Source organism: Desmodus rotundus, chromosome 8, assembly GCF_022682495.2.
Source record: "Desmodus rotundus isolate HL8 chromosome 8, HLdesRot8A.1, whole genome shotgun sequence".
Classification (NCBI taxonomy): Eukaryota; Metazoa; Chordata; class Mammalia; order Chiroptera; family Phyllostomidae; genus Desmodus; species Desmodus rotundus.
In genome coordinates this window covers 70170492-70242580 of record NC_071394.1, presented here as the reverse complement: position 1 = coordinate 70242580, position 72089 = coordinate 70170492, and the positions used below count along the sequence as shown (strand labels likewise).

At 40.9% G+C, this 72089-nt stretch overlaps 1 protein-coding gene and 1 non-coding gene across 2 annotated transcripts; both read right to left on the bottom strand.

The window, feature by feature from the left end:
• Window positions 1-2255: 2255 nt before the first annotated feature.
• Window positions 2256-2389, bottom strand: LOC112301341 (small nucleolar RNA SNORA36 family). The gene has a single exon (XR_002974481.1). It is a non-coding gene; the product is annotated as a small nucleolar RNA SNORA36 family (small nucleolar RNA).
• Window positions 2390-35877: 33488 nt separating this feature from the next.
• On the bottom strand, window positions 35878-36168 carry LOC112301307 (trafficking protein particle complex subunit 2-like). The gene has a single exon (XM_024556776.1). The coding sequence runs from the start codon at window positions 36166-36168 to the stop codon at window positions 35878-35880; it is 291 nt and encodes a 96-aa protein (XP_024412544.1).
• Between the last annotated feature and the right edge of the window lie 35921 nt (window positions 36169-72089).

Genomic DNA, 72089 nt, shown 5'->3' with positions numbered 1-72089 from the left:
AAGTGCCATTGGACATGTAAAACAGCAAGTGCCCACCTCACACAAAACAAACTAACCACAAAGCTCAGCCTTTCACATGTGGTGTGGATGATGGAAGAGTTGCTACCTTACAGCCTAGTTTTTCAATGGGATAAAAGTTGCCCAGTAAATTGGGCGGAGAGGATTTTTTCCCACACAGCCATCACAAGGCATTTTGATGTGCTTATAATTTACAGCAACCTGGAGGAATAGAGGAATCTGAAAGTGATTTTGATTTAAAATACTGTAGAACCCAGTTATTATACAGTTTATTAATGCTGATCCTCAAATAATCACCACATATAGTTTGAGAACCACCCTTCCACACCCCAAGTCCTCATGCTTTAGTAAAATCTTGGAATATGGGCTTGTTGTAGTGGTGTCTATAGAGTAAATGGAGGCAGTCTGGCTTCCTCACCCAGATGTCTGGGCAACTAAGGGAAGCAGTTTCTCATAACCTTGAGAATGGGCCTGATAAACAGTTCCCATAGCCTTGAGTAGGCTCGCATGAGCAGAATGAAGCTGTATTGTATAATCTGTTGGCTCCCTGGTTTTGTCTGTATTTAGTATATTAGCAGGTTAGGGACTTCCTGCTGGAAGAGAGGGACAGGTGACATGCAGTGACACAAGAAGGGACACACAGCTTGCAGCATGCATGGATTACCCACCCTTGAATAAAGGCATGTCAGACATCCTAATGGCTTTGTGCATTTTCTTCCATCTGTCTGAATCCCATGAACCTGTCTGGGTCGTGACACATGTCCCATCTTATTTATGGAGTTTGGGGTCTAAATTTTTACAGGGATTAAAATTAGGTACAGTTAAAATTGCTTTTGGAAAATCCCTTCAAATGCCCACAAGCCCAACCAGAGGCTCAACTGTGGGAGGCTGGGGCTGACACTCACACCCATCAGGCGAGGGGCAGGAGGAATAGCTATGTGGTTGAAATTGTCACTTCCCTTTCTTACTCTTTTTGCTAAGGATGGGGAACTTCATTCCAGCCAAAGTGTAATTTGTGTAACTTAACCCTGATCGGCACCCCCAGGACTGGTAGTCCTCCTACAAACACAAAAAGTACTAGTGTGTGCTTTTGTAGGGGAGTTTCTGACCATCTGGATCCCACTGCCTAACAATAAAGAGCCTCCATTATCTCCCCAACCAAAAGCACTGCCAGTGTTCCCATCACTTTTCTCTCATTCTCTCCTAAACAGCCTAACTAGGGCATGAGAAGACCTGTAAGACTCCTCCCTCTCTTCCTCTTGCTTATCACCATTTCCAAATGCAATGCTCAAAGCTTCCTATGGGGACATCCCTGATATTTCAAACACATCCTAAGGATTCCAGGGCTAAAGAATCCTACCTTATAAAATGCTCTGTCATACTGACCCCAAAACTCTGCACAGGTATGCTTCCATTTTTTTAAAAAAAATACATCAATTGGTTGCCTCTCACACGCCCCTAACTGGGGAACTGGCCTGCAACCCAGGCATGTGCCCTGACTGGAAATCAAACCAGCTACCTTTTGGTTCGCAGGCCAGCACTCAATCCACTGAGCCACACCAGCCAGGGCCTAGTTTTTGTTTCCTGCTCACAAACTCCCCATTGCTTACTCAATAAGTGATACACCCAGTTTAGCCACTCAAAGACCTTACCAATCTCTTCTTCCAAGTTTATTGCATATTAATTGTGTTTACTGCCTTGAATCTTATTTATTTAGTTACTTATTTATTTAGCACTTATAATGAGCCCAGCACTCTGTGAGGTCCCTAATGTGTGCTGTGTGTTTCTCTACTCAGGCTGCATAACAAACTAATCCCAGTGACAATCCTATGGGGAGAATGCCATTACTCCCACTTTATAGGTGAAAAAAGCTGATGGTCTCAGAGGTTCAGAACTAGTAATCTGTAGAGCTTGGATTTGAATTTGAAGCTATTATATTACAAAAGCCTTTTCTTTCTTCCTTTCTTCCCTCCCTCCCTCTTTCTTTTTTCTTTCTTTCTTTTCTTTCTTTCTTTCTTTCTCTTTCTTTCTTTCTTTCTTTCTTTCTTTCTTTCTTTCTTTCTTTCTTTCTTTCTTTCTTTCTTCCTTCCTTCCTTCCTTCCTTCCTTCCTTCCTTCCTTCCTTCCTTCCTTCCTTCCTTCCTTCCTTCTTTCTTTCTTTCTTTCTTTCTTCTTTCTTTCTTTCCTTCCTTCTTTCTTCTTTCTCCTCCTTCCTCCTTCTCCTCCTCCTTCTCCTTTTTTTGTGGGCTGGAAGGAAAATGAATACAGCAATGCTTTCTATCCAATCATCTTCCCTAGCCTGTGTTTCAATGTCCCAAAGTTGAATTAACAGGACAAAGAATCTGCCCTAAACTGAACTCAACACTTTGGAAAAGTCCTGTTTTTCTTGCTGTTATACCTTATCAAGAGAAACAGGGCCTTCCCAGGATAGTACAGTAAAATGGCTGAAGTCTTTTGTCTTTTTTTTTCTCTGTCCACGTACCCAGGAGTCTTAGTGTCCACGCTTCTGTCTAATCTAGTCTTGTTGGAACTGGGTGGTGTTTCACAATCCACGCCCCCCCGCCGCCCAATAACCATCTGCTAGTTCTATCTTTTTGTGATTTCCCCCCCTTCTTCTGATATTAACTGAGCTTTTCTGTGGTTTAAGAGTTAACTCAGCATCTTATCTCCCCTTTGCCTCAAGGATTGGTGTGATATTGTGACTTATAATAGGAAATTTATATTGGTCTTCTTCCTGTTTCTGGCACAGAGCTCCCCAAACCTTTAAAATTTCCTGTGATAAGAGTAATAAAGGTTCCTTTTGTTATGTTGAGGTGACTTTTTAGCCTCACCTAAGGAACAAACCATGTAATCACGAGTGTAGAACTTTCAGTCTCACTTGCCCCCACCAGGGGAGGGGACAAGTGTTAGAGATGGAACTCAATCACCAATGGCCAATGACTTCATCAATTTTGTCTCTGGAATGAAGCCTCCATAAAAACCCAAAATGACAGAGTTCAGAGAGCTTCCAGGTTGGTGAACACATAGAGATTTGGGGAGAGAGGTGCTCCTGGAGAGGGCACAGAAGCTCTGCGCTGCTTTCCCATGCCTTGTCTATGCATCTCTTCCATCTGGCTCTTTCTGAGTTATATCCTTTTATAATAAACTGGTAATATAGTAAGTAACATGTTTCTCTGAGTTCTGTGAGTTGCTCTAGCAAATTAATTGAACCTCTGATCTATAGCCAGTTGCTCAGCATAGGTGACAACATGGACTTGCAACTGTCTGTTGTCTGAAGTGTGTATGTGTGTGAGTGGGGGGATTCTTATAAGACTGAACCCTTAACCTGTGAGATTTTATAATAGGGTGCAGAGTGGGGGTCCCCTGAAAGTAGGAAAAAACCCCTTTGTTTGTGGGAAGTGGATGATAGGCATTTAAGATACATTGCATAACAATGGCAAGTTAATAGCTGTGCCTTTCTTGAATGGAGAGGGCTGTCACCTAGGGTAAAAAGTGTATGTGAGTTTAAGAGCATATAGTTACTTGTGACATAGCCAGGGGGGTGGATGCACACCCTGGATGTCCATGAGTCATGGAGAATTCTTACTGTGACCAAAGATGGCAGCCTAAAGAAAGTAAAAGATATGGGGGGACTGACAAAAGTGTCAGATCATAGGATATGAGGTCACATAGGAAGTTCTGGGCTGACCATTCAAAATAATGGTGGACTGAGAGAGAAGGTAGAAGCAGCCATGCAGGCTGAGAGACAGGAAGCAGCCACGTGGTCTGAAAGGGTGTAGGAGAGAGTCCACTATGAAGAGAAGAGGTCAGGGCAAAGCTGATGGAGCTGTGCGGGGATTTGCCTAGCCACCCAGATTCATGATGCTTGCAGCCTGTGACTGGGAATGCTGATCTAAAGACTTCTCTGCTTCTTTGAGGGATGTACGGAGAAGCCACTCCCTTGAGGCTGTGCCTCCCTAAACCCCACCATAACCCAGTATAACACGGCACATGTTTTCCTGAACCAGTACATAGAGGCTGAGAACAGCACACCCCAGATTCTGAAGGAGATAGCTGTTGTGAGAGGATGGCAACTCTGAAACCCACAAGTATACCTTCCAGAGGAGATGGAGACATGTTTGCACAGCCTGCTTAAGAACAGATAAGGATATGAGGAACTTCTGGGGTTGGTTTTGGTATATAGTTTTTGGGGAGCAAGGGAAGTGCTGGGTCTTATGGAAGAGGAGGGCTCTAAGCAGGAGTGCTCTCAGCCCCTCTGAGGTATGAACCCTGTAAATAAAAATCTGTTTCCCTAAACACTAATTGTTGGTCTATGTGTCAATGTGCCACATGGCTAAGCCCTAGTTTGCTCGGTTATAGTCTGATGCTATCTCCAGGTAGGTAGGTAGTGTCAGAATTGAATTGAAATGTAGAACACCCAGCCGGTGTTAGAGAATCACTTGGCGGTGTTGGAAAAACACCCAAACATTGGACTTGCTCCCAGAATCATAGAAGAAATGTATGTCCTAGAATGGGCCAATATGGGTTCTTTCTGGAACTTTTCTGTGATGACTAAGAGGAAGAAAGCACCTTTCCCACTGGGATGGGTAGTGAATGTCAGGGGACATAGCTGATAATAAGATATTAGTGGCTCTCATAGAGGCAGACTCTCATGGAAGCCTGCATATAATAAGGAGGGGAAAAGCCCTGGTGACACTATATGACCCCTGCTCCAGCCATCCCTAAAGCCTACATTCCTGGACTTTGTATTTGCTTAAGTCAGTTTGAATTGGGTTTCATTGCTTGCAGTCAAAAAGTTTTAGCCAGTGTTTCTCAACCATTTTTTTCATTATCACCTCCCTAGAAGACTTTCTAAACATTTTTTTTTCCTTTGTTGCCTGATTCCCTCACCATGAAATCTAGTATAAAAGATATACTCTATATCTGTTTATGTACTATATGTATATCTGTGCTTTATACAGAAAAACAGTAAGATTTTTTCCCTTCTTCCAAGAACAAATTTTTGTTTGCTTGCAGGTGAGATCATCTCTGTTGAGACTGTATGGTATTGACTAATCAAGATGGCACTTAATGATTGTCACCTCCTGGTATTCATTCTTTCCCACATTTAGTCAGGGCTGGCCTGTGCAAGCAACAGAATATGGCAGAGTGATGGTATGTGATTTTTAAAGCTAGGTCCTTCCTTTCAAGGCAGCTGCTACCTTTCTTTTGCTTGGATAGCTCAGTCTTGGAAAAGAACTGAGGCCTCCAGCCAACAGCCTGCAGCTACTTGTTAATCATGTGAATGAGCCACCTTGGAAGTGTTCCTCCAGGCCCACTTGAGCCTTCAGATGACTAGCCCTGGGTAATATCTTACTGTGGCTTCATGAGGGATCCCGAGGCATAATTTCCCAGTCAAGCTGCTCCATAGAAAATCACAAATAATAAGTGATTATTATGGTTTTAAGCCACTAAACTATGGAGTGATTTGTATTACAGTATTATATAATTAATATATTTATGTAAGCTCTCTTCCTCTACAAATATGATACATATGGATTTTACCAGTAAGGGCAGTTGGTAGGAAAGGGTAGTTTATAGACATGAATGACAACCAAAGGTTTAGAAAATTTAAGTTTCTACCAACATATTACAAGGTGCATTGCAATTAACATTAAACAGTTTGTAAAAAACAAAACAAAACAAAACAAAACCAGAAAACAAAACAAAAAACTGGTGAGAGAAATAGACCACCACCATGTGAATTCAACAAACCTTGCCAATTACTTACTCTGTGTAAGGCATTGTGTGAAACACGTAATGCATTAGTTTTCTAGGGTTGACATAACAAAGTACCACAAGCTCATCACTTAAAATAGCAAATTTATTCTCACAGTTTTGGAGGCTGGAAGTCTGAAACTGAGGTTTTGGCAGGACCATTCTCCCTCTGGGGTCTCTAGGAAAGAATCTGTTTCACTTCTCTCTTAGCCTCTGGTGTTGGTGGCGGTCCTTGGTGTTCCTTGGATTATAGATGCCAATCTCGGCCTCTGTTGTCCACGGTGTTCTCCCTGTGTGTCTTCACATTGTCCTCCTTCTGTGTGTATCTGTCTTTGTCTCTACTCTTCTTCTTATAAGGACATCACATATATTGGATTAGAGTGACCCTAATAACCTCATCTTAATTATATCTGTAAAGACCCTATTTCCAAGTAAGTCACAGGCACTGAGGGTTAGGATTTCAACAGCTTTTAGTGGGACACAATTCAGCTCATAACACTTAGAGATAGTTAAGATGAATCAGATTCATTCTCGATAATGATGACTAGAGAACCATGAGTATCTAACAATAATCCATATTGCAAAGGCAGGCATAATTTGGGAATGCCTCATGGATAAAGTGGCAATGTCACTTGCTTTCAAAGGATGAGTGAAATTTTGACACTTGAAGAAGATGAGGCATTCCAGGCAGATGAACCAGACTGAGTGAAGGCAAGAAGGCTAGAAAGCAGAGGATCCGTTGAGGGCTGAGGAGTTGGTTTACAGGTGAACAGGAGCAAAGGTTCTAGCTAGGTTGGAAAGGTATTGATTGCAAGTCTAGGGAATTGGCACTAGATCCTTGGAACAGTTACTACCAACACCCAGTCCATATCTTCTCCAATCCCTTTACTGTTTCTATGACTGAGATCAGGTGACAGATGAGGGTATGGGACATACAGGCACCTCTGGATAAGGCAGTGCTTGTTGCCCAAGAGCAACCCTCTGGAGGAGGTTCAGATGAAAGTCTTCAGCAGCAAGAGTGCAGGCAGAAGTTGGGAAATGGGAGGAAAAGACTCCATGGGATCTGGGCATGCATCCCAGCCTCTGTCTCACTGGGGAGAATCCAGGTGCTAAGTTTCACCTGGCTAAGGTGAAACTAAGTCAATGGAAATAAGGAGCCAAGTTGGGCTGAAGATGTAGGTCTGGGATTTATCAAAATGCAAGGATATAAACACTTGGGAGTGGTTAGATCACCTAGACAGAGCATGGAGAGTTCAAGGAAAGGGGTTCCAGAGCACAGAGGATGGGAAAAACCTGAGTTAGGAGATCTGTGTGCCTGAATCTGTCTAATTAAGTAGGTCCAGTCACTAGATAGTTGCTACCCAAAGTAAATACCAGGGCTTTACAGAGTTTTTATAAAATTCATCCCCAAGTCTCCAACATTCTTTAGAGACTGAAAAAGTCACACTGGTTACATGGTTGAGGTCAATTTTAATAGGGGACCTTTGAGAGGCATGAGGTCTTGACTCAAAAAACATGACCAGTGTTAGTTCAGAGCTCAGACTCTGGGGTTTGACTCCTGAATTTGGATTTCAGCTCTAATACTTATTTAATTGAGAGACTCTGACCAAATTATTTACTTTTTTGAGTCTCAATTTCCTCATCTGTCAAATGGGAAGAGTAACAGTACCTATCTAAAAGAGGTGGTAAGAAGACATAATGAGATGCTTCATGTAAAGTGCTTAGAACAATGCTGTGTCCTTAATAAGTACTTATACATGGATGTCACATCTAGTCAGGTACTGTGACCACAGAGGTGGAAATGAAGTGATGTTTCTGGTCAGATGAGACTTTGGGTGTCTTAAGTCACCTCTACAGTACTGAAGAACAGGAGCTCTGGAGCCAAACTGTGTTCCAATCATGGCTATGCCACCTACTAACTCTAAGAGCTTGTGCCTCAGTTTCCTTTTCTATAAAATGGAGATATAAATGGTACCTATAAATCCTGTGGGGTTGTTATATGGATAAATAAAGCAATGTATGTGGTACTCTTGCATGGTGCCTGACATTAAGTGAGTGTTCAAGAAATGCTTATTACAATGATTATTACCCCTTCTGCTCCTCCTCTTAACAAAGTCCAGCTTCACAATACACACAACTCCATCTAGTAAGTTAGTATTCCCAAATGCAATGGTCACTGGAGATGTTATGTTAGACAAATTGGAGTATGAGTAGAGAAAAACAACAATTCTATTTGTTGTCTGACTTTAGTTTAAATCTTTGTCTGCAGGGGACCATCTTTATCAGACAGTCTTATGAGAAACTCCACAGGGTTCTCAGTAGGAGTCAAGCCTTGATTTATATTTGAGAGCAACCTGCATAAACTCAAGAGTCCATGAAATCCAGTCTGTGGACAATCAATTGCTTGTCAAAAGAAACACAGAGACATAGCCAAAAGTAATCTCTTAAACAGGATGGAAAGGGCTCCCACTCACAACCCACTGCAGTCTCTCTGACCCTCTTCCCATAGCTGTCAGCTGCTCTGCAACCTCTGGCCTGCTTCAGTTCTTCATTTTCAAACTCCTAATACACATTTCACTGACACCCAGGTTCCAGGTTCTTTGAAGTCCTATTTCCTTTCTATCCAGTTTTCCAAACCTCCTCCTAAAGCACAAAACATTGGAATGGGGTTGGCAGAAATGAGTCTCAGCAGAAGACCTGGGGAGGAGGAACTTGGGGTGAAGACCAATGTCCCCTTAGCTCTAAGGCTGTAATTGGGCCAGGAGAGGGGGGAGGCAGCTGGGCACAACCTGTCTCTAGGCAGTAGTAGGGCAGGTTGTCCTTGGGTGGCCCATCCAGGCCAATGATTTTCTGCCTCAGCTTTTGCTACGTGGCTCCCTCTGCCTGTTCTCACCCATCCTTGCCAGGCTAGTTACTTCTAATTCTGCAAGTCTCAGCACAATTGTGTCCTCTTCAGGGAAGCCTATGGAAACCATCTTATCAAAGTGATCATCCCTCTCCAACTTCTTCTATGTTCAGCCAGTGAGGTTTGTTTTCATTATAATATTTATCATAATTTATGATCATTTCATCTATTAATTTGCTTTATTAATTAATTTTTTTTAGCCTCTGTAGAACCCAAGCTCCATGAAAACAGAGACTACAGCTCTGGCCAGGTATACCAGTTGGTTAGAGCATCATCCTGACACCCCAAGTTTGTCGTTCAATCCCCAGTCAGGGCACATACAAGAATTAATCAATGAATGCATCAAGTGGAACAACAAATTGATGTCTCTCTCTTTCTCTTAAATCAATAAAATAAAACTTTAAAAAAGGAAACAGACTACAGACAGAAGCACCCCCAGAGCCAGGCACTTAGTAGGATTCTCAATAAATAGTTATGAATAAGTGAAGGGTTACTTTTAAATCTTCATTCAATTCACTAGTAGCTTTAGAAAAAAAACTTAAATCACTCTGTCTGCCTTTATTCCCCTTTAAAGGGGATGGGGAACCGGGCTCTGACTTCTTCATGAGGCCAACTTCATAAAATAACCACAAAAAACTTCAAAATGCAAAGCATTACTATTTAACAATATCAACTGAGCCTTAACAGCTGAAATTTTGTAAAGATTTCAACGGCACAAAAGGCACGCGTTGCTCTATGGTGCTTTGTTGGTGTGTTCTCTCATTTTGCTTTGTCACCTTTTGCACCCACACCTGCCCTCTGGTAATTTGGGAGAAGAGCACCCAGAGGCTGCATAAGTAAATAAATAATCTGTTGCTTCTCATCTCCTGTCAGCTGGCCGAGTGTCTGTCTGCAAGGGGCAGCCTTCTCACAGGGAGATGCATATCACTCCTCACTGCAGGAGTGGCTGCCACCATCACCTGCTCAGCTCCAGCTGCATTGTTATCCTGCTGACAGCCACCAGACAGCCCCTGGAGATGGAGAACATCCCTTGCCTTTCCCCCAAAGGAAACAACCTACTCTACAGCCTCATGACACCGTAGTTTGGCTATTATTTAGCTGACAGAGTACCTGCTTTTCTCATTTGCACCTAGAGCCACACACCAGTCACATCTGGTTGCCAGCTCTTTCTGCAGATGCTCATTGGGAAGTGTGCTCCTGTCACCTTGGTGGAGAAAAATGAAGAGGATGGGGACTGCCCTAACAACCCTGCATTCTGTTCTAGCATTTGACACTGATCTTGCTTCTCACATTTCTCTTCTCTCCCCCACTCATCTGCTTCCAACCCCACAAATTGTGATTATCCAATGCTTAGGAAGATACAGCTAGCTCTTGATTTATTTAACATTAACAAAATATAATCTAAATATATCTTCGATGTGCCAAGTTGAACATATCTTAATTTTGGCCCATCGAAGGAGGTAACATAATCTATATTGTTTGTAGCATCCAAAAGAAAAGGACTGTGGTTGATTACCACACCTTTCCAGAATGTTCTAAAGGAATGCTGCCCAATAGAACTTTCTGCAGTGATAGAAATAACCTATATCTGAGCTGTTCAAGATGGCAGCGACTTGAAATGTGGCCAGCGTAAGCTGAACTTTAAATTTAGTATAAAACTAAATAGATGTATGTAGTTAGTGGCCACGTATTGAACCATGTGGTTCTACAACAGTGATTTTATTTTCTTTTTAAAAAAAATTTTATTCTTATTCAATTACAGTTGTCTGCCTTTTCTCCCGATCCTTCCACCCAACCCAAGCTGAATCCACCTCCCTCCTCTGCCTCCACCCTCCCCCATGATTTTGTCCATGTGTCCTTTTTAGTAGTCCCTGTAAACCGCTCTCCCCACTGTCCCCTCCCCACTCCCCTCTGGCTATTGTTAGATTGTTCTTTACTTCAATGTCTCTCCTTATATTATGTTTGCTTTTTTCTTTTGTTGACTATGTTCCAGTTAAGGTTGAGATCATATGTTATTTGTCCCTCACCACCTGGCTTATTTCGCTTAGCACAATGCTCTCCATTTCCATTCATGCTGTTGCAAAGGGTATAAGCTCCTTCTTTCTCTCTGCTGCATAGAATTCCACTGTGTAAATGTACCAAAGATTTTGGATCCACTCATTTGCTGATGGGCACTTAGGTTGCTTCCAGTACTTGGCTATTGTAAATTGTGCTGCTATGAACATTGGGGTGCATAGGTTCTTTTGGATTGGTGTTTCAGGGTTCTTAGGGTATAATCCCAGCAAGAGAACTGCTGGGTCAAAAAGCAGTTCCATTTTTAGTTTTCTGAGGAAATCCATACTATTTTCCACAGTGGCCTCACCAGTCTGCATTCCCACCAACAGTGCACTAGGGTTCCCTTTTCTCCGCATCCTCTCCAACATTTGTTTGTGTATTTGTTTATGTTGGCCACTCTGAGTGGTGTGAGATGGTACCTCATTGTGTTTTAATTTGCATCTCTCTGATGGCTAGTGATGCTGAGGATCTTTTCATATGTCTCTGGGCCCTCTGTATGTCTTCCTTGGAGAAGTGTCTGTTCAAGTCCTTCGCCCATTTTTTAATTGGGTTGTTTGTCTTCCTGGAGTGGAGTCTTGTGAGTTCTTTATATATTTTGGAGATCAGACCCTTGTCTGAGGTATCATTGGCAAATATGTTTTCCCATACTCTTGGTTCTCTTTTCATTTTAATGCTGTTTTCTTTAGCCATGCAGAAGCTTTTAATTTTGATGATGTCCCATTTGTTTATTCTTTCCTTTATGTCCCTTGCTTTAGGGGATGTGTCTTGTAGGATGTTGCTGCGTGGAATGTCTGATAGTTTCCTGCCAATGTTTTCCTCTAGTCAATATCTTTCTTGAAGTCCTCCAAGATTTTCTTTATGTATTTGGGTGCTCCTGTTGGGTGCATATATGGTTACAATGTTTATGTCTTCTTGGTGGATTCTTCCTTTGAGTATTATGAAGTGATCTTCTGGATCTCTCTTTATGGCCCTCCTTTTGAAGTCTGTTTTGTCTGAGGTGAGTATTTTTACCCTGGCTTTTTTTTCCTGTCCGTTTGCTTGGAAAATTTGTTTCCAGCCCTTCACTTTCTGTCTGTGTAGGTCTTCTGTCCTGAGATGGGTCTCTTGTAGGCAGCATATGCATGGGTCATATTTTCTTATCCATTCAGCTATTCTGTGTCTTTTGATTGGAGCATTTAATCCATTTACGTTTAAGGTTATTGTTGATAGGTAGTTATTCATTGCCATTTTTTCGTGTCTGTGTTCCTCTCTCTCTCTCTTCCTTCCTTTCCTTAAAGCAGTCTCTTTAGCATTGTCTTGCAGAGCTGGTTTGGTGGAGGTATATTCTTTTAGACCTATTTTGTCTGGGAAACTGTTTATTTGGCCTTCTATCTTGATTGAGAGCCTTGCTGGGTAAGATAGTCTTTGTTGCAGGCCTCTGGTTCTCATTCCTTGGAATATTTTTTGCCATTTCTTCTAGCTTGGAGTGTTTCCATTGAGAAGTCAGTTGCTAACCTTTTGGGGGCTCCCTTGTGTGTTGCTTCCTGTTTCTCCATTGCTGCCTTTAAGATCCTCTCTTTGTCTTGGAATTTTGCCATTTTAATTATGATATGTCTTGAAAGGCCTATGATATGGGCCTTTTGGGTTCCTCTTGATTGGGACCTTCTGTATTTCCTGGATTTGTGTGACTTTTTCTCTCATCAAATTATGGAAATTTTCCATTATTACTTTTCAAACAAGTTTCTATCCCTTGCTCTTCCTCTTCTCCTTCTGGTATCCCTATTATATGGATATTATTACATTTCATGCTGTCCTGAATTTCCCTTAATCTCTTTTCATTCTTTCTGAGCCTCTTCCTTTTCTTGCACATTCTGGGTGTTTTTTTCTACCTTGTCCTCCTGTTCACTGATCTGGTCCTCTGCTTAATTGAGCCCGCTTTTGATTCCTTCTACTGTGTTCTTCAGTTCACAAATTGTATTCTGCATTTCCTCTTGTCCCTTGTTGATAGATTCTATTTCCTTTTTCATGTGCTGTCGTTTGCAGTGAGTTCATTGTAGTTTCTGGTAATTCTCTGTGAGCTCAGTGAGCTTCCTGAAAACCATTGCTTTGAACTCAGTATCTGATAGTTGACTTGCCTCTATTTCATTTGGCCTTGTTTCTGAGACTTCCTCCTTTCCTTTCATTTGGGGATTGTTTCTTTGTCTTTCCATTGTTTGTGAGACTCTTCCTGTTACCTTCTGCTTCTTAAGTTGCTGTGTTCTCACCCCCTAGATTTATGGTGTAAACTTCTGTGGTAGAATACCTGTGAGATTCAGTGGTACAGTCTCATTGATCTCCTGATCTTACGGATCTATCTGTGTTTGACAGTGGGGTGTTAAAATCCCCTACTATGATTTTGTTTTTGTCAATATCTTTCTTGAAGTCCTCCAAGATTTTCTTTATTTGGGCACTGCTGTGTTGGGTGCATATATATTTCATTCCTATCTTGGGCTGTGGTTTATGTTGGCTTTGTGTATGTCTTTGGTTTTTGGTTGTTTTTGGGTCTTTCTTTGGTGGGTGTTTCCCACCAGCTGGTTATCTGAGGGTCATTCTGTCCCCCAGCTCTTGTTTTTTGTTGTGCAGGTGTGGGAAGGTTGTGTTGGAGCTGGTTCTTCTGTGTGTACAAGGTTTTGAGGCTTTTCTCTTGCTCTTGTTCAGTTGTTTGTTCTTAGTGATTTCCTCACTATTTGGTTGTATTTCCAAATAAGTCCTCGGTTGAGTTAGTGTGACTTCCACTCCCTCCATCATTTTCTTCTATTCTTAGCTGTTGGTGGTTCCTTTGTTGGTGGGTTTCCTCTTCCAGGAGGTATCCTGGTGTTCACAGCTTTTACCTACTTGTCCTCTGGGCTGTGGGTGCGCACGTGGGGCCTTCTGTGATGCTCATTCTCCTCGATGCCTGTGGTCTCAGGTCCCTCCGAGTTGCACTCTCCCTGGTGCTTCAGATTTGGGCTCGATGCCCCCCACACCCCCGCAGGAGCGCCGGTGACTGGGTGGAGAGGAGACTGGAGCTGCTGCTGCAGGAGGATTTCCCAAAGTGCCCCCGAGTGTTGTTTTTTCTTTTGGAGAAAATCCTCGTGCTCAATCCTGCTGCTCCATACAAGGACGGACCTGTCCTCTCACACGGCTCACCACTCCAGCTAGACTGGGGACTGTCTGGGTTAGGGCCCCACATGTTCCAATTCTCAACTCTCCCCAGCTGGCACCCACAGTCTCCTTGTGTTTACCACTTTGTTCTTATTCCCCTCCTTGCGACTTCAAGCAACCAGATCTCTCTCGGTACTGCTCAAGCCTTGTTTGCAGGGGAGGGAGCCATTAACTCGGCTCTCTCGCAGGAGTCCTGCTGCAGGCCTGGTGGGCGCGGGCCTGAGGCTGCAGTCGCCCTGGTCTCCGTGCTGGTCCCAGGGACCTTTTTGTCCTGAAGCAATCCCCTTACCATCTGTTTTTTCAATGTCCTCTGTACTTTTTATCTCCTATCTTCATAAATGCTAGGGTACTGTCAGCTGTTGGCTTTGTTCCTCAGTAGATAAGCTAGGTGTTTCACTCATGTGCAGGGGGAAGTGGACTCCACTTCCTGTGGAACCTGTCTTGCTGCCATCTTGAGATCCTCTCATATAGTATCTTGTTAATATCACAGCTACATATTTCCGTAAAGTCTTGAAAAGGTGCATTCTTGAGAGGCAGTATAGAATGTAAACCCTGGAGCTAAACTGCCTGAATTTATATGTCAGCTCTTTACTTAGTACCTGAATGAGCTTGGGCAAGATAATAAACCCCTCTGCACCTCAGCTTCCTTATCTGGAAAATGGAGCTAACAATTGAACTGACCTTGAAGGTGACATCAAAAGAGTTAACATATGTAGCACAACTACAATAGTTCCTGGTACATAGTAAGCACTATGTATTAAGCATCATTGTCATCATCATCATCATCATCATCATCATCATCATTTTTGGAGAACCTGCCATCCCATTATCTCTGAGAGATAGAGGGTCATCAGTCTTTAGATCTCCCATTAGCTATAGGTGAGCTCTTGCCAGAATGACAGATTCATGCTACCTTTTATCACATTCTCTCCCCTCCATCTCCTCTATTGAAATTCTACCCAACTTTCAAAACCTGCGTCCAATAGTACTTTCTTTTCTACATCAGATACTCAACTCACTTTCTACTTTATTGTCTCATACACTAGGACACTTGTCACAATTTATCTTAGCAGCTATGTGTAGATATGCCTCACCTTCCTGGAGACAGTGACCTCACCTTATTCTTCATATCCATCATAGCACCATGTCTTTGATATAATAGGTGTTAAGTCAATATTTGCTAAAGATATGTTAAATGAATAAATGAGTTAGATCCCATGATGTAACCAGGGGGATTTGGCCAGAACAAGTTTGAGGTTTGAGAGCTAGAGCTGTTGGATTACATTTAGATGCAGCCAAGAAAATTTCAGGAACTACCACTTATGATAATAACAATAAAAATCAATAACAATGCTAGCATTTACTGACTGCCTCCTGCATGCCAAATGCTAAACTATTACACAGAATATTTTCTTGAATGTTCACAACTGTCTTGTGACATTTGTTTTACTTTTATCCTCTCACTATCCTACGTAAACTTGCTGAAGTTTAGTTGACTGGAGTAATGTGCCCAAAGACCTACAACTGGTCAGTGGCTGAGTAGGGATTTGAAGCAGGTTATCTTGGTTCCCACAGAGGTAGACCCTAAAACAAATATTTGAGTGCAAATACTTCATTTGAAAGGTGGTCCAAGGAAGTCCTGGTAGGAAATGGGGAATTGAAATTGAAAGGAAGGAAGCTAGTGGAGTCATTAGTAAGCCTGCTATCTTTGTAGGCAGTGGGGCTCAGGAAGTGGGGTGTTTGTCCACCAACTTCTATTCATCCGTGGTTGAGGCTACTCTTGGGGGCATTTAACACCAGCATGTCCAGCCGGGCCTGTGTGTGAGCCAAGCCTACTCCTCAGCCAGAGAAAGCCACAAATAAGTGTCTGTGCACACCAGTGGTGAGTGCCCAGGGGCAGGGGCTGACATTATAATCTACACAAGGATGGGCTGATTACAAACTTGTTCCTCTTCCCACCAGGCCACAGTACAGTTTGGCTCATGGAAAGGTTTAGAAAGCCCACGCTTTCTGATGCTCTTGTCAGGGCACAGATGCCTCCTCTAGGGGCATTTTAACCAATTTTTACTATTTCCATAATGAGCTACATCACCGTGGTGCCCTACTTTATACTTTTTAACATACACACTATACAGACATAAACTATGGGAGGGACAATTTCCATTTTGAGGAACGAAAGCATGAACAGGTTAAAGAACATTGCTGAGGGGTCACGTGGGTGGCTCACAAAACAGCAGGAGTCAGGTAAATGACTTTGCATCTACAGAGTCAAAAAGGAGTCTGTTAATTTATTTAGAAAATCTAAGCCTGTTGACAAGCCTGATGAATATTAGAAATGAACTCTCACTTGTGAAATTAAGTGAAATTGGTGAAATTCAAGACACATGGATTGATTGGCTGAATACTTTGAGATATGCCACACAGGTGTGCAAACACAGCTACTCCCTTATATTTTAGCACCTGGTAATATGGGAACAGAAAACAGCCAGTTAAGAAGTACTAGCCCCATTTCACTCTTCTCCTGCCTTCTCAGACAGCCTGCTGGCAGGCTGCATGGGCCAGAGTGAAAAACGCAGGCCCGGGACACAAAGGCCAGGTTCCAATCCTAGTTTGGTCTGGGGTGAGGAATTTGGTGGGAGTTATTAAATTGCTTGGTGTTCTCACTAATGAAATGAATATAAACAATAGTACTTACCTTCTAGGCTCACTGTGGGCATTAAATGAAGTTCATATATAGCAGCTGGCCTAGTACCCAGCTACAAGCAGACTGCAGGCAATATGGCTGAGGGACACTCCTGCATTCTTGGGCAGTATACAGGTACACCTCAGATACTGTGGTTTGGTTCTTAGACTACCACAATAAAGTGAGTATCACAGTAAAGCTAGCCATATTCTTTTTGCTGCTGTTGTTTTCCATTTCGAAAGAAAGGAAGGAAGGAAGGAAGGAAAGAAGGAAGGAAGGAAGGAAGGAAGGAAGGAAGGAAGGAAGGAAGGAAGGAAGGAAGAAAGAAAGAAAGAAAGAAAGAAAGAAAGAAAGAAAGAAAGAGAAAGAAAGAAATCCCACAACATTTGTGAATCACAATAAAATATAGTATTTCTGTATACAGAGCACCACTGAAGCAGTTTGAGGTGCTGGCAGTTAGCTATGCCCAGCACATCTTTGTTTTTGAGTTTTAAAGAATGGGACTTTCTGCCATACATAAGAAATATTCTCAACTACTAACTTATTAATAAGTGAGCACAAAAACAGCTCATAAGACCTATTTTATTGCAACCACTTCTTAGCATAAAGTGATTTGTTGATGGGAGCATTTAGTGAATTTACCTAGTGAATTTCTTAGTGTAAAGTCCACAGACCTCCTTGAATTCTTATACTCTACTCATGAAAACATGTGGCATGTTGTCTCTAAGAGATTTAAGCCTATTCGTATGTTGTGAATACCTTTAATTTCACCAATGAGGAGCACACTTTTAATATGCATAGGGCTGGTCACAGGTCACTATTTACATACACACGGCTCAGTGGATTAAGCATTGTGCTGCAAACCAAAGGGTCACCAGTCCAATTCTCAGTCAGGGCATATGCCTGGGTTGTAGTCCACGTCCCTGGCTAGGGGTATGCAAGAAAGAACCAATCAATGTTTCTCCCGCACATCAATGTCTCTCTCCCTCTCTTTTTCCCTCCCTTCCCCTCTCTCTAAAAATAAATAAAAACTTTAAAAAACAAATAAATATTCATGTACACACACACAAAACCTCATTTCTGATATTGTGGATGTTAATTAGCAAAACTCTGGTTGCTACTGGGATGTGGAGAACAAACGTGCTTGCAGCAGCCCCTCTAGACCACACATTCTTGATTGGACTGCTGTCAGCATCACTGTGTTTTAGATTTAGCACTCATAACATCATATTAGATACGCTGAAGGACTTTCAAGAAAATTAGAGGCATTATAATCCTGGAATATAGGTAGCACTCAGTAACAATAGCTACCAATTGCTCTTGGCATTCATATTATAACAGAATCATCCCACATCACCACCCTTACTCAACCTCTTGGCCAGATGTAACTCTCCAGCATGATCCATTTTCAAAGGGAAAAGGCCAAGCTGGTAGAAAGCTGGAAGACTGCATAATCTCCATCCAGTTAGCACTTTTGTAGGGTAAGATCAAGGAGGTGTGGGTTTCCTAAGCAGCATGATTAGGACTGAGGAAGAGCGGTGGGTGCTACAAGAAGCACATTCCCTCTTAAGGAATGAAACACTTAAGCCTCTGTTCTGGAAGAGCCCTCCAAGCCCTGGCTGTCAGTTCCCTAAGGGGATGGCTTCTGTGAAAAAAGCTGCCTTCCCAGCAAGTCCACACCACTTTTCCTGGGGTGCTTCATCCAATGACTGGTTGACATAGTATAACTGAACAAAATGGAGGTTTGGCTGCCTGCCACTACAAAAATCAAACTCGGAGGCAGATGCTGGTGCAAAAGGAAAGAGATTTTATTCAGGTACTGCACAACCTAGGAGAAAGGTGGACTCCCATCTCAAAGACCATCTCCTCTTTCTGTCACGAAAAAAGTCCAACTGTCCCTCAGCAAGGCCAAGACAAAAGCCAGTGTTCAACAGAGTTCCTGCTCCATTTTAAAGTACACTCCTTTGGAGCCTGAAGATTGCTGGTAAATGGTCTTAGTCTCCATCCAAGTAGCTTAGTTTGTTCTATCCATTTAAGGGTCCCTCCTGGAGCCTGCATGTGGAGCCTGCACAGCCATGGGCCATGTGGCAGCTGGGGCTGCATGGTCACCTGCTCCTGGGAGAGTGCATCACCAAGTGGGCTAGATAGACTCCCTCCTGGAGGCCATGGGAAAGTGCACTGTGCGAGTGCAGGTTATGAGCAAGCAAGCTTCTTTATTCCCCTGGGATTATGTTAGTTTGGGCTTGGGACGGGCCAGGAGCTTTCTCAAAATTACCAACTTCCCCAGCTCTCAGGTGGGTCCACCTCACAACAAATCCCTTCTTTCCCCAGGCTAGACTGATAGGCCTCTTTGGTCTGGCACCTCCCCTGCACCATTTTGACTTCTACTGTGCACGTGACTGCCCTCCCCTGGTCCCACTCCCAACCTGGTCCAGAAAGAGGGGAAAGGGACTTTTTCCTATCCAATTATGTTGCTAGCTTTTTGCATGCTTGGCATAAGAACCTCCTGCTGTTGCCATCCTGGCTAATGGAGGACACTCCCCAGTACTCTGACTCACTGTTTTACAGTAACAATGAGGATATACAGTCCTGATCCTCCACTCCCACCCCAATTCCAACTCATATGATTCTGAAGGGTGCTCTTAGAAGAAAATTCCCTGGAGCACCAGTTGAGGCCTTCCCTGTGACTGCCTGGCAGCTCCACTTCTTTGCCCAGCTTACTTCTTTCCTTCTCCTTCCTAAATGTTGATTCCAAGAGAACTTCCTACTTACCAATTTCCTTTCAGAGTGGGCTTCTGAAAGAACCCAACATGCAAAAGAACACAAAGAAAACTGCAGCTGCAGCACAATTTATGTTTTCAGAATTCAGAACTGGGGCTAATGGGGGTTGTGGGAACTAAAAAATATTAACACCCCCCCCCTCTAAGTTCTTCTGACTGGGCTAATAACCAAATCAACAGAAACAGAGTAATGAGAGAAAAAATCAAAGTTTAATACATGTGCATGGGGACTTCATGTAAGCATGAAAATTCCCAAAGACAGCAAGGCAACATTGGGTATATAAGACAGTTTGGACCAAGGAACAAGGAGGATGAGGCATCAGATTTCAGAAGTGAGAATGGCCAAAAAGTGGAACACACATGGCAAGAAAATCCCCCTAGGTGGACTCAGAGACAATGCGTCACAAGAGGGGATCTAGCTAACAGGCACCTACATACCTGAAGCCTTCTTGTAAAAATATGCTTAATTCAAAAAAGACTAAGGCAGCATCCTAACATCTCTTTCCTGAAGCAGTTATCGGTCTGAATCTCTTGGGTAGGAAAGCGGGGAGAGTCAAAGGTTCTTTCTGAGTCTTTTGTTTCTTAACAAACAGCTTAACAACAATATCCCCCCAAACAGCTTCAGAGTGGCAGAATAAGATCCCTGTGGGGTCAGGGATCCTGATGGTCTTAATGCCAGGTAAATCCTTGAAGCCAGATTCCCAAGTGTCAGGTTGGGATTTCCATACTCCCAAATTTCTTCCAGTCACTAGCTGATAGCTACAGCATGCCAAATTCAAACCTCAAGACAACTTGCCCAGGGAACCTTTCTCTTTCCAGACTGCTTTTCTAATGTCTTTCAAGAAACCAAATGCTCAGAAACATGGCTTCCATTGCAAATGGATTCTGAGATGCTCAGAGGAAAGCAGGGCATTGCAGAGCCTTAGAGATCACTGGTCCAAGTCTATTACTGTCAGATGAGGAAACCACAACCCAGAAGGCAGTCGAAACAAGCCCAAGGTCTAAATGACTTAGTGGTGAATTTGGGACAGAAGCCCAGATTTCTCAGCTGTGTCCTGAATATTCTGATTTACCCATCTACCAGGTTCTAGATTTAAATTCTTACTCTATCACTTGCTAGCTCTGTCCCTTATATGAACCGCCAGTTCTTCATTGACAAAATGATAAGTAGAAAACCTATGATTATAAATCCTCCTATTCTTATAGAGCAGAATGCTTGGTGCCTAATTAGAGATCTTTCAGGCCCTCCTTCTGTTTTAATTAGCCCTCACTCACAGAGTTCGGAGTAAGGATGGTCTCAGGGCTAATAATTACCGCAGCAGAAGGAAGAGTTTAAAAGAAAGCAGGCAGCTGATATTCAAAATATTCAACCTACCAATGGCCCTTGACATGGTACTCTGTTTCCCCATCTGTACAATGGGAATATAAGTAACAGAATCTGCCTCCTGGGATTACTGGACCATGCTAAGAAGCACAAACAAAGCTATCACCTGAAGAAGAATCTAGACTAGTGATGCTCAAACTCTAGTGTGCACCAGAATCACTTGGAGGCAGAACCAGCTTCATGGGTAGATACTTAGATGTGTTTGTTTCAAGGTTGTGCTGTCAGCATCTTGAAATTCTCAATAATTTCTGCACAGAGTCCTGTGTTTTCATTTGGCACTTGCCCCATAAATTATGTAGCCAGCCTTGTCTGGAAAACTTAGTAAAACACAGATAACTGGGACCACCTTCAGAGTTTCTGCTTCAGGAGCTTTAGGAGGTAGGCCTCTCAAATTTTCATTTCTGACATATTCCCAGGTCATGCTGGTACTACTGGTCTATGGGTATACTTTTTTAAAGAACCATTGATGGAGAGCACTAATTTTGAAAACCATGGATTGAGACAGTGGCTGTACATTAGAATCACCAGTGAAGGCCTTGGCTCCACCTTCCCCCAGTTGAATAGATTTGCTGAGTGCATTCCTGGCTTCAGTGTTTTTTAAAAAGCTTACTCTGTAATTCCACTGTACAACCAGGACAGAAAACCACTGGGTTTGAGCAGAGAATCATGACTTTCTCTCAGGAAAAGGAACCCACACAAACACCCAGGCTGCATCCAATGTTGTTGGAATCTTAGAGATGGTCAGGATGTTACCAGACAACCAGTGGGGTCCCACCACTTGTGGCCTATAGGCAAAAACTCTGGAGACAGAATCAAGTGGAAAGAAAAAGGAATCCTTTATTTAAAGTATATACAGCTTGAAATAATGACAGGTTTCTGCTTCAAAGCCCATTTCCTTAAAAAGGCCTCAAAATCACCCTGCCACCCTCTGCCATGTCAGTTCAAGGTTGCACCAGGAACCTCTCCTCCCACCCAAAGTACCATCCTTTTCATTCTTCAGAGTATGTGCTTCTGGGTGTCCTACTCAGAGGCGTACTGTCCTCTTCCTCGAGCGCTGCCCTCCAGCAGTCTGCTAAGCTCCATCCTGTACATTAGATCAGTGGGTGGGTCTGAGGGCCTGCCTAGGCTGGAGCTGGCAGAGCTTCAGTGGATGGTGGGAACTGCTGTTGTCACTCCCTACGTGGGTGGCTTCGATCCTGACTTACAGGGTACGGGCGTGGGGCCCGCCACCTCCCCTGCCACCTCCTAGGACCCAACCCCTCCCCTCCTCCAAAGTCTCTTCCCCTCTCCTCCTACCAGCCTAGGGCCCACAGGGATCTTGGCTGGGCAGGTCCCAGAGTACTTGGGGAGGGACACAGGGAACACTCTTGGAAGTCACTGTTCCCCCAAGGCTCACCAGTTCAGGAGCCTGAGCCCACAGCCACGATAAGACAGCCAGCCAAGTGAGGGGAGAGCAAAAACCATGAGTTTTCCACATGCTCCACTTTTAAAGATTCTCCCCATAATCCCCCTGCCCCGCCATGGCAGAAGTAGATGGGATGATATGTCCCTCCCATCCAATCACCTCCCAGCTCCAAGCATCTTTCATTGGCACTTCTTTTCTGCCTTTCTGCTGAGTCATACATTCATCCTCCAAGTTCCTGGGGGTGACACACAGGTGCGCGGTCTTCTGTGCTTTTCCACCCCTCCCCATTTGAAGAGTCCTTCTGGGGGTCCCTCCCCATTAAAAGGAGGCTCCATGTTCAACAAATGCCTCAGATGATTCTTATTCTGGGCAACTTTGAAAAAACTGTTTGGAGTGGAATTTCTTAATCTTTAATGTGCATAAGAAATACCTGGGATCTTGGTAGGAAGCAGGTTCTTGTTCACTAGGTCTGGGGTGGGGCCCAAGAATTTGCACTTCTTCCTTGCTCCCTGGTCCAGGAGTCAGGGTGGTAGGATGTAATGTTTGAACAGCTCATCTCAAGTGGCAAGGCTCCCAGACCAGCCTATTCCAGAGAGAAATGGAGGATCCGAATGAGGAATTTATCAATTAAGTATCTTTCAGTTACAGGTAGCAAATACAACAGTCCTGAGGAAGCCTGAAACATCGCCTAAGGAGATGATGTTTTGGCAATCGAAAGGACAAAGGCCAACCTATCTGTAGTCAGAACAGTCACTGGCAAATGGGCTTCACAGAGCACTGTCAGAAATCAATCTTTAATTTCCACTGCTGAGTCTGTGGCATAGCTAATCACGACTACTAATTGCTATGACAAGCTTCTCTCTTCTGTCTTTATGTTTCCGTGTTAGCCTAATTAGCATGCTTTGTGTCTGTTTGGTTTTATAGCCAAAATACTTTTACTTTGATATCTTAGTAAATTAAAAATGGACTTCACTACCATCTGACTTTACCAGAGTTTTACAACCATTCAATTAATGGTATCAGTAATATTCCTTCATAATTAGACAGTTAGTAGGTTTGTCAGGCACTGCTGTTGACTAAATGAGCGTCCAGCATCCACCTAATGATATTCTGGGGGCTCCAAATAGCAAATGTGCAAGCTTGGGGGCTGCCAGGATGGAGTGCCACAATTATCTGGCCATAAATACCACCTGCAAATATATGGTTTATTATGGCGGTAATGGGCATTTGTAGCTAATGTAAATCTGAGCATTTCTGCTGACAGAAGAGAAGTGGCTTTTCTTGGTTGCTAGGAAATAGAGTTAGTTCCCAGGTCTCACATGTTCCATTTCCCATTGCCTCCTCCCTGCAGCTAATGGACTATCACAGGAAGGAGTCAGGGAATTTAGTTGCCACCCAGAGCCAAGATGGGAACATCCAGCCCAGCCCTCTTCCCCACGTAAGGGGATGTAGTGACCTAGAACTGCATGTGAAAGGAAGCAAGGGACAAAGCTGATGACCATCCAAAAACTGATTTTTAATATCTGAAAACAATCACAGTCTAATATGCCCAAGAATTTCTGCCAACTGTCACACTTTGAAAGGAGACAGATTGTTGATGTGTATGAGAAATTGGCAACTGGTAATATATAACCCAGGTGGTCCTATTTCCATATCTACAGCTATTAAACCCTCAAAATACATTTCAGTATTTAACAAAAACTTAAGCTCCTTTAAAAAATAAATAAATGTTCCCTGTTAGAAATAGTTCAAAAATCCAGATATTTCCTGTTACTGAAAAAGAAGAGACAGTAATCTCATGATGCAGGCATGTTTGAATGAAACTTTAATGAATTACTCACCTAGTTTTCTGACCCTTTGAGAGTCCAAATCCTGGACTCCAAACACTGACTAACACTTTGCTTCTTTTTTCAATCTGCCTATCTGCCAGCTTTCCAAAACTCCTGAATTCTGACAAAACTTGAAATTTGACTGAGTTGTAGATTCTTAAAATATCACGAGGCCCTCACTAAAGGTTGGAAAACAGGGTCTTGTGGTTGCAGGATAAGCATGGAGAACAATCTGAGTTGGAGCAGAGCAGGGTCTCCCTGAGTTTAATCAGGGACTCAGAGGTGTGGGAGGAAATGGGCCTGGGGTCCACTGCTACCCATCCCTCGCCCCCATATGCCAGTCCAGGCAACTTGCTTAACCTGTCTTGTCTCTTTCCTCCCTCGCAAAATGGAGATAATAATATTTCGTTATGGAATTGTTGTGAGGATTAGAGGATATAATGTAACACATAACACCAGCTGCAGGGTAGGTATGCAAGGAACCTCAGCCAGCATTTTTTTTCTTCTCTTCTTCCCCTGACTCCATTCCTTTCCATTCAGTCTAGCAAATGCCAAATTCAGCAGAAGATCCCAAAATAAGGCCCTATTCTCAAGGAGTTCTTGTCTTATTGTGCTTTTTATCTCCTGAAAATATTGTAGTTGGAGGAGATGGGGTCTTCCCTCAAATATGTTTAAGAAGTCTATGAAAATTTTGTTATGTGAGTCTTCCTAAAATTTCCCCTTACAGACATACATATTATGTGACTTCAGTAAATATAAAAGCAGAAACTGATTCAATGGTTGAAGGGACTTAAAAGGAAGTGATTTAAATTGTGAGCAGTTTGCTGATATTTATCCAGCCCTAGTGAAATAAGAATCATATTGGTGAACACAGCCTTTCCATCTAGAAAGCCATTGCCTAATAATTAGGGAAAAATCACTCTCCCATCTTTATGACAACAAAACATCCTGCTTCTTTGTAAGAAACCAAAGGAGGTGCAAGGGGGCAGGGTAGGCTGGAGTAACCTGGAGAGGTGGTGGGACTACAGAATAAATGGTTTTGTAAATCACTTGGAGGGGCTTAGACTTTATCGCAGGAGTGATGAAAAAGCACTAAGGAGTGTGAGTTGGATGATTCGCAAGGTCAGAAGATGTGAGAAAGTGACAGAATAAGATGCAAGGACTAATCTGGACAAAGAGTTCATATGCAACACTGTGGGCAGGGAGTTTTCTCTTAAAAGGCGCCTGCTGTGTGGGGTGGGGGTGGGCGCTGGAGGCACCTTGACAAGAGCAGACAGTTTAGGACTGGGAGTGAATAGCCTGTAAAACACTGATGGGTACTCAGCTGTGACAAGTTGGACTGAGGAATGAGGCTATATAAATATAATTTATGTACCTGTTTGAACTCTGGGCTTGCAAATACATTTAGCTCTGGCCAACAGCCTGAGCATGTATGTCAGGCTTGAGGACTGCCACAGAGAACAAACAGTGGAAACTGAGAACAGATGACATCCTGTGCTATTGCTCTTTGAAGAAAAACCACCACCCAGCATCCTTTCCCACTGAGCATCCAGCCCACCCAGCCCTGGGTAGCTGCTATGAGGCAAGAGTTCTTGGAACAGAACTTAGTCTTCCCTCCCAAGTTACTATGTCTTTTTTCAGGGTCACATTTACAAACTATGTGACTTGGGCAAGTTAATCTCTCTGTAGCCTCAGTTTCCTCCCTGTAAAATAGAAATGATAAAGCTATCTACCTTGTAAGAATTAAGTAACTCAGTGTATTTGTAAAACACTTAGAACATAGCCTGACATTTAGTAAGCTCTTGCTCAAGGTTAGTTGCTGTTATTATTACTGTCATAGTGACCTACTATATATAGCCTTTGGATACTGTTCATTGAACAGTCATTCACTGCCTTCTGTGGGTTAGATGCAAAGAATACAAAGATAAAGAACACATGCTCTGTACTCCAGGACTTGCATTATAAACTGGATAGTTAAATAATTTAACTCTAAAATAGCAGAGAAATTTGAGAATTTCTAACACCTTGGTAAAGCCACAAAAGGTCTTGTGTAAGGAGACTTTAGACAGGTTGTTGCTTTTCCTTGCGCTGAATGCCAGGAAGTTCATTTTTTCTCCCAACAACCCAATGAGGCCTGTTTTATACACTAAAAAGTGCTCTCATTTACACTACTAATAACTACACAATTAATAGGGACAGAGGTGGGGTTTAAAACATTATCTAACTACAGAGCTCAATCTCCAAACCATTGTGTATTATATTGTCTCTTTGGGTAATTAAATGTGGGTGCCTAATGTTAACCAAAACATAAAAGGCCTTTCAACTGAGAGGCAACAAGCATTTGTTTCGGATCAAAGAATAGCTGTTTGGACACACTGATTCAAGCAGAAGTCCAAATAGTTTCTGAATAGGAGACAAAGACAATGAGTATTTTTGAGAAGGGAAATAGGAACAATTACATCAATGGAAGGAAGAAATTTCTATTGATGCAAATAACACAACGTAGTCATGTTAGTTCTAAAAAATGTTTTTAATTTTCAGTCCATAGTAATTAGTCTGGTAGTCATGATATCTGCTTTCATGTTATCTGCAAACACTTCTCTGGGGCATGAGGCTGCTTAGTCCCAGTGCAAAGGTGATTTTACTCTGTTTTTACATCCAAAGGTTTGAGACATGAGACCTGCAGGGCAGCTTCTCTGGGATGACAGCTCCACTCCATTTTAGGGGAGCTCTGCTTATACATTTTTTTTATGCTAGGCAAGTAGAAGCTGGTATAAAATTGCGGCAAGACTAATTAAGGAAGGTATTTTTAAGAGCAGGGACTAAGACAAATAGGAGAAGGCCAGACAGGGGAAATGTGACACTCTTCATAAGTTTAATGTATTCTGTCCTGAGGCAAGAAGTCAATTAAAAATTTTTCAAGCTACGGTACTGACTGTACACTCACTGGACACATGCCATTCTACCTCTCCAGGGCCTGAAGTTCAGTTGTTCCTACCTTTGATTAACCCTGGAAACCTAACAGCACAAGGAGAGCTTCTCACCAGATACCAAAGGGATGAAATATTCTCCCTACAACTAACTGGATAGTCCCGATCACCGAGAAGGCTTTGACATATGAACTATTAGGCTGGGAATGAGGCAAGGAGATTAAAAGCTTAGACTCGGAGGGTTCCAGTTGGTTGCAATTAGCAGTAATACTGCGTTCTCTCAGGGTGTTTGGAAATGTGTGGAGGTAGCTCTGGTTGTCCCAGTGATTGGGAGGCCCCATTGTCATTATGGGGCAAGGGCCAGGGCTGCTAAACATCCTGTAACTAATGTTAAAGTCCTACCCAAAGAATGCATCTCAGAGCTAAGCAACCCTGTTGAGAAATCACAGTAGACATTTTCAAGTCCCAAACCCCCCATACCCACTACCCATGGCCATGTGACTGTGTTAAACAGATGGAACCATGCTCTGACTGTAGAGCTGGGGATGGTGACGCATAGCTTCCTATCCCTGGGCTCAGTTTCCAGTTAGAGTGAGATTAGTCTTCTAAGGCTGCCTAACAAAATACTATAGACTGGGTGGCTTAAACAAAAGAAATTTATTTCCTCACAGTTCTGCAAGCTGGAAAGTTTAAGATCAAAGTTCTGGCTGATTGGTTCCTGGTAAATGCTCTGTTCCTGTCTTGTAGGTGACTGTCTTCTCTCTCTGGGCTCACATGACTTCTTCTTTTTGCATGAGCAGAGAGAGAGCAAGCAAGCTATATGTCTTTTTCTAAGGGCACTAATCCTATCACAAGGGTCCTACTCTCATGACCTCTTTTAAACCTAATTACCACCCAAAGCCTCTATCTCCAGTTATCATTACACTGAAGGTTAGTGCTTCAACATACAAATTGGAGTGGTGTGGGTTGGGCATTCAGTCCATAGCAGGCTCATTGGTAGGTCTGCTTAATGACTATTTGAGTCACGCAGAAAGGGCAAATTACTCTGTACCTTTTTCATGTAAAGTCAAGAACTCTGGCTAAAAATCATGTAACTATAGGCCTCAGCCACAAATCCAAATTCAGAGATTTTTTAGGAGAGAGGTGCTAATAGCAAAAAGTCAAGGTCAATAGAATTCTTCAATAACAAATTAATGAAATGGTGAAAATTCTAATGGTTTTTCAGCACACAACTGTGCCATAGCTACCTGGAGATTGAGCCCTGAAGTGCTCACTTAATTTATGATTATAGAAAAAAAATCAAATGATAAATTTGTATCATTTAAAAAATTCAAATGATAAATGATAAAAATTCAAATGAAAAATTCAATGATAAAGCAAGTGATAAATATGTTTTTATTTCATAAAGTTTTCATTTAAGGAGAATGGGGCTTGGGAAGAGGTCTTTCCAAAATTCATGGGTAGGGACGTCTTTTGGAGACTTTTCCAATGCTTTCACAAATGAGGGCAGGGACCATTTCTGTCTTCTTGGTGGACCATCCCACCCTGTGCACAAGCCTTGTCAGTGATATGATTCCACACTAAGCAGTTACTCTTGTCTCTTTCCCAAATCCATGTGTCAAGATCCTGCATTAACACCCTTGCGGTGCCTTCTCAAATAACTCAAAATTCTGTGGTTTTTAAAGGATGGACCCCCGCCCCCCTCCATTCAAACTTGCTTCAGCAAGAAATAAAATTAATCTGCCTATATCATTGAAAACCAGAAGTGCTTTCGCTTCAGGCACATCTAGATTCAGACATTTCAATAAATGTCATCAGTAGATACTAGCTCTTCTCTCTTTCCATCTTTTCACTTTGTTTCATCTACACTGGCTTCACTCTCAGGGAAGCTATTCCCCTGTCAGTGCAAGATGGCTGCCAGCCACTCCAGATTGGTGGTGCCTGGTCCTCAAGATCTCAGAAGTGAGCACATCCTTCCAGACAGTGCCAATCACAGGAGGACTGTGATTGGTCTAGTTTAGGTTGGGACCTTGAACCCATCATTGTGGCCAGGAGGTAGTAACAGTGTCTGTGTCATGGGACCACTACTTGGCTCAATGCTACCTGAATCTCAAAACCTGAAAATGGGGATTGAGGCAAACGCTGTTGGCCCTCACCATTCTTGCACTCGTGACTGCCTGGGAGCTTCCATTGGAGAGCAGGGCATGCTCCACCATGCACAGGGCATGGCAGAACTGTCAGCAAGTTAATTCCCCCCAGGAGCAGCCCTCAACCAATGACACAGAGAAATTGGTGGGAAAATACCCTAGCTTTCTCCCCATCCCACCCTGTTTCCCAGAGGTCCCCAGCAGGACTGAGTAGGTTGCCCACAATGGCAACCTTAACATGTACTTCATTGGCTTCTGGATCTTCTCTGTTTCATTTTCCCACTCCCTGGCTGGGGCTTTCTGCAGTCATCTTAAAAACAAACTCCTGTGGTCAAGTCCCAGTATTTGGTGACTTCCAGGGGATCTCAATCTAAGGCAGGGATGCTGGGAACTCAAAATGCTCCTAGCACTGGACTGCCTATCGCAGAGAGGTATTTCTTACCCTAGTGTTAGAGGTTTATATATTCTTAAAAGTATATATGGTGTTACTCCAGGTCCTCAGTGGAGCAGATGCCTAGATGGGATTGATACACAAGACTATTATATGAAAAACACACATGCAAGACAATTCAGCTGGAAAAGCCTAAGAGAACCATCATACCACAGAACTAGTCTGACTCCCAAGTGAAGGAGAGAGGGACAGAAGCACAGCTAAAAGCATCCTAGAATTTAATCATCAGAGGAGTTCACATCTCCAGGAGTGGGCCTATTCCAGTGTCCCTGCTCTGTCATTGGCTGGGAGCAGTCTGTGGAAAACAGACTTTATGGCTTTGGAGCAAATGTGGAGATAGATCTCAGAGCTTAGTAGCTGGGAGCATTGGCCAGTTACAATCACCTATGTTATTATAAAATTCCACAATTTAAGAGAATTAGCGTAAAAGGCTTTTCCATACCATTCTGTGTTTGTGCCTCAGAAAATCTGTTTGGAGCTCAAATAAGAGCATGTCCATGAAAACCAGTACTTTATTTTAAAAAAACAAAAACAAAAACATATACCAAGAACCAGTGGGATTCAGGCCCTAGGGACCATGGACATCTGTTCCTGTAACAGAGGATTCTGGTCTATGGGTGAAAAGCAGGCTGGGAAGCCAAGTCCTGTTTGGATGCACTGGCTCCTCAGTCCTTTGCAAGCCTTATAGCAGAGGACATGCTAAGTGTGGCAAAATGCCAATCCCCCATGTTTTTGTTTTGGTTTTTTAACTACATCCTCTTGGACCAATAGACATTTGGAAGTATATCAGGTCCTCAAATAACATTGTTTTTTTCAACATTATTTCACTCAATGTCATTTAGTTGATGAGATGCCATAAAACCTTACTTTTTTTTTCTTGGCCATACATCTTTGTTTAAGAAATCAAATTGATAGGGTAAAAAATTATGGTAGCAACTTCACATGAACATCTACTAACTTGCCCAAGTTATTTAGAACTGAATAAAATTCTTTAAGTGCTCATGATAAGCACAAAAGATATGTGGTTATATCACTTTCTTTTTAATTGACATTTACTTGTTTACAGTAAGATTTCACACTTGTTATGATAGAGTAGGCAGTTAGACAGACATGAGCAGAGTAGGAATGATACCCCAGGTATAAATTGTCATCAGGGCTGAGAACTCCAGGTGCCTGGCAATGGGAAAAAACTGGGAAAACAAGTATTTTAGACTGGGAACTTGCTCCCAGGGTGACCTTTCCTCCCCTGGCATATTGCTGGTCATGCAGATTAGACACCCTGACCTTTCATATCACTGGCCATGCAGTTCAGACCCTTCCCTGACCTTTCCTCCCCTGGCACATCACTAAATTATGGGGTATATCCCCTTACAGGATGAACAAGGGGGCTGGAGAACAGCCTCATATGACTCAGGACAGTGAGGTTCTAGCCCACATCAAATAATCCTAGGAACAAAGCCTATGGTCTGTTGACGACAGAGACAGAGTTATGATCAAACTAGAGATAACATCTATGTCTCAATTGTGTTTCTGCTCCAGGCCCACAAAAAGCAGCAAAACCAGATAAAGCAACTAATGACCTCGTACCCTGGTGCCAACAATCACCTGAAAGGACACACCTGGAAAGCTGATGAATATTACCGAGATCCTCCCCTGAAACTGCTTCTAAAATCCCCACCTTTGAAAGTCAAATAAAAGCCCTTAAGATAAAGGACCTGAGGTTCTCTGTCTCTCTCTTTCTCAAGCACACATGTGCCTTTCCTTAGAGAATAACAGCAGTGTCACTGTCGCTATTCTCTGACACAGGCAGGCACACAGCATTTGACACTACAAAACTGTTTACTTCAGCTTGTTGGGTTGTGCTATGTATAGTGCCTATATTTTTTATAACATCTTTTTTTAAATATATTTATTGATTATGCTATTACAGTTGTCCCATTTCCCCCCCCACTCCACTCCATCCTGCCCACCCCCTCCCTCCCACATTCCCCCCCTATAGTTCATGTCCATGGGTCATACTTACAAGTTCTTTGGCTTCTACATTTCCTACACTATTCTTACCCTCCCCCTGTCTATTTTCCACCTATCATCTATGCTACTTATTCTCTGTACCTTTCTCCCCCTCTCCCCCTCCCACTCCCCTATGGACAACCCTTCCTGTGATCTCCATCTCTATGGTTCTGTTCCTGTTCTAGTTGTTTGCCTAGTTTGCTTTTGTTTTTGTTTTATGTGTGGTCGTTAATAACTGTGAGTTTGCTGTCATTTTTACTGTTCCTATTTTTGATCTTCTTTTTTTTAGGTAACTCCCTTTAACATTTCATATAATGTTAATGGCTTGGTGATGATGAACTCCTTGAACTTGACCTTATCTGAGAAGCACTTTATCTTCCCTTCCATTCTAAATGACAGCTTTGCTGGATACAGTAATCTTGGATGTAGGTCCTTGCGTTTAAGCTTGGGTAATGTAATTATGATGTGCCTTGGTGTGTTCCTCCTTGGGTCCAGCTTCTTTGGGACTCTCTGAGCTTCCTGGACTTCCTGGAAGTCTATTTCCTTTGCCAGATTAGGGAAGTTCTCCTTCATTATTTGTTCAAATAAGTTTTCAATTTTTTGTTCTTCCTCTTCTCCTTCTGGCACCCCTATAATTCAGATGTTGGAACTTTTCAAGATGTCCTGGAAGTTCCTAAGCCTCTCCTCATTTTTCCGAGTTATTGTTTCTTCATTCTTTTCCGGTTGGATGTTTCTTTCTTCCTTCTGGTCCACACCGTTGATTTGAGTCCCAGTTTCCTTCCCATCACTATTGGTTCCCTGTACATTTTCCTTTGTTTCTCTTAGCATAGCCTTCATTTTTTCATCTGGTTTTCAAACAGATTCAACCAATTCTGTGAGCATCTTGATAACCAGTGTTTTGAACTGTGCATCCGATAGGTTGGCTATCTCTTCCTCGCTTAGTTGTATTTTTTCTGGAGCTTTGAAGTGTTCTATCATTTGGGCCTTTTTTTTTTTTTGGTGTGTCTGTTACTTTAAGGGGCGGAGCCTTAGGTGTACAGGGGTGGCGGGGGCGGGGGTAATGCTGGTTGCTGCACTGTGACGCTGTACATGGGGGAGGGGCTGAGAGGGAGCAATGGCGCCTGCTTCACTCTCCTCCGGATTTCAATCTTTCACTCGGGTACCCACAATCAAACTGGGACCCTCTGGTGCTGGTTCCCGAGTGGGTGGGCCTGTGCACACTCTAGGCCCCTGTGGGTCTCTCCAACGACCTCTCCCGTGAGGCTGGGAGTCTCTCCTGCTGCTGCCCCAACTCACACGGGCATTTTCAATCAGAGGTTTGAGGCTTTATTTCCCTGTGCTGGAGCCCTGGGTTGCGTGGTCTGCTTCGATCCCCGCTGTTCGTCCCATTTATCTATGCGTGAATGTAGGGCCACAGGGTCTGCTAGTGCTCAGACTGCCTGCCCCGCTCGTCCCACACTCTGCCAGTCTCGGTCCCGCCACAGCCACGCGAGTCCTCTCCGCCCTGGCTGCCTTGTCTCCGCCCCTCCTACTGGTCTGGATGAATGTTTATTTTTTATTTCCTTGGTGTCGGACCCCCTTGCGGTTGGATTCTCTGTCAGTTCTGGTTTGCGAGGAGGCACAGTGTATCTACCTATGCCGCCATCTTGGTTCCCTTTTTTTATAACATCTTTAAATGTATGGATAAACCCATGTGTGAGCTATGAACTTCATTCCCCACTGTAGATGCTTTAGTTTTAAATTTGTCTACCAAATCTTGGCAACTACATTTGGTTCTGGATTGTTACATCAAGATCAAGCTTTTTTTTTTTTTTTTTAAATCCTTAACTGAGGATATGTTTATTGATTTTAGAGAGAGAAGAAAAGAAAGAGAAAGTCATCAATCAGGTGACTCCAATACGCGCTCTGACTGGGGATCAAACCTCTAACCTACGTATGTGTCCTGAACAAGGATTGAACCTACAATCTTTTGCATACTGGGGCAATGCTCCAGTATCAACTGAATCACCCAGTCAGAGCAAGATCAAGCTTTCTGAATGAGGAAAGTCAAAAGCTTATTTTCAATTTTTAAAATAAAGGTATTTCAAGACTATTGATAACGATCACTTTAAAAATAGCACTGGTTCATAAGCAAATATTGATCTGTTGGTAATTCTAAGGAACTGAATGTACTTTTTAATTTTTAAAATATATTTATTGATTATTCTGTTACAATTGTCCCATTTCCTCCCCTTCACTCCACTCCATCCTGCCCACCCTCTCCCTCCCACATTCCCCCCTTATAGTTCATGTCCATGGGTCATACTTATAAGTTCTTTGGCTTCTACATTTCCTACACTATTCTTACCCTCCCCCTGTCTATTTTCTACCTACTGTTTATGCTACTTATTCTCTGTACCTTTCCCCCCTCTCTCCCACTCCCCTGTTGATAACCCTCCATGTGATCTCCATCTCTGTGGTTCTGTTCCTGTTCTAGTTGTTTGCCTAGTTTGCTCTTGTTTTTGTTTTACGTGTGGTCGTTAATAACTGTGAGTTTGCTGTCATTTTTACTGTTCCTATTTTTGATCTTCTTTTTCTTAGGTAACTTCCTTTAACATTTCATATAATAAGGGCTTGGTGATGATGAACTCCTTGAACTTGACCTTATCTGAGAAGCAATTTATCTGCCCTTCCATTCTAAATGACAGCTTTGCTGGATACAGTAATCTTGGATGTAGGTCCTTGCCTTTCATGACTTGGAATACTTCTTTCCAGCCCCTTCTTGCCTGTAAGGTCTCTTTGGAGAAATCAGCTGACAGTCTTATGGGAACTCCTTTGTAGGTAACTGTGTCCTTTTCTCTTGCTGCTTCTAAGATTCTCTCCTGTTTAATCTTGGGTAATGTAATTATGATGTGCCTTGGTGTGTTCCTCCTTGGATCCAGCTTCTTTGGGACTCTCTGAGCTTCCTGGACTTCCTGAAAATCTATTTCCTTTGCCAGATTAGGGAAGTTCTCCTTCATTATTTCTTCACATAAGTTTTCAAATTTTTGTTCTTCCTCTTCTCCTTCTGGTACCCCTATAATTCAGATGTTGGGACGTTTAAAGATGTCCTGGAGGTTCCTAAGCCTCTCCTCAGTTTTTCGAATTCTTGTTTCTTCATTCTTTTCTGGTTGGATGTTTCTTTCTTCCTTTTGCTCCAAATTGTTGATTTGAGTTCCAGTTTCCTTCCTATCACTATTGGTTCCCTGTACATTTTCCTTTGTTCTCTTAGAATTGCCTTCATTTTCTCATCTAATTTGTGACCGAATTCAACCAATTCTGTGAGCTTCCTGATTACCAGTGTTTTGAACTGATAGGTTATCAACCTATCAAATGATAGGTTGGCTATCTCTTCGTTGCTGGTTGTATTTTTTCTGGAGCTTTGATCTGTTGTTTCCTTTGGGCCATTTTTTTTTTTTGACTTGGCGTTCCTGTTATGTAAAGGGACGGAGCCTTAGGTGTTCACCTGGGGCGGGGTAATGCTGGTTGCTGTGCTGTGATGCTGTATGTGGGAGAAGGGCCGAGAGGGAGCAATGGTGCTTGCTCCACTCTCTGCCAGATTTCAGTCACTCCTTTCCCTACCCACAATCAAACTGGGCCCCTCTGGTGCTGATTCCCAAGTGGGTGGGCCTGTGCACGCTCTAGTCCCCTGTGGGTCTCTCCAATGACCTTTCCTGTGAAGCTGGGAGTTTCTCCTGGTGCTGCCTCAACCGCCATGGGTGTTTTCAATCATAGGTTTGAGGCTTTATTTCCCCGCGCTGGAGGCCTGGGTTGCGCAGTCTTCTTAGCTCCCTTGCTGTTCCTCCCGGTTTATCTATGTGCGAATGTGGGGCCGTGGGGTCTGCTAGCTGTAGCCAGGACTGCCCCATTCCACAATCCACCACCTCACTGGGTTTGCCAGCCACCGCCTTGCTGAGATTCCTCTCCCTGCCCCCTGGCTGCTCATCTCCTCCTCTCCTACTGGTCTGGATGAATGTTTCTTCTTTACCTCCTTCGTTGTCGGACTTCCATACAGTTCAATTTTCTGTCAGTTCTTGTTGTTTTTTGTTTTTTAAATTGTTGTTGTCCTTCTTTTGGTTGTGCGAGGAGGCACAGTGTGTCTACCTACACCTCCATCTTGGCCAGAAGCCTGAATGTACTATTTTTAAATATAAAAGGGATTTCATTATGTTTAGATAAATTGAGACCACAAGTAAAATTTTTATAGGCTATTTAACTAAGTAACTTACAATGAACACATTCCTGAGTATACCCCATTGTAGTGTTTATTTCCAATTTTTTCTGTATTCAGTTTAAAAGGTGTTTCTTTCCAGGAAACTGAACTTTTTAGTCAAATGCACTTGATTAAAATAGAAGAACTGGGTTCATAAATGGATTCATTTTGAATTTTTTGTATAAATCATAGACATCAGTAAAGAAGTTCTTTATTTCATCTTCTTGCCTTATGTCATGAAGCATAATAAACCTCATATGACCTGCTGAAATGAACCACTCATTGAATTGCCCAGTTTTCAACGTGTTATTTGGCATCCACACATTCTCATCTACAAGGTCGAGGGCAGTGTGATCTGTGAACTGATTCAGATATTGCTGATTGTCTTTGGATGTGGCTTTTCCAGCTGGCAAACAGTCCATTGGGTTATAGTGGTGGCCAATAATTACAAATAGAAGCAGACATTGTCTTCAACATACAGCTCCTTCAAAGAGAAGTTAACAATAGAAATCTCCAGTCAATTTCTGAGACAGCATCCTGGCTTCGAAGTTTCTATTGAAACTCCTAGAGCAGCAGCAGCCCTTGGAGACTGAAGAACTTCACTCTTCTTATTTATATCAATTAGCCTGTGATAAAATTGGCTTTGTTCTAGTCCTTTAGATTAAGTTGCCGAATTTGTAGACTAAGTTAAGTGACTTACTATAAATCTCATCAGTTTAATCCAGAACAATTCAAAGTGATTAAAATCTCATCTTCTTAGGACTATTTCAGAAATGCCTGTGACACTTTTGTGCACTTCTTTAGAAACGGAGTTGTCACCATTTGCTTAAGGTAAGTGGGGTATTAAACAAAGTTCTTTGGAATCTTCCCCCATTAGGAAGGTTGTGCTTCGTGCCTGCAGAGCGCCTCTCATTCCCAAACCTGCTGGGAGATACCCATAACTGCTCAATGTCTCTGCGAGGCTTCAGCAAACCACAGTCTGGGGCCAAATCCAGATGCTGCCTATTTTATGAATAAACTTTTATTGGAATGCAGCCACACTCGCCAGTTAATCCTATGTCTTTGATAGCCTGCACTCTACAACAGTGGAGTTGAAGAACTGCAACAGAGACTGTAGGGTGCATAAAGTCCAAAGTGCTTCCTATCTGGTTCTTTAAGAAAACGTTTGCTGACCCTGGTCTAGATTATTTCCAAAAAGCAATAGGACGGGGAAAAAGGAGAATATAGTAGAGAACAAGAGAAAAATATACGAAAAGTATAGGAATGAGTAGAAGAAAAAGTATATATTTAAGATATTACTTAACCCTCATAGCAATCCAATGAAGCTGGTATGAAATATGAGGAAAGTGGAGAAATTAAATGATATGCTCAAGGTCATATAGTCAGTATGTAGACCTGAGATTGGAACTCAATTCTCTCCAACTCCAAAATCCAGTTTTTTCAACTTTATCCCATTTGTAGAAGCCATTGTGTCACCAAGGGGAGACCTTAACTTGATCATGTACACCAGTCAAATAAAAATCTCTTTAATATGGAAGTTTTTAAATATTATATAAAATTTCAGCGAAGGCACCTTGAACTCTGAGAAAAGCTGTGTGTGTTCGCTGTGCAAACAAGGCCCTAAGACAAGGCTGTAGATAGTGGTGCGGTTCAATGAAATCGACATCACAGTGTCTCAGGTAGAAATGTGGGAACCATGACTGAAGACTGTCACCATGTTAAAGAACAAAACCCAACTGAGTAAATGTGAAGATCTAATTGGCTTTATTAAGTGATTCATCAATTGTGCAACATCCTATCTAGCAACTAGAAGGGGGCTCTGAGAAGTTGTACAAAATGGAAAGTTTTTATAGACAGAAAGACGGTGAGACTAAGAAGAATGGATTATGAATTATTTCAGGTAAAGTCACCTTCCCTTAGGAGAGGGCAGAAGGTTTTATCAGGCAGATAACCAAACAACCTCAATTGTGCTGACTAGGAAATTTCATACTGCTTGGTTTAAAATTTCACTCTGGGGGAGGCTGAAACTGCATTTAGGTTAGTTATTGAGTCTTGATTTGGTGACAACTGAGCAACAGGGCCTCTATTTTGGTCTCTTCTTTATTTTTCCTTTTCTTACCCAAGGACATTTTTTTCATTGCTTTTAGAGAGAGAGGAAGGGAGAGACAGAGAGAGAGAGAGAGGAAGAAAGAGAGAAACATCAGTATGAGAGAAACATTGACTGTGCCATGACCAGGGTGACATTGGTTAATAAAGTTATATAGCTTTCAAATGTACAGGTCTATAATTCATCACCTGTATATAGTATTGTGTGTTTACCACCTCAAGTCAAATCTCCTCTCATTACCATTTATACCCATTTACCCTCCTCTACCTCCCCCTACCCCCCTATCCTCTGGTAATTACCAAACTATTGTCTGTGTCTATGAGTTTTTGTTCTTTTTTGTATTAATCTACTTGTATTTTGAGTTTATTCTTATGTATGGTATAAGAAGGTGGTCTAGCTTCTTTTTTTTGCATATATCTGTCCAATTATGCCAATACCATATCAAAAAGACTATCTCCATGTTCTTGTCTCCTTTGTCAAATATTTTACCATAAAGGTGTGGGTTTATTTCTAGTCTCTCTATTCTGTTCCATTGATCTATTTTTAAATTAAATTTATTAAAGTGACATTGGTTAATACGATTACATAAGTTTCAGTTTGTTCCTTATTTCAATATCTCTGGTTATATTTTGCTTGTTTCTTTGTTTTGTTGATTAGGTTCCACTTATAGGTGAGATCATATGGTATTTGTCTTTCACCTCCTGGCGTATTTCACTAACCAGAGGGGAAGGGGAGGGGGATAACAGGGGAAAGAAGGGAAAGGGTTGCCAAGGAACATGTATAAAGGACCCATGGACAAAGCCAAAGCAGGGTAGGATTGAGGGTGGAAGGTGGAGGTGGATGGGGTGGAGGAAATTGGTGGTGGGAAAATGAAGACAACTGTATTTGAACAATAGAAAAATGATTTTAAAAAGGATTATATAAGTTTCAAGAGTATTTTTCTATATATACGATCTGCATATTGCATTTTGTACCCACCATCCAAAATCAAAACATTTTTCATCACCATATATTTGACTTCCTTTATCCTTTATTTAGCCTACTACCCTCTTTCCTCTGGTATTCACCATACTGTTGTCTGTGCATATGACTTTCAGTTTTAATCCCAAATATGAGTGAAATCATATGTTCCATTGATCTATATGCCTGTTTTTATGCCAGCACCATGCTGTTTTGATCTCTATGGTATTGTAATATAGTTTGATATCAGGTAGTGTGATATCTCCAACTTTTTTCTTCTTTCTCAAAGTTGTGATTATGAAGGCTCTTTTGTGGTTCCATATAAATTTTTTAAATATTTATTCTAGTTCTGTGAAATACACCATTGGTATCTTGATAGGAATTGTGTTAAATCTATAGATTGCTTTTGGTAGTATGAACATTTTGATGATGTTAATTCTTCCTATTCACAAACACAATATATGCTTCCACTTATTTGTATCTTCAGTTTTTTTCTTCAGTGTCTTATAATTTTCAAGTACAGGTATTTTACAATCCTTAGTTAAATTTATTCTTAGGTATTTTATTTTTTTGGTGCAAATGTAAATGGGATTGTTTTCTTAGTTTCCCTTTCTGACAGTTCATTATTGGTATGTAAAAATGCAATTGATTTCTGGATATTTGTTTTGTATCTAATACTTTACTGAAGTCTCATCACTTCTAGTAGTTTTTTGGTGGTATCTCTAGGGTTCTCTTAATACAGTATTATGCCATCTGCAAATAATGAAGTTTTATTTTTTCCTTTCTAATTCAGATGGCTTTTTTATTTCTCCTTCTTGTTTGGTTGCTGTGGTAGGAGTTCCAGTCCTATGTTGAACAAGAGTGGTAAAAATGTACATCCCTGGGTTGTTCCTAGCCTTAAGAGAAACACCTTTAGCTTTTGCCCATTAAGTATGAGGTTGACTGTGGATTTATCATATATGGCCTTTCTTATGTTGATGTATGATCTGTCTATTCCCACTTTGTGAAGAGTTTTTATTATAAAGGGGATGATGGAATTTATCAAATGCTTTTTATATCTATTGATATGATTATGTGGTTTTTATACATCATTTTGTGGTGTATCATGTTTATTGATTTGAGGAGATTGTGCCAGCCTTGAATCCCAGGAATAAGTTCCACTTGATCATGGTGTATGATCTCTTTAATGTATTGCTGAATCTGGTTTGTTAATATTTTCTTGAGGATTTGGCATCTATGTTCATCAGGAATATTGTCCTATAATTTTCTTTCTTTATAGTGTCTTTATCTGGTTTTGGAATTAGGATAATGCTGGACTTGAAAAATGAGCTTGGGAGTTTTCCCTCTTCTTCAGTTTTTGGGAATAGTTTGAGGAGGATAGCTGTTAGTTACTCTTTGAATGTTTGGTAAAATTCACAAGTAATGCCATCCAGTCCAAGAGTTTTATTTATATGAGATTTTTTTAAAGATTTTATTTATTTTTAGACACAGGGAAAGGAGGGAGAAAGAGAAGGGGAGAAACATTGATGTGAGAAACATCATTTGCCTCTTGTACACACCCCAACCAGGGACCAAACCCGCAACCCAGGCACGTACCCTTACCGAGAATTGAACCAGCAACCTTTCACATTGTGGGATGACACCCAACCATCTGAGCCACATGGGTCAGGGCTGGGAGTGTTTTGATTACTGCTTTAATAGCACTAGTTGTAATCTGTCTATAAGATTCTCTGATTCTTCTTGATTCAGTTTTGGAAGATTGTTTCTAGGAATTTGTCCATTTCTTCCAGATTGCCAATTTGTTGTCATACAGTTGTTTGTAATATTTTCTTACAATCCTTTGTATTTATTTGGTGTCAGTTGTTACTTCTCCTCTTTTATTTCTGATTTTATTTATTTGGCTCCTCTCTTTTTCTGGATGGGTCTGGTTGGTTTGCCTATCTTGTTCATCTTTTGAAACAACCACCTATTGGTTTCATTGGTCTTTTGTATTTTTTTAGACTCTATTTTGTTTATTTCTTCTCTGGTCTCTATTATTTTCTTTTCTGTATGTACTTGGGGCTTTTTTTTCAACTTCCTTTAAGTGTAAAGTTAGATAATTTATTTGAGGTTTTTCTTGTTTCTTGAGATAGTCTTGTAATGCTATGAATTTCCTACTTTGGACTGCTTTCTCTGTATCCCATAAACTTAGATTGTTGTGTTCTCATTTTCATTTCTTTCAAGATATCTTTTGATTTATTCCATGATCTCATTGTTAACCTATTCATTGTTTAGTAACATGTTATTTTGCCTCCATGTCTCATGTGTTTTCATTTTTTTCTTGTGATTGATTTAGTTTCATACTATTATGGTCAGAGAAAATGCTTAATATGTTCAATCTTCTTAAATTTATTGAGATTTGGTTTGTGTCCTAACATGTGGTCTATCCAAGAAAATGTCCCATGTGCATTTGAAAACAATGTATATTTTGCTGCTTTGGGGTGAAATGCTCTGAATACATCAATTAAATCCATCTGATCTAGTGTGTCATGAAAGCTATTTCTGGATTCTCTTGAAGCATGGGAACCTATTTATGCTGAGCTTGTTTACCATAGTACTGACAATGAACAGAGTCTGTGAAATAGCCATCCCCACCAGAGGATAGAGATCCCTGTTTTCCCACAATGCCCACTTGACCGATTTTATCCCTTTTCAATTTATGCCTGGTGCCTTTCAGCATTTCAGTTTTCAGCTTTATGGCAACAACTTTGAGGTCAGAAAGTACAGTAGGTTGTCCTTACCTGCAAGAGACATGTTCTAAGACCCCCAGTGGATGCTTGAAATGGCAGTAATACAGAACTGTATGGACACTGTTTTTTTCCAGCGCAGACATACATACCTATGACAGTTTAACTTATAAATTACGGACAGTGAGAGGTTAACAAGAACTAATAATAAAATAGAACCACTATAAGAATATATTATAATAAAAGTTGTAAACACAGTAGAAGGAATCAAAAGCAGGCTAGATGAAGCAGAGGATAAAATCAGTGAGCTTAAGGACAAGATAGAAAAAAACACTCCAGAAAGAGCAAGAAAAGGAAAAAAAACCAAAGAGGTGTTAAGGGAACTTCAGGACAGCATGAAATGTAATACTATCCATATAATAGGGATACCAGCAGGAGAAGAAGAAGAACAAGGGATAGAAAACCTGTTTGAAAAAGTAATGATAGAAAACTTCCCTAATTTGATGAGGGAAAAAGTCACACAAATCCAGGAAACACAGAGAGTCCCAATCAAGAGGAACCCAAATAGGCCCACTGCAAGTCATATCATACTTAAAATGTCAAAATTCCAAGACAAAGAGAGAATCTTAAGGGCAGCAAGGGAGAAACAGGAAATAACAGACAAAGGAGCCCCAATAAGAATAGCAGCTGACTTCTCAATGGAGACACTCCAAGCCGGAAAGGACTGGCAAGGAATATACCAAGTAATGAAAAACAAAGGCCTGAAACCAAGACTACACTATCCAGCAAGGCTCTCAATTAAGATGGAAGACCAAAAAGGGGTTTCCCAGACAAAAGAAGGCTCAAATAATACACTTCCACCAAACCAGCCCTGGAAGAGATGCTAAACGGTCTGCTGTAAAAAAGAAAGAGAGAGGAACACAGGTATGAAGGAGGTAAAATGACAATGAATAAGTACCCATCAATAATAACCTTAAACATAAATGGATTAAATGCTCCAATGAAAAGACATAGAAAAGCTGAATGGATAAGAAATCATGAACCACACATATGCTGGTTACAATAGACCCACCTCAGAACAAGACCTACACAGATTGAAAGTGAATGGCTGGAAAAAAATATTCCAAGCAAAAAGACAAGGGGAAAAAAAGCCACAGTAGCAATACTCATATCACACAAAATAGACTTCAAAACAAGGTCCATAAAAAGAAGGTCCACTTCATAATACTCAAGGGAAGAATCCATCATGAAGACAAACATTCTAAATATACATACGCCCAACGCAGGAACACCCAAATATATAAGGGAAATCTTGCAGGACTTCAAGATATTGACAGCAACACAATTATAGTAGGGGATTATAACACCCCGCTGTCAAACATGGATAGATCTTCCAAACAAAATATCAACAGAGATATTGTGGCATTGAGCAATGTCCTTGATCAAATGGCCTTAACTGATATATACAAAGCCTTCCATCCCAAAGAAGCAAAATACACAAATGCACATGGAAAATTTTTAAAGATAGGCCACATGATAGGACACAAAACAAGCCTCCATAAATTCAAGCAAATTGAAATTATATCAAGCATTTTCTCTGACCAAAAGGGACTGAAACTGGAAACCAACCTCAAGGAAAAAACTCAAAAACACTCACACTCATGGAGATTTAACAGCATGCTATTAAACAATGAGTGGGTCAAGAATGAGATCAAGAAATAAATCAAAAACTTTCTTGAAACAAATGAAGATAAACTCACAACAATTCAAAACTTATGGGACACAGAGAAGACAGTCCTGAGAGCGAACTTCATAGTGATACAGGCCTACCTAAAAAAGATAGAAACATTTCAAACAAACAACCTAACCCTATGCCTACAAGAACTTGAGGAACAACAACAAAGACAGCCCAGAGCAAGCAGAAGGAAGGAAATAACCAACATCACAGCAGAGTTCAATGACATAGAGACTAAAAGCACAATTCTAAGGATCAATGAATCCAGGAGCTGGTTCTTTGAAAAGATAAAAAAATGTTGACAAGCCTTTAAGCAGACTTATCAAAGAGAAAAAAAGAGAGGACCAAAATGAACACAATCAGAAATAAAAGAGTAGAGATTACAACTGATACCACAGAAGTACAAAAGACTATAAGAAATTACTATGAATAACTATATGCCAAGAAATTTGAAAACCTGGGTGAAATGGACAAATTTCTAGAAAAATATAATCTCCCAAAACTCAATGAAGAGGAAGCAGAAAGCCTGAACAGACCAATAACAGCTGATGAAATTGAAGCAATAATCAAAAAAAACCTCCCAACACACAAAAGCCCTGGACCAGAGGTTTTCACAGGAGAATTCTACAAAGCATTTAAGGAAGAGCTAACCCCTTTCCTTCACAGACTATTCCAAAAAATCCAAGAAGACAGAAGATTCCCAAACTTTTTTTATGAAGCCAGCATCACCCTAATCCCAAAACCACATAAAGACACAACGAAGAAAGAAAACTTCCATCCAATATCACTGATGAACATAGATGTGAAAATCCTCAACAAAATATTGGCAAACCTCATCCAGCAATACATTAAAAAGATCATACACCATGATCAAGTGGGATTCATCTAGGGATGCAGGTATGGTACAATATTTGCAAATCAATAAACATAATATATCACATAAACAAAAGGAAAGACAAAAATCACATGATCATATCAATAAATGAGGAAAAAGCATTTAATAAGGTACAGCACCCATTTATGATAAAAACACTCAGCAAAGTGGGAATAGAGGAAGCATCCCTCAACATAATAAAAGCCATATATGAGAGACCTACATTCAACATCATAGTCAATGGGCAAAAACTTAGAGCTTTCCCCCTAAGATCAGGAACAAGACAAGGATGTCCACTACCACCACTCCTACTCAACATAGTATTGGAAGTCCTAGCCACAGCAATCAGACAAGAAAAAGAAATAAAAGGCATCCAAATTGGAAAGGAGGAAGCAAAACTGTCATTGTTTGCAGATGACATGATAGTGTACATAGAAAATCCTATAGACTCCATGAAAAGACTACTCAACCTAATAAGCGAAGTTCTCAAAACAGCAGGATACAAAGTCAATATTTGGAAATCAGAGGCATTTTTGTACACCAACAATGAAATATCAGAAACAGAAATCAGAAAAAAAAAAAAAACCCATTTGCTATAGCAACAAGAAAAATAAAGTACCTAGGAATCAACTTAACCAAGGAGGTAAAAGACCTGTACTCAGAAAACTACACAACACTGAAGAAAGAAATTAAGGAAGACAGAAACTAATGGAAGCATGTACCATGTTCATGGATTGGGAGAATTAACATCATCAAAATGGCCATACTACTACACAGAGCAATCTATAGATTCAATGCAATCCCTATTAAAGTGCCAATGACATATTTCACAGATATACAACACTTCAAAACTTTATATGGAACCACAAAGGACCCTGAATAGATACAGCAATTTTGAGAATTCCATACTGTTTGGAATTTCCTCAGGAAACAAAAAATGGCAGTACCTATTGACCCGGAAATTCCACTGCTGGGATTATATCCTACAAACCCTGAAACACCAATGCAAAAGAACCTATGCACCCCAATTTCATAGCAGCACAATTCACAATAGCCAAGTGCTGGAAGCAACCTAAGTGCCCACCAGTAAATGAATCGATCAAAAACTGTGGTACATTTACACGATGGAACACTATTCAGCAGAAAGAAAGAAGGCGTTCCTACCCTTTGGGACAGCATGGATGGAACTGGAGAGCATTATGCTAAGTGAAATAAGCCAGGTGGTGAAAGAAAAATACCATATGATCTCACTTTAATTGGAACCTAATCAACAAAATGAACAAGCAAGCAAAATATAACCAGAGACATTGAAATTAAGAACAATCTGACAGTAACCAGAGGTGAGGTGGGAAAGGGGGGAAGGGATTTCAGGAACAGGTATAAAGGACACATGGGCATAACCAGGTGGGAGTGGAATCAGGGGAAGGAGGTGGTGAGGGCTGTGCTGGGAGGGAGTGTTGGGAGGAAAAATGGAGGTAAATGTACTTGAACAACAACAACATTTTTTTTAAAGTTATGTGAATGTGGTCTCTCTCTCTCTCTCTCTCTCTCTCTCTCTCTCTGTCTCTCTCAGAGTATCTTATTGTGTTGTATGTACAGCACAGATATGCTGGACAAAGGTTGATTAATGTCCTGGGTAGATGAAGCAGAATGCTACTCAGAGTGGCATACAATTTAAAACTTACAAATTGTTTCTTTCTGGAATTTCCTATTTAATATTTTTGGGTCACAGTTGACTGTAAGTAACTAAAACAACACAAAACAAAATTATGAATGATGGCTCTACTCTATACCCCTCCCCCCTTTAAAAAACTCCTCACCCAAGGATATGTTCATTGATTCTAGGTGCAGAAAAACAATGATGTAAGAGAGAAATATCCATTGGTTGCCACCTGTACGCAACCTGACTGGCGATCAAACCTTCAACCTATGTATGTGCCCTGACTGGGGATCAAACCAGCACTCTTTTGGGATATGAGATGATGCTCCAACCAACTGAGCCACCTGGGCAGGGCTACTACATCCCCTTTTAATCTTCTTATGGTATGATAGTTATAAGCATTGATTTTTGATCCAAATCACTAAGAGTCCTGGTTAATACTGATGCTCACTAACTCTGTGACTTTCCTTGATTTGGTTTCCTCTTTTTAAAATATGAATAATATCACTATCATTCTTGTTTTATAGGATTCCTGTGATGATTACATGAATCATAATATAAAGTACTTAAAACAATGCCTCGTATGTAAGAAGAAATCCAATGTTGGCTTAATGTACTATTAATAGTTACAATAGAGGAAATATTGTAGCTATTGTATCTAAATATTGTATCTAAAAAAATAGAGGAAATCCTTCACCGAAACTAGTACACTTAGTAGGTATACAAGCACACTTGGAGAGTAAATGAAGAAATTCAGTAATATTCCCAAGGGTCTCACAGAAATTCTTTGCTAACACAGATGAAGTTTTGATATAACTGAATGCCCATTAACATTGGTAGCCTGGATGAAATATCTGAGGAGCTGCTGGATGTTTTGGGACTCCCTCAGTCTTAGCCTGTGAAAAACATCTATGTGTATATCTAAGAAGATAACATTTTGTTGAATGATGGAGATTATATATTAATTAACAAAGTAACAAATAAACCTTCAACAGACTATCTGGATTCCAACCTGAGGCTCTGCACAATTTCTATCCAGAAATTGGGGACAATATGGGGGCAGGTAAGCAGATGGTTTAGGACCTAGGCATGGAAGTGTACCTGTACAGGTTCATCGTTTTTACGCAGATTGAATGGCCACTTGGAATACCTGGAGGATGGTTAGGTGATGGAAATTATGAAGATATGAGAATTTACTCCCTACACCAATCCTCTTCCAGGTAGAACTTTTGGTCCACCTCAATGGCTATGTACTTGTTGAAGGATCTAAATAGTAATAAAAAATAATACTACATTCAAATGCAGAGCAGACATCCAGGCTGCAATATCTTTCAGAAGGAAGATGTAATGGAGTACACGAGGATGTTCTTGGCCCTATCCCTGAAACTATGGTAGGATTTCTAAGTTAAGAGTGATTTGTATCCCTAAGTGAGTACTTTTATGTATGAGTTTGGCTAAGCTCAAATCAGAGGAAAGGTGCTCAGTAAGAGAAACTTTATCATTCTCACAAAGTCCAACAGCTGGAAGAGATTCAAACTCGTTCTCATTGAGGTACATGCTTTTTTTTTCCCCTGGAATTTTCCTTCAGGAATGACTTTTCAGGGGAAATTATGTCAGTGGATCATCTTCCCAGGGCCAAAAGCTCTTCCTTCTAACAATGAGACCCCAGAACCCTGTCTAGAACTAATCATCCAAGACTCAATCCTGACTTACAGGAGAGGTGAACTATGATTTTCAAATCCAGAGTTGGTGTAATCTGAAACCCATGCGATAAGTTCTCAGCCCCAAATTTGGAAGATCTTCAAGGAAATTTCTCTCCAGAGTATCAAGGTAAACCAAGAGGGATTACAACATCTGGGACCACTGCTGAACATTTGAAGGTGACGAGTGGGCAAGTGATTTACTGGAGACCTGCAGGGAAAACAACATCCAGCAGAAGAGGGGACTGATGAAGCAGGGGGGAACAGCCAGTGAAGTCTTTGCCTGTGAATCACAATGGGCCCTGGGCCAAGATCAAGTGCCTGAGAGTGAGGAAAAAGAAAACCGGTTCTAGTCCCAGCTCTGCTGCTTATTTCTTGTGTGACCTTATGTGAAAGGCCTCTCTGAATGTTGCTTTCTTCCTGTATAAGGAGATTACGTCAGCAGTTAAGTCTCAAATGTCTTCAGGGACTCCATTACATCTTCCTTCTGAAAGATATTGCAGCCAGGATGGGACTATCAATATGTGAAGGAGTTTGGGTGAGGCCACACAGAAGGCAGGAAATGTCGCTGAGTGTGCGGTATCAGAGCACATGCCCCTGGCTGGAGGTTTTCAAGTGCACTGTTTTAAAGCACTGCTTTAGCTAAGCTGCCTCGGGCCTTATCTGGCCTGTAGATTAGGGGATGCACAAGCCTACATTCTGCTCAAAGCCTCTGATTGTCTGAGATCCTAAAATGGGTCCAGTAAAGACACACATCATAGTCTTGTCTTAAACAGAAAGGAAATGAAGTTGTATGCTGCTTGTATTAGAGCCAGAACTTCACAGCCATGTGGAATTGAATCCCTCACTTTGTCACTAACTAGAGGTCCCTTGTTTGTACTTCTGAAATTCAACAACTTTAAAAAACAAAATATTTTCCATAGGTTTCTAGGAAATTCACTTGGTAGCAAAACTGATCTGAATTATTTAGAGATATACTGGGGTCAGCAAATATTTTTTCTGTAAAGGGCCAAATGCTAAGTATTTTAGGCCTTGTAGGTCACAACTATTCAGCTCTGCCTTGGTAGCAGGAAAACAACAATAACACGTGGGTGAGGCTACATTCCCATAAAACTGAATTTTACAAAGCAGGTGAGATTCAGCCTAAGAGCTATAGTTTGCTAACCACTGCTATATATATGATTTACCATAAATACTCACGTATTTTCTGCAGAATTATTAATGATTATGGTTGTGGGTGCTCTACTGAACACCTCTGGTATTATGGGAGACAAAACAATGGCTTCCAAAGATGTCTATGCCCTAATCCCTGAAACCTAAGAATATGTTACCTTACATGACAAAACATATTTTGCAGATCTGATTAAATTAAGGACCCTGCAATGGGGCGGTGATCCTGCATTATTTATATGGGTCCAGTGTAATCACATGGGCCCTTATGAGGTCAGAGATACAAGAGACATAATGATGGTAGTGGAGGTCAAAAGGAGACAGGGAGACTTGACGATGCTTTACCGTTGGCTTTGAAGATGAGGAAGATTCATGAGCCAAGGAATGAAGGTGGCATCTAGATTTTTAAAAAGCCAGGAAACAGGTCTCCCTCTAGAGCCTCCAGAAGGAAAGCAACCCTGCTAACACTTTAATTTTAGGCCTTCTGACCTCCAGAACTGTAAAATAATAAATCTGTATTGTTTTAAACAATCAAATTTGCGGTTATTTGTTACAGTAGCAGTAGAAACTAATACAGAGAGATATGGTGTAGTATGATATGTGCACTAAATTTCCTTTCTAAAATAGAGAATTTATAAATTTAAAACTCTTATTTTAAGAGTGTCAGTTATTGGTTTATGGATTTATAGTTGTATAATCTTGTGCAAGATATTTCATATCCCTAAATATCAGGTTCCCCTTTACGAGATGGGTATAAACTTACATCAAGATGATTGTGAAGGAGACAGTAATACTTCTAGTTCCCCTTCAAAGAAGGCCTTGATGCCCAAATTACCAGAAGTGCTGCTGGCAGTCAGATATAAAGGGATCACCACCATAGGGGCCACCCCAGCTGCAGAAAGCCCTTGAGTGAGAGGGCACGTCTATGTCTGATCAAATGGGATGGGGGAGCAGGATAAAGGCCAGGCCACTTCTAAAAATCTGGGAGGCAGAATTTCCAACTGTCAGCAAACATCACTCTAAACTTTTTCTTTTTATTCACCTATCTGCCATCCTCCTTCACTTGCAACCATCAGCTTGTTCTTTATATCTGTGGGTCTGTTTCTGTTTTATTTTGTTGATTCATTTGCTGTTTTTTTTTTCACATTCCACCTATAAGTGAAATCATATGGTATTTGTCTTTCTTTGTCTCACATAATTTCTTTAATGTAATACCCTCTAGGTCCATCTATGTTATTGCAAATGGCACAATTTCATTTTTTATGGCTAATATTCCAGTGTGTGTGTTTATAAACACATCTTTTTTATCCATTCATCTATCAATAGACACATAGGTAGTTTCCATACCTTGGCTATTGCAAATAATGCTGCAATAAATGTAGGTGTACATATATCTTTTCGAATTAGTGTTTTTGATTCCTTCAGATAAATACCCAGAAGGGGAATTGCTGGGTCATATGACAGTTCTATTTTTAATTTTTAATATTGTTTTCTATAGTGGTTTTATCAAATTATAATACCACCAACAATGCAAGAGGGTTTTCTTTTCTCCATATTCTCTACAGTTCATCTTGCTTTTTGATATATTGATAATAGCCATTCTGACTGGTGTGATGTAATATCTCATTTATAGGAGACTGTTCTGTGTGGTGTGGGCCCAGCTCCCACTTGGAAAGGCCAGTGGAAAACCAGGTCCAGCACATAGGACCCACACCCACGGATAGGTTCCCTTGTGGGGAATCAGGCCTGCATTGCACCTAGGCTGCTTTGAGGCTTGCTTTGCTACAACTCCCTCACCCTGAATTGAGGCAGCAAACATTTACTGCATATCTTTAAAGTAACTTCCTAAAATCTATGCTAAACCTTCCAAGGACAACTTTAACCAGTTCAACCACTTTTCCCTTTACATTTGCAAATATCCTCCCTTTTTGATGTAATTAGCAACATCCTCTCCTTTGTTTTCTGTAAAAGGTAACCACCTAAAGCAAACTGTGCATAGTAAATGAGGACCATCCTCATTGTAATGTGCCCAGAAAAGCAATAAAGGCCTGTCAAGGCAAGGGTCAGATCGCTCTCCTCTTGAGAGAGTGGCCGCTGTCCCTTTTCCTCCACAGGACTCGGTAGTCTGTGTGAATTTGTCTCATTCCAGCCACAATGCCTCGGACACTGTAGGCCAGTGTCTGTATCATTTATTGTGCTATTAATTTGCATTTCCTTCATATTAGTGTCATTGTGCGTCTTTTCATATGTCTATTGGCCATCTGTCCTCTTTAGAAAAATGTCTATTCAGATCCTCTGCCCATTTTTAATTAGATTGTTTGGGGGGGAGGGTTTGGTGTTAAATTCTATGAGTTCCCTATCTATTTTGGATATTAACTCCTTATCAGATGTATCATTGGTGAATATCTCCTCCCATTTAGTAGGATGTCCTTTGATTTTGTTGATGGTTTCGTAAACTGTGCAAAAATTTTTAAGTTTGATATAGTCTCATTTGTTTATCTTTTGTTTCCCTTGCCCGAGGAGACATAATCAAAAATATTGTGCTAAGACTGATCTCAGAGTTTACTCCCTATGTTTTCTTATAGGAGTTTTATGGCTTTAGGTCTTATATGTAAGTTTTTAATACATTTTGAGCTTAATTGTGTATATAGTGTAAGAAATGGCCTAATTTCTTTTCTTTTCTTTTTTTTTTTTGCAGTCTGTACAGTTTTCCCAGGGCCATTTTTTGAAGTAGCTGCCTTTAACCCATTTTTATATTTTTTCATTTTTTGTCATATATCAATTGACTATATAAATGAGGATTTATTTTTGAGCTCTCTGTTGTATTCCATGGATCCAAATATCTGTTTTTATGACAGTACAATTCTATTTTGATTATTGTAGCTTTGTAGTATAGTTAGGTATCAGGGTGCATGATACTTCCCACTTTGTTCTTTCTCAAGATTTCTTTGACTATTCGAGGTCTTTTGTGGTTCCATATAAATTTTGGCATTAGTTGTTCTAATTCTGAGAAGAATGCCATTGGTATCGTAATAGGGATTGCATTGAATCTGTATATTGCTTTATGTAGTAAGAACATTTTAACAATATTAATCCTTTAAATTCATGAGCATGATATATCTTTCCATTTATTTGTATCTTCTTCAATTTCTTTTTTTCATTGTTTTACAATTTTCAGAGCATAGGCCTTTCACCTCTTTGGTTAAATCTATTCCTAGGTATTTTATACTTTTTGATGTAATTGTAAATGGGATTGTTTTCTTAATCTCTTCTTCTGGTAGTTCATTATTGGTATATAGAAATGTAACAGATATCTGTATATTGATTTTTTTATTCTGCAACTTTACTGAATTTACAAACTCTAGTAGTTTTTGGTCAAGTCTTTAGGTTTTTCTACATATAGTATTATGTCACCTGAAAATAATAACAGTTTTACTTTTTTCTTTCCAATTTAGATGCCTTTTATTTCTTTTTCTTGCCTGATTGCTGTAGTTAGAATAAAAGTAATGATACTGGGAAAACTAGTCTTGTTGCTGATCTTAGTGGAAAAGCCTTCTGCTTTTCACTGTTGAGTGTGATGTTAGTGAAATGTGTTTCACTAAAGTCATATATATATGTCTGTTTGTTACATATATGCCCTTTATTGTGTTGAGCTATGTTCCTTCTATACCCACTTTGTTGAGAATTTTTTATTATAGAAAGATGCTGGATTTTTTCCAATTGTTTTTCTCCATCTATTGACATGATCATATGATTTTTATCCTTCATTTTGTTAATGTGATTTATCACATTTATTGATTTATGGGTGTTGAACCATTCTTGCACCCTTGGGGTGAATCCCTCTTGATTGGTAATCATGTATAATCTTTTTATGTATTGTTGAGTCTAGTTTGTTAATTTTTTATTGAGAATTTTTGCATCTATGTTCATTAAAGATATTGACCTATAGTTTTCTTTTTGTAATGTCTTTGGTTTTGTAGAATGATTTTGGAAGCATTTATTCCTCTTTGAGTTTTTAAATAGTTTAATAAGGACAGGTATTAATTTTTTTAAGTGTTTGGTAGAATTCATCTTTAAAGTCATCTGGTTCTTTTATTTGTTTGGAAACTTTTTTTTATTACTGTTTCAATTTTATTGCTAGTAATCAGTCTGTTTAGATTTCCTATTTCTTCCTTGTTCAGTCTTAGAAGGTTATATGCTTCTAGAAATGTATCCATTTCTTTTGGATTATTGAATTTGTTGGCATGTAATTGTCATAGTATGTTTTAATACTTCCTTTTATTTTTGTAGTGTTGGTTATAACTTCTCTTTCATTTGTGGTTTTATTTGAGTTTTTTTTTTTTTTCTTGATGAGTTTGGCTAAAGGTTTGTCAGCAAACATTTTACTCTAAACTTTTAAAACTGGGGAATCAATGTGGGTGTTCCAAAATAGTTTGCTAAAATCATAACACATACCTTGTTTTCCAATATCTAGATGGAGTTGAGAATTATAGCAAATTTTAAAAATAAAGTGTAGTTCATTAATTAATTATGTAAATCCAAAGTAAAGTTGAGCCTTGAACAACACTGGGTTTAGGAGTGCCAACATCCCCCCATTACTACCCTCTGAGTCAAAAATCTGCTTGTAACTTTTGACTCTACAGTCAGCCCTCCATGGATTCAACCAACTGTTGATCAGCCACAGTTGGGAACATGAAAATACTGTTTTCAATCCACAGTTGGTTGAACCCACATATGCAAAACCCACAGATATGAAGGGCCAACTGAATTTATTGAAAAAAATCAGCATATACGTGGACCTGTGTAATTCAAGACTAAATTGTGTAAGTATTTTAAATGAAAATAAATAAACCAATATGTTTTCAAACAGGGCATTATTTAAAAACCACAATAATTGCATCAAATGATAAAAAGAGGGGGATTAAAGGGTAGGATGTTTTCTCAAGTCCTATCAATTAGGCAAGGCACGCCCACAAACTTTCAGCTAACCCTCAAAGGCAAAGCTGGCTGCAAACATTCCAACAATGATGTATGATTTTATGTCCTCAGTCTAATTTCCAGGCTTCTACCTTGTGTAGCTATAACAAGGAGACATTGTACTGACTTTCTAGACATTATAATTGAACATGCGTCCACAGGCTCAGTGGGAAGTTATCAATGAGAACTAAACCAGAATTTAAAAACTTCTGGAAAGACCTGAGAAATAAGGGCAAAGTTTACTTCAACCAGTCCAGTCTTCTTCCTAAACAAGGTGGGAAGTTTGAAAAAACAGCACCTAATAATTTCAAAACAGTGACAACTTAACACAGAAAGTGTTTAGGTAACAGAGACTTTTCAGGAGGAAAAAAAATTCCAGGACCATTCAGTTGACACATTCACTGAAAGCCCCTGGCTTTCCTATAAGTTTCTTTTAGGAATCTTAGAAATTTCAGCAGTAATCATCACCTGGGCAATTCTGATTGTTCCTTCCAGATCCCACATTGTTCCCTTTCCCTGTCTGGATCTCCTTGCAGTTTCTCTTGTGCTCTGGCTTCCAGTTGGGTCAGCTACAACAGGATGCTAAAGCAAGGAAAGGGAAACATATTATCAGGGTTATTCCCCTACCTCCCTTTCTGAGGGTTGCCATGGGCAGGCAGCATCCCTCATTATGTTTCTCTACCACTCTCAGAGTCTAGGTTGTGGTGAGCCTCTTTCCCCTCACTCCATGCTTACAGGTGGAACAGCCCTAGGAACTCCATTATATCTTTTTGTGTCTCTGAACTCTGATCACACTTTGTAAATAATCCCTTTATTAAACTCTCCTCATTACCCAATTCCAGTCTGCCATTTGTTTCCACTGTGACCCTCACTGATATAAATACTATGAATGTTTTTAAAAATTTATTTAAACTCTGCAAATGCTGTGCCATTTACTCCCCCTAAGAATTCCATGGAGTGGGTGTTATTATTCCACCTTATAGAAGATGAATCTAAGATCTAGAGAAATTACAATCATGCAAATAGAAGATAACAAGCAAGGAACTGAACCCAAGCTGTTTGACACAAACTCCAGTTTTAACCACTGTGCTATGCTGCTTTGATGATTGTCAAACCTGACCATGTTCACAATTTCCAGCAAGTCAGAAAAATACTTTCAGAAACCACCCCCTCCCCAGTACCAAATAAAGTGGTACAAGTAGATTAATAGTTTGTCTACAATTGATGAAAATGGTCAGCATTATTATTGATGGTTTTCAGATGTGCTCACTCCAAACAGCCTTTCCTCATCCTTTTCTGATAGGCTAATATAAGTTTTGGGTCTGTGAGGGCTACAGGTGCTGGAGTATGAGTGGGAGCAAGAGAAAGAGAATGAAAAGGTCCATAGGGAGCTCAGGCATATATATAATTTCTACTCAGTCTTTGGTCTTCAGTAATAGAGCGGCAGATAGTATGGGATCTATCCAAAAAGAGTCCAGCCATTGTTAATATATCAAGAATGGTTTGCATGACATCGCTGTAACCTGACAGTCAAGGAGAGTGGACTGGAATGTTCACTCATGAACAATGATGACTTCAATGTGCTATTCAGTGGGGTGGTAGAGGCCATTGAGTGAGTATGTGTATTGTGTGTCCTTTGCATTCAAAATAACAGAGAGTAGAGCAACAAATCTGCATCAAAATTTGCATTAAGCTTAAATATTCCTCCACAGAAACTATTCAGATGATTCAGGCTTTTGGGGATGATGCAATGAGTGCAGCACAAATAAAAGTGTGGCACAAATGCTTCAAAGATGGCCAAGAATATGCTGAAAGTGAGCCACATTCTGGAAGGCCTGCAACAAGAAGAATACCTGAGAATATTGAATGTGTACAGGCTGCAAGATCTGAGAACTATGTGAGGTCCCAAGATACCTACATCGAAGGGGATTGAGGCAGCATTGTCCTATGTACAGTGTTTCTTCTATCTTATATCTTCTTCAATAAATGTCTCTATGTTTCATAGTACATGGCTGGATAATTTCTGGACAGACCTCATTACGTATTCCAAGTGTTGACCTTTGAAATTGAGAACAAGGTTTTATAGACGGGATCTCAGCTTTTGTTCAGTAAAGAGAAAGGCTCGTATGCCCTAGAAAATAAAGTTTTTGTCTGCCAAACTAAACCTCCCAGCAACCTTTTATTTTTAAACCAGTGGTTCTCTACACTGTAGTTCTCACTGAATGCAGTCACAGATATTTGTAGTTTCACTTTTCCTTTTCAAAGCCTTCTTAATATCTTTCACATACAAATTACTTTTAGACCCCAGTAAGCAAGATCTTAAACCTATCCCATCCCACTGGCATTTGGGAGTGGAAAAAATATAAACTTTACCATTAATTTCAGTGAGACCCATTGTCTCAGCTAAGCTCCTGTGTTGAGGGCAACAGAACCCAACTCTGGTCAACCTAAGCAGAGAGGAACTTACTGAAAGCATGTTGAGGGCTCCTGAATTTATAAAAGACTTGTGTGATTCATGGGGATTAGGTTTAGGATGGACAGGAGCCAAGAAGTTTCACAATCAAGGAAGCACAGAAGCCAACTACAGTCTAGAACTTGGAATAGTCTGATCCAAATGACTCTAATTCCATGAAAGAGTTCTAAGTTTTCCCTTCTCCTATACATCTTAAGACTCAGAGAAAGTGCCTGAGGGACTCAGCTCTTTCCCATCTCTCTCCATCCCCATCCACCTTTACCAACTGGAGTTGAGAGAGGGAAGATCTGAATTTCCCAGTGGAAAGTGGTCATCAGGAATTGCCCTCTGTAGAGTTGCTGTCAATGCCCACCTCTATCCCCTGGGCCTACCCCATGAGTTACAAGTTCATCATATACAGACTGCTCGATAGAGCACAGCTGCCCATAGTGCCTGAGCTTAATGCCAATAAGAAATGTTGATTTCCTCCCTTCCTGGTCCCATTTCCAGACTCCCAGTGCTTCCTGGAATCTTCTCACAAATAAATCCCTTGCACTAAAATTCCTCAAGTATGCCTTAGGGGAACCCAAACTAGAACATTTTAGCCAGGCTTTTTACATAAGGGGAGACTCAAATCCCTAATAAACCTGCAGTGCTATGAGGTAAAGGGAATTCGTGAGCAACAGCAATTGACAAATAGACACCACATTCATTAACAATAATAGCAAAAAAATATATATTTTTAAGATTTTGAGAAGGGGAAATAATTATAGATGATGTTCCCTATTAGAGGTTTTTCTTTTGCTTCTTTATTTCAAAATGAATCAAATAACTCAATTGTATATCATGTTTTTTTTAAGTACACATGTATTAGTTATCTATACAAATTGTAAAATATTACCCAAAGCCTTAGTGGCTTCAAACAACATTTACTCTCTCACAGTTTCTCTGGATCAGGAGCCTGGCTGCTGCTTAGCTGAGTGGTTCTGTCTCTGGGTCTCTTGTGAGGTTGCAGTCAAGACGTCAGCTAGGGCTGCATCACCTGAAGCCTTGCCCCAGGGTCTCCTGATGGCTCTCTCACATGGCTGTTAGCAGGAGGCCTCAGGTCCTACCCACATGGGCCCCCCTATAAAATTGCTTGAGAGTCTTCACCAAATGGCAGCTGGCTGCCGGGACTGAGTGATCCTGAAGAGCATGATGATGGATGTTGCAATGTCTTTTATGACTTAGCTTCAGAAGACACATTATTTGCCCTGGCCAGTGTGGCTCAGTTGGTTGGGACATTGTCCTATAAACCAGAAGGTTGTGGGGTTCATTCCAGGTCAGGGCACATGCCTAGATTGTGGGTTAGGCTGTATATGGGAGGCAATTAATTGATATTTCTCTCCTCTCTTTCCCTTCTTTCTCCACTCTCTAAGATCAATGAGCATGTCCTCAGGTGAGAACTTAAAAAAGAAGACATTATTATTCATTTCTGTAAAATCCAGTTGGTTACCCAGTTCAGCCCTATTCAAAGTGGAAGAGGTCTATGTACGGGTACAAATATCAGGAAGCAGGGAATCCCATGGGTCACTTTAGAGTCTGTCCACAGAGTACCATTTTCTTCTAAAGAAGTCAACTATTTTTAAAGTATATTTTATTGATTATGCTATTACAGTTGTCCCATTTTTCTTTCCTTTATTCCCCTCTGCCCTGCACCCTCCCTCCACCAGCATTCCTCCCACCCCCTTAGTTAATGTCCATGGGTTGTACACATAAATTCTTTGGCTTCTCCATTTCCTATACTATACGTAACCTCCTGCTGTCTATTTTGTCTATTTTGTACCAAACAATTTTGCTTCTTAGTCCCTGCACCTTTTCCCCCATCTTCACCTTCACCCTCCCCACTTATAACCCTCCATGTGATCTCCATTTCTGTGATTCTGTTTCTGTTTTAGCTGTTTGCTTACTTTGTGTTTTAGGTTCAGTTGTTGATAGTTGGGAGTTTGTTGTCATTTTACTGTTCATATTATTGATCATCTTCTTTTTCTTAAATAAATCCCTTTAACATTCCATATAATAATGGCTTGGTGATGATGAACTTCTTTAACTTGACCTTTTCTGGGAAGCACTTTATCTGCCCTTCCATTCTAAATGATAGCTTTGCTGGATAGAGTAATCTTGGATGTAGGCCCTTGCCTTTACTTCTTTCCAGCCATTCTTGCCTGAAAAGTTTCTTTTGAGAAATCAGCTGATAGCCTTATGGGAATTCCTTTGTAGGTACCTCTCTCCTTTCCTCTTGATGATTTTAAGATTCTCTCCTTATTTTTAACTTTGAGTAGTGTAATTATGTTGCACCTTACTGTGTGCTTGGGTCAAACTTCTTTGGGACTCTATGAGCTTCCTGGACCTCCTGGAAATCTATTTCCTTTGCCAGGTTGTGGATGTTCTCCTTCATTATTTGTTCAAATAAGTTTTCAATTTCTTGCTCTTCCTATTCTCCTTCTGGCACCCCTATGATTCAGATGTTGGGATGTTTAAAGTTGTCCTGCAGGTTCCTAAGCCTCTCCTCATTTTTTTGAATTCTTATTTCCTCATTGTGTTCTGGTTGAATATCATTTCTTCCTTTTGCTCCAAATTGTTGATTTGAGTTCCAGTTTCCTTCCCTTCAATGTTGGTTCCCTGTATATTTTTCTTTATTTCATTTTGTATAGCTTTCACTTTTTCCTCTATTTTGCAACCATACCTAACCATTTCTGTGAGCATCCTGATTACCAGAGTTTTGAATTCTGCATCTGATTGGTTGGTTATCTCTTTATTCCCTAGTTCTTTTTCTGGAGTTTTGATCTGTTCTTTCCTTAGGACCATATTTCTTTGTCTTGGCACTCCTGTTACATTGTAAGGGGCAGAGGGTTAGGTATTTGCCAGGGCAGGGCAACTCACGTTGTTACATTGTGGTTATATATGTGGGGGAGGAGTCAGAAAGGTAACAATGCCACTTGTTCAGCTCTCTGCCAGCTTTCAGTTGCTTCCCCCCAATACCCACAAGCAAATTAGACCCTTCTGGTGCTGATTCCTGGGTGGGTGGGTTTGTGTACATTCTAGGACCCTGTGGGTCTCTCCAATTAACTCTCCTGTGAAGCTGGGAGTTTCTCCCACCACCACAACAGGTTTTTACAGCCAGAGGTTTTGAGGCTTTCTTTTCCTGTGTTGGAACCCTGGGTTGCGTGGTCAGTCTCACTCCCTAGTTGTTCCTCCCAGTTTATTCGCATGCAAATGTTCGACCACCTGCTCCTTCAGCTGCTGCCTTGTGTTGCATCCAATCTTCAACACAGAGAGGTGTTGCCCGTATCCACCCCTTCTACCAGTCTGGATGAATGTTTCTTCTTTAACTCCTTGGTTGTCAGATTTCCATACAGTTCAATTTTCTGGCAGTTCTGGTTATTTTTTGTTTTTAAATTTGTTGTTGTCCTTCTTTTGGTTGTGTGGGGAGGCAAAGTGTATCTACCTATGTCTCCATCTTCACCAGACGTCTCTAAATCAGTCAACTATTTTGGAAGCCTTTTACTGACTAACTGATAAACAATTCTACTGAGTATTAGAGTCAGGGACTCCCATCCCACAACCAGTTGCTCTGCAACTAGATATCTCAGAGTTAACAGTCTAGTAAGAATCCAAATTGTTTTATGAAAATAATGACCTCGGTGCATTTCATTTCACTGTGCTTATGTTTCTGGCCCAGAGAGTCTGAGGATAACCAGATCTCCAGAGTTGGAACCAAAATGTGACTTGTGCTGGATAGACTTGTGTTTAGATAGACAAATCTCTCCCCTGCCAATTTTTCCTCTCTTCCTCCGTGAGGAGCAGATCTTAAACTCTAGCATAAAATAAACAAAAGAGGGAAAATTCCTTTGTAAGTCCACCAGAACCTAGTAAAAACAGAACCATATGCTGCAGAACCAAATCTGGAAATTCCAGCTTAACATAAATATAAAATACAATACTCAATGTGCCAAGCTTTTATGAAGAAGATGAGCAACTGCCAACCCAAATAAGAGGAAGGCCAAATGAATTAATGTGCCAAGCACATTTTAGAACTCCTCTCCCCGCACCAAATCATAAATGCAATGTAAGTAACGCCTGTGGATAGGGGCCTAGGAGATTATCTTTCATGAAGTTCCTTTACTCACCAAGAGCCCAGGGTTTAATGTGGGCATGTCAGAGACTGAACTGGCCAAGAACTCAAAGGGAGACTAACATCATTACCTAAGAATCATCCCCTAAAAATAGACTCTTACAAGGGCATTTCTCTTTCTAAGGAATGGAAAACATAACAATATTTGGAAAAGCATTGACATTTATACGATAGTATCATATGCATTTATTTAAATGGTGGGTCATTTCATTGCCAATTTGTACCATAAATACACTGATTCAGATGACAAAATGCCAGACCAAAGCAGCATTACAAAGCTGTTTCACAGAAGTGTTAGTTGTATGCTCTCTGGTTCACTATCTCAGTAACTTATAAACATGAGGCTGCGAGGGCCAAACAATTGGGAGTCATCATTGACATTTCTCTTTCATGTACTCCTTCTCCATGTATAATTTATTATGGAGGCTCTCTCATCCTATACCTTTCTCAGTCTGTTCCACATTTTTCCACGTCCTCTACCTGCTCAGACCTCTGGCCTGAAGAGCTGACTCATCTGCACAGCATTATCCCTGCTTCTCATCTTGTCATGCCCCTCTCCCCTGTAGGTAGCATTAGTTTCTGCTACAGACAAGAACAAAATAAAGGTTTAGTAAAGTGTGGACACCCAGGGGTGATATGGTGTTTCTCAAATCACCAGAGATCCAGGCTTCTTCATTATGTACTCTGGCCATATGGCTTCTGTTCCTGGGTCACCAGGTTCAAAATGGCTACTGCGATTTCAGCTGTTACATCTGCTTCACACCTGGCAGGAAGGATGGTGGGCAGAGGAAGATCACACTCTCTCCTTAAAGGACCTTCCCAGAATTGTACACACAAACCTTCATGTTGCATTGCCCAAAATTTAGTCCCATAACCATAGTTAGTGGTTAGGGAGACTGGGAAATTAAGTCTTAATTCAGTCATTTACCCATTACAGTTCAGGGTTATTATTACTAGATAAGAAGAATAGAGTAGAAATTAGGAAGAGAACAGACCTCACCGGAAGCTTCCTATCAGGGACCTAGTTAAAGTGTCTTAGTTTAGATTCCCCTAAAGCAGACCTTGAGGCTGTTTCTGCTTCTCCCTTTTACATTGTCTCAGCCAGAATAGGCTCTCTCTATGCCTTATGAGGACATGCTCATGGAGGCCTCATAGATGTGGTAAGGAGCTTGGTTTGTTTGTTTAGTTTGATTGGAAACCACTATAGAGTTTTAAGTACGAGAGTGACATGATCAAATTTGTGGTTGTCAAAGCTCACCTTGGCCGCTCTAGAACAGAATGCAGTGAGGCCAGCATGAAGCAGGGAGGCCACATAGGAGGGCACTGCAATACTTACGGGACTGCTGATAGTGTCTAGACAAGGATGGTAGCAATAGAGAGGATGAGATGTGGTTGAACTTGAGTCATATTGTGGGTATAGAGCCAATAGTACTTGGATATGGGTTTGATAAAATGAGGAATTGTTAGAAAGGCTTCAGGGTTTGGGATAGAGATGCCACTCACTGAGAGGGAACTTGCTGGGAGAAGAGCTAACCAGTGGAGGGAAAAATAAAAAGTTCTTTCCTAGATAAGTCAGCAGTGCCTAGCAAGCATCCAAATGAAGATGTCAGGTAGGCAGTTGATACATTGAGTCTGGTAGGGTCAGAGGTAGATGTATATATATATTTGGATTCATAAACACACAATGGAACTTAAAAGCATAAAATTGGGTCAGATCACCTATGGAAAGTATAGATGAAGAAGATGGAAAAGGGGGGAGGGGAAGGAGGAGGAGCTAAGGACAAAGCCTTCATGCACTCCAACATGCCCTCCATGTATGAACTCTGGCACCAAGGGTATGGATCCCTGAAAAACTCAATTCCTTCATCTGTAAAAGGGGGGCATGTGTGTGAACATGCATGAGACACTATACAGTACTTTATAAATGGAAGACAGTTCTTATGTCTGCATGAAAAACAAATAATTTGAAACAACTGATTACCTTTATCTAGTCAACCAAAATGTTTTATAACCAGCTGTTATAAACATAATTTATGGTTTGGCTGTGTTTAATATAACTCTGTTCTGTCCTTGTTTTGTTTTATATATTGGCTTACGTGTTTAGGTATCGTCCATGAAACACCAGATAAATGAAAAAAATTATATTAAAAGTGTTCATAAAACTTTTCCTCATAGTTCTCTTGTTTTATGTTAAAATTGACTTCCCTAAACACCTCAGGGGACAGGATTTGGAAGATCAACAGCTAAAAGAAAAGGAAAAAATATCTTTTTTTTTTTTACATTAAAGGCTAGCCACCAAATTTTTAAAAATTTCCCTGCATATCATAATTAAAAAATGAAAAGAAAAATGGCCAACACTTCTTGAGAACTACCATATACAAAGCACTGTGTTCATCATTGTATACATTATATAATTTGAATTTTTTTCCTACTCTCATATGAGGTGGGTAGTAAATATGTATTATAATGGGAGAAACAGACCCACAGAGCTTGAGTAACTTGTCAAACTGGGCAGTGGCTGAGCCAAACTCAGGTTTGGTTTGCCCCGAAGCCCATGCACCTATCCTTTCATTCTACATTCATAATTGCAATCTACATTTCTTTTGTACCGGGTTATTTAATTGCTGGTATAACAAAATTACCATAAATTTAAGGACTTAAAACAGTACTAATTTATCTTACAGTTCTGTAGTTCAGAAGCCAAATATGGGTCTTATGGGCTTCAATTAAGGTGTCAGCTGGGTTGTATTCCTTCTAGAGGCTTTGGGGATGAATCCATTCCTTGCCTTTTCCTGCTTTTAAGATTCCTGGTTTCTGATTTGGCAGGTCTTGGGTAAAACCTGAGAATTTGCTCTTCTGTCAGGTGCACCAGATGCTGTTGATCTGTGGACTCACTTTAAGAACCACTGCTGAACAATATATTCCTTCTATTAATAGAGTGTGTATTATGTTTTCTAGTTGACCCTGGATTTATTCATGGCTTTAACTGAAACAGCACACCACCTGGGTCCACTAGTTTGGTTTGATACATATCAATACCCACTTCTAACCTGGACCTGCCCATGAGACTGGATCACTGCTCCTTGTCTTCAGCCTCTTCTAGTAATTAAATCACTCTAGCATCTGCTTCCATTGTCACATCTCCTGTTCTGATACTAACCCTACTGCCTCCCTCTTATAAGGACACTTGTAATTACATTGGGCCCACTGGGATAACCCAGGATTATCTTCCCATCTCAAGATCCTTCATGTATTCACACCTGCAAAGTCCACAGTTTCCAAGGACTTGATGTGGACATCTTTGGGAGCTGTTATTCTGTATACCATACCCACTAAACTGCTCTGTTATGTTATCATCTTCCCATTAGAATAAGAAATTGTGATAAAGCATTTCAAGGTCTTCTCAGTGTTAAGTTCCCTTTCTTGGCCTTCGCCCATCTGTATCTGTTAGTGTTTTGCATAGGAAACATGGGCCTTGAGTACAATCAGGTTCCATGCCTCCTTATGAACTGGTCCCTTCAGTTACCTTCTTTAGGTTGGGTACTAGGATATTGCAGAAATGTGGGGCTAATGGGTGCCTACCATCTTAGAGTCTGGAGACTGGATTTTTCCCACTTTTAAACAGCTCTCCTCATTCCCACACCTTCCTCCTAAGGGAAGGGGAGAAGAAATGAGAGGCTCCTGACTGAGGGAAGGGAGACTATCTTGGCATTCAAGGCCATTTGTGGTCTGATTCTGACTTTTCTTTTTCTTTCTTTCTTTCTTTCTTTATTTATTTTTTATTGTTATTCAATTACAGTTGTATGTCTATTCTCCCCATCCCTCCACACCACCCCAGGTGAACCCACCTCCCTCACCCACCTCCACCCTCCCCCTTGGTTTTGTCCATGTGTCCTTTATAGTACTTCCTGTAATCCCCTCTACCCACTGTCCCCGCCCCTACCCCCCACCCCCACCCCCACCCTGGTTATTGTTAGATTGTTCTTAACTTCAATGTCTCTGGTTATATTTTGTTTGCTTTTTTCTTCTATTGATTATGTTCCAGTTAAAGGTGAGATCATATGGTATTTGTCCCTCACCTCCTGGCTTATTTCACTTAGCATAATGCTCTCCAGTTTCATCCATGCTGTTGCAAAGGGTATAAGCTCCTTCTTTCTCTCTGCTGCGTAGGTTTCTATTGTGTAAATATACCATAGTTTTTGGATCCACTCATTTGCTGATGGGCACTTAGGTTGCTTCCAGTACTTGGCTATTGTAAATTGTGCTGCTATGAACATAGGGGTGCACAGATTCTTTTGGGTCAAATGGCAGTTCCATTTTTAGTTTTCTGAGGAAATTCCATATTGTTTTCCACAGTGGCCTCACCAGTCTGCATTCCCACCAACGGTGCACTAGGGTTCCCTTTTATCCGCATCCTCTCCAACATTTGTTTGTGGATTTGTTCATGGTGGCCATTCTGACTGGTGTGAGATGATACCTCATTGTGGTTTTGATTTACATCTCTCTGATGGCTAGTGATGCTGAGCATCTTTTCATATGTCTCTGGGCCCTCTGTATGTCTTCCTTGGAGAAGTGTCTGTTCAAGTCCTTTGCCCATTTTTTAATTGGGTTGTTTGTCTTCCTGGAGTGGAGTCGAGTGAGTTCTTTATATATTTTGGAGATCAGGCCCTTGTCTGAGGTATCATTGGCAAATATGTTTTCCCATACTGTTAGTTCTCTTTGTAATTTGGTGAATTTTCTTTAGCCATGCAGAAGCTTTTTATTTTGATAAGGTCCAATTTGTTTATTCTTTCCTTTATGTCCCTTGCTTTAGGGGATGTGTCGGTGAGGATGTTGCTGCGTGGAATGTCTGAGATTTTCCTGCCAATGTTTTCCTCTAGGACTTTTATGGTGTTACGACTTATATTTAAGTCTTTTATCCATCTTGAATTTATTTTCGTGTATGGCGTAAGTTGGTGATCGAGTTTCATTTTTTTGCACGTAGCTGTCCAGATCTCCCAAAACCATCTGTTGAAGAGGCTGTTTTTGCTCCATTTTATGCTCCTGCCTCCTTTGTCAAATATTAATTGATCTTACAGACTTGAGTTTATTTCTGGGCTCTCTATTCTGTTCCATTGGTCTATGTGCCTGTTTTTATGCCAGTACCAGGCTGTTTTGATTACAGTGGCCTTGTAATACAGTTTGATATCAGGTATTGTGATCCCTCCTGCTTTGTTCTTCTTTCACAAAATTGCTGCAGCTATTCGGGGTCATTTATGGTTCCATATGAATTGCTGAAATGTTTGTTCTATATCTGTGAAATATGTCATGGGTACTCTAATAGGGATTGCATTGAATCTATAAATTGCTTTGGGTAGTATGGCCATTTTGATGATGTTAATTCTTCCAATCCATGAACATGGTACATGCTTCCATTTGTTTGTGTCTTCCTTAATTTCTTTCTTCAGTGTTGTGTAGTTTTCTGAGTACAGGTCTTTTACCTCCTTGGTTAGGTTTATTCCTAGGTATATTATTTTTCTTGTTGCTATATCGAATGGGTTTTTTTTCCCGATTTCTGTTTCTGCAGTTTCGTTGCTGGTGTACAGGAATGCCTTTGATTTCTGGGTATTGACTCTGTATCCAGCTGTATTGCCAAATTCATTGATTAGGTCGAGTAGTTTTTTGGTGGAGTCTATAGGGTTTTCCATGGACACTATCATGTTGTCTGCAAACAGTGACAGTTTCATTTCATCCTTTCCAATTTGGATGCCTTTTATTTCTTTTTCTTGTCTGATTGCTGTGAGTAGGACTTCCAATACTATGTTGAATAGGAGTGGTGAGAGAGGGCGTCCTTGTCTTGTTCCTGATCTTAGTGGGAAAGCTCTAAGTTTTTGTCCATTGAGTGTGATGTTGGCTGTAGGTCTCTCATATATGGCCTTTATTATGTTGAGAACTGCTCCCTTTATTCCCACTTTGCTGAGTGTTTTCATCAGAAATGGGTGCTGTATCTTATCGAATGCTTTTTCCGCATCTATTGATAGGATCATGTGATTTTTGTCTTTGCTGTTGTTGATGTGATGTATTATGATTATTGATTTGCGGATATTGTACCATCCTTGCATCCCTGGGATGAATCCCACTTGGTCATGGTGGATGATCTTTTTAATATATTGCTGGATGCGGTTTGCTAATATTTTGTTGATAATTTGAGCGTCTATGTTCATCAGCGATATTGGCCTGAAGTTTTCTTTCTTGGTTGTGTCTTTATCTGGTTTTGGGATTAGGATGATGCTGGCTTCATAAAAAGAGTTTGGGAGTCTTCCATCAGTTTGGATTTTTTCAAATAGTCTGTGAAGGATAGGGGTTAGCTCTTCCTTAAATGCTTTGTAGAAATCTCCTGTGAAACCATCTGGTGCACGGCTTTTGTGTGATAGGAGTTTTTTGATGACTGCTTCAATTTCCTTTGCTGATATTAGTCTGTTCAGGTTTTCTGCTTCTTTTTCATTCAGTTTTGGAAGATTATATTTTTCTAGAAATGTGTCCATTTCATCTAGGTTTCCAAATTTCTTAGCATACAGTTCTTCATAGTAATTTCTTACGATCCTTTGTATTTCTGTGGTATCATTTGTAATCTCTCCTCTTTCATTTCTAATTCTGTTTATTTGGATCCTCTCTCTTTTCTTCTTGATGAGCCTACTTAAAGGCTTGTCGATTTTGTTTATCTTTTCGAAGATCCAGCTCCTGGATTCATTGATCCTTACAATTGTGCTTTTAGTCTCTATGTCATTTAGTTCTGCTCTGATCTTGGTTATTTCCTTCCTTCTGCTTGCTCTGGGCTGTCTTTGTTGTTGTTCTTCCAGTTCTTGTAGTCATAGGGTTAGGTTGTTTGTTTGAACTGTTTCCATCTTCTTAAGGTAGGCCTGTATTGCTATGAACTTCGCTCTCAGGACTGCCTTTGCTGTGTCCCATAGGTTTTGGGTTGTTGTGAGTTCGTTTTCATTTGTTTCCAGGAAGTTTTTGATTTCTTCCCTAATCTCGTTTTTGACCTATTCATTGTTTAATAGCATGCTATTCAGTCTCCATGATTTTGAGTGTTTTGGGTTTTTTCCCTTGGGGTTGGTTTCTAGTTTCAGACCCTTGTGGTCAGAGAAAATGCTTGATATGATTTCAATTTTCTTGAATTTGTTGAAGCTTGCTTTGTGTCCTATCATGTGGTCTATCTTTGAAAAAGTTCCATGGACACTTGAAAAGAATGTGTATTTTGCTTCTTTGGGATGAAAAGCTCTGTATATATCAGTTAAGTCCATTTCCTCTAGGGTATTGTTAAGTGACACAATATCTTTGTTGATCTTTTGTTTGGAAGACCTGTCCATTTTTGATAGTGGGGTGTTAAAATCCCCTACTGTAATTGTGTTGCTGTCAATATCTTTCTTGAAGTCCTCCAAGATTTTCTTTATGCAATGGGTGTTCCTATGCTGGATGCATATATATTTACAATGTTTATGTCTTCTTGGTGGATTCTTCCTTTGAGTATTATGAAGTGACCTTCTGGGTCTCTCTTTATGGCCTTTTTTTGGAAGTCTATTTTGTCTGATATGAGTATTGCCACCCCTGCTTTCTTTTCCTGTCCTTTTGCTTGGAACATTTGTTTCTAGACCTTCACTTTCAGTCTGTGTAGGTCTTTTCTCCTGAGATGGGTCTCTTGTAGGCAGCATATGTGTGGGTCATGTTTTCTTTTCCATTCAGCTATTCTATGTCTTTTGATTGGAGCATTAATCCGTTTACATTTAAGGTTATTATTGATAGGTAGTTATTCATTTCTATTTTTTCGTACCTGTGTTCCTCTCTCTCACAGTCTTTTTCTTCCTTTCCTTAAAGCAGTCCCTTTAGCATCTCTTGCAGAGCTCGTTTGGTGGAAGTGTATTCTTTTAGACTTCTTTTGTCTGGGAAACTCTTTATTTGGCCTTCTATCTTGATTGAGAGCCTTGCTGAGTAAAGTAGTCTTGGTTGCAGGCCTCTGGTTCTCATTACTTGGAATATTTTTTGCCATTCTCTTCTGTTTGGAGCATTTCCATTGAGAAGTCAGTTGCTAACCTTATTGGGTCTCCCTTGTATGTTATTTCCTTTTTCTCCCTTGCTGCCTTTAAGATCCTCTCTTTGTCTTGGAAATTTGCCATTTTAATTATGATGTGTCTTGCAGTGGGTCTCTTTGGGTTCCTCTTGCTTGGGACTCTCTGTGTTTCCTGGATTTGGGTGACTTTTTCTCTCCTCAGATTAGGGAAATTTTCCATCATTACTTTTTCAAACAGGTTTTCTTTCCCTTGCTCTTCTTCTCCTTCTGGTATTCCTATTATACGGATATTGTTACGTTTCATGTTGTCCTGCATTTCCCTTATTGCCTCTTCATTCTTTCTGAGCCTCTTTTCCTTTTCTTGCTCTTTCTGGGTGTTTTTTTCTACTCTGTCCTCCAGCTCGCTGAACTGATCCTCTGCTTCATCAAGCCTGCTTTTTATTCCTTCTACTGTGTTCTTCAATTCAGAAATTGTATTCTTCATTTCCTCTTGGCCCTTGTTGATAGTTTCTATTTCCTTTTTCATGTTGATATAGTTTGCAGTGAGTTCATTGTAGTTTCCTTGTAGTTTCTGGTAGTTCTCTTTGAGCTCAGAGAGCTCAGTGAGCTTCCTGATGACCATTGCTTTGAACTCAGTATCTGATAGTTGACTTTCCTCTTTTTCAGTTAGCATTCTTTCTGAGACTTCCTCCTTTCCTTTCATTTGGGAATTGTTTCTCTGTCTTCCCATTGTTTGTGAGGCTCTTCTTGTTGGCCTCTGCTTCTTAAATTGCTCTCTTCTTACTCCCTGGGTTTATGATATGAACTTCTATGGTAGAATGCCAATGGGATTCGGTGTTGCTGTCTCCTTAATCTCCTGTGCTCACTGGTCTTGAGCTGACGTTTATGTGTTTAACACGGTCTAACTCTAGTCTTTTCAGCACTCTAAGTTTTGTTGTCTCACCTGTGGGAAAAAGAGAAAGGGGGGAAGAAAGAAAGGAAAAAAAAAACAACAACAAAGATGGGAAGGAGGGAAAAAGGAAATAGAAAAGGAGGAAAGGAAGGAAGGAGGGAAGAAGGAATAAAGAAAGATCGGAGGCAAGATAAGAAGGAATTTTAACAAAAATTAAAATATAGAAATAGATAAAAGAAGGCAGGAAGAAGACAAAAATGGTAAAGGATGGGAGGAAGAAGGAATGAAGAAAAAGAAAGAGAGAGAGAGAGAGGAAGAAGGAATTCAGGGGGAAAGGAGGAAAGGAAAAAAAAAATATTCTGCTGGCTTTAAAAAGGTCAGGTTATTTCTGCTGGTGTCCTGTCTGTGCAATGGGAGGATTGTGGTTGGAAGGATTGGTTTCACTTTTCTCCCTTCCTGGGCCACACTCTTCGCTGTTGTTCAGCCTGCAGTCTCCCCCAACACTGCATCTCCCCTCTGCTGGGTGTTCTGCCTTTGTCCTAGTGAGCTAGTAGGCCCTGCAGGGTGCGCAAGTTTTAGGTAGGTGTTGTAGGTGTGGTCCCTGGCAGGCAATCAGGCCGTTGATCAGCCAATCCAGCAGCTTTGTTCTTAGGACGCGCAAGCCGCGGCTCCAGCCGCCTGGGCTTGGGACGCGCAGGGGGTGGATTCAGCCGCCTTGGGTTTAGGAAGCTTGCAAGCGGCTTTGTGCTTGGAAAAACGCGCATCCAGCCGGCCCTGCACTTGGCGAGCGCGCAGGGGCCGAGCCAGCGGCCCTGTGCTTGGGAGGCCGATCCAGCCTCCCTGGGCTTGAGTCTCTCGGGCGGGCGGGGCCGCCCTGGGACTAAATCACGAGGCACTCGGTTCCGAGGTTTTGGGCCTGTGGGTGGAGCAGCTAGCCTCTGCTCCAGATGCTCTCGGAGGTTTCAGGTGTGGGCGCCCCTCCGGGGTTTCATGTATGGGCCCCGTTCGCTAATCTGTGCGCGCGACCAGACCTCAGGTGAGCGCCAAGACTCCGGTGCTGCTTATCCCCCTCTCGCAGTCCGGGGGCAGAGGGGGGAGGGGCGCCAGGGGTAGCAGCTGCTGCCGAGAGTTCTCTAACTAGCCCCTGAGTGTCTCTATTTTCTTTTTCTTTTTGAGAAATTCCTCCTTTTCAAGCCCCCCTGGTCCAATCAAGCACCTGGCTGCTCACAGCTCAGCCTGGCCCTCTCCCAAGACTCCTGCAGCAGCCCCTGCGCCTGGGCTGGCGCTTCTGCCGCCCTTGTACCATGCGGACCCGGGTCCTGGGTCCGGGGACCTTATTGTCCTTAAGCACTCTTCTTACCGTCAGATCTTTCAATGTCCTCTATCTTTGGTCTCTGATCTTCATATATGCTGGAATACTGTTAGCTGTTCGCTCTGCTCCTCAGATCAGCTAGGTATTTCCCTGGCATTGAGGGGAAGTGGACTCCGCTCCCACCTATGTTGCCGCCATCTTCAATCTATGATTATGACTTTTCAACCACTGTCCTCCATCCTCAATTACGTGGCCTAGCTCCAACAATAGCAAGCTCCTCTCCAGCCCTGAACAGACCCTTCTCTTTCACATATCACTGCCTTACACACACACGCCTCCATCTTCAGTTGCTCTGGCCTCCTTTGCTGGGTGAGAACTTCCTTGTCTTTGAAGATGGCCCATGTTTTGTGCCCTTCAGGAAAACTAAGTTGATTCCCCTTGTCAGGATTAATGGGACTGTCCTCTGGGTTTCCAATCACTTTATTCATACCAACTTTTTAAAAGTATATTTTATTATGTTATTACAGTTTTCCCAATTTTCCCCCTTTTCCCCCCTCTCCACCCTGCACCCCCAACCCTCCAGCATCCCCCCCCTTAGTTCATCTCATGGGTTGCACAATAAGTTCTTTGAGTTCTCTGTTTCCTATACCATTTTTGACCTTTCCCCATCTATTTTATGCCTACCAATTAAGCTTCTTATTCCCTGCACCTTTCCCTGCCTATTCCTCCCCACTGAAAACCCTCCATGTGATGTCCATTTCTCTGATTCTGTTCCTGTTCCAGTTGTTTGATTAGTTTTTGTTTTCATTATTTTTCTTTCTTTCTTTTTTTTAGGTTCATTTGTTGATAGTTGAGAGTTTGTTGTCATTTTACTGTTCAGAGCTTTTTATCTTCTTCAATTTCTTAGATAAGTCCCTTTAACATTTCATATAATAAGGGCTTGGTGGTGATGAACTCCTTTAATTTTACCTTATCTGGGAAGCACTTTGTCTGCCCTTCCATTCTAAATGATAGCTTTCCTGGACAGAGTAATCTTGGATGTAGGTCCTTGCCTTTCATGACTTGGAATACTTCTTTCCAGTCCCTTCTTGCCTTTAAGGTTTCTTTTGAGAAATCAGCTAACAGTCTTATGGGCACTCCTTTGTAGGTAACTCTCTCTTTTCCTCTTGATGATTTTAAGATTCTCTCCTTATCTTTAATTTTGGCTAATGTAATTATGGTGTGCTTTGGTGTGTTCTTCTTTGGGTCCAACTTATTTGGGACTCTATGGGCTTCCTGGACTTCCTGGAAGTCTATTTCCTTCACCAGATTGAGGAAGTTCTCCTTCATTATTTGTTCGAATAAGTTTTCAATTTCTTGCTCTTGTTCTTTTCCTTCTGGCATCCCTATAATTCGGATATTGGAATATTTGAAATTGTCCAGTTTTTTTGCAGGTTCCTAAGCTTCTCCTCATTTTTTTTGAATTCTTGTTTCCTTATTCTGTTCTGGTTGGATGATTATTTCTTCCTTTTGTTCCAAATCGTTGCTTTGATTCCTGGTTTCCTTCCTGTCACT

What these genes read in the sequence shown, in the direction of transcription:
- LOC112301307 (XM_024556776.1), bottom strand. Translation starts at nt 36,168, where the DNA reads ATGGACTGTTTGCCAGCTGGAAAAGCCACATCCAAAGACAATCAGCAA.